This window comes from Bufo bufo, chromosome 3 (genome assembly GCF_905171765.1).
Source record: "Bufo bufo chromosome 3, aBufBuf1.1, whole genome shotgun sequence".
In the NCBI taxonomy this organism is placed as follows: domain Eukaryota; kingdom Metazoa; phylum Chordata; class Amphibia; order Anura; family Bufonidae; genus Bufo; species Bufo bufo.
In genome coordinates this window covers 329,428,692-329,500,780 of record NC_053391.1, presented here as the reverse complement: position 1 = coordinate 329,500,780, position 72,089 = coordinate 329,428,692, and the positions used below count along the sequence as shown (strand labels likewise).

The window sequence follows — 72,089 nt, the reverse complement described above, 5'->3', positions numbered from 1 at the left end:
GGGCAGGTGAACATAACCAGCACACCATTGCAGGAACTAGCAAACTGGTAACTATTGCTCAGACACCTTCCCACAGGGGAAGGTATCTTAAATACCTCTGAGTGACCAGGGGAAAATTAGGGTGCGAGCGTGTGGTCCCTTTAAGAGCCAAAAAGAGTGCAAGGGACAACACTGAAAGTAAGCAGGCTGCAACTTGCATTAAGAGAACTGCAATCTACTCTGGTGGCCGAGCCCGCCAGGTGTCACGAAACAGCGGGTGTGAACCGCGGGTGCCACGTGTCCTACCTCCTCTAAGGGCGTTGTCTAAGTGAATCCTTCGATTCTTCACAATACCCCTGATGGTGGCGATAGACTTTCCCGAGTGGAACACCATGTCGCTACTTCCTGAGGAGGATAGGTACACGAAAGCAGCAGGTCCAGGTGGACCAGGAGGTACCTGAGAAAGGTACTGGAAGTACAGGTGTAGTTAGGCAGGTAGAGTCATTACCAGGAGCAACAGTGCAGGACCGAAGGATGAAGCAGAGGCGTAGTCAGACAGGCAAAAGGTCAGGGCAGGCAGCACAGGTACAGGTCAGGCAATCTGGTTCGGCAACAGGAGAGTCAAAGCAAGCTGGCAGGGATCAGACAAGTAACAGAATCCAGGAACACAGGTACATGTCGGGAACACATGAACACAAGTGGTTATCAGGAACCTAAGCAGAGCACAAGGACCTTGACACTGAGGCATCTGGGAAGGGGGCTGACCCACTTCTATATGCGCATAAGGGCTAGGATTAGTCTGCGAGGTCACACGACCTAACCCAAAAAACCCAGGAAGTGACGCTCGCCGGCCCTTAAGGAAGTGCTGCAAAAAACCAGCAGCAAGCATGCTGTGGCCAGGGCTGAGATGAAACTGTGGAGCGGATACTCAGAACCATAGCATCTACACAAACAGAGCCCAGAGCTGCAGCAGTAAATGGGAAGCTCTGGCCACAGATCACCGCTGAGCACAGCGCCCGGGACTGCGGTGGTAAGCAGGTGAACAGCGGCGCACAGCAGCCGATGTTACAGTACCCCTCCCCTTAAAGAAACTTCTTTATCAGGTCCGGAGCATAAATGTTATCCTCCGGCTCCCGAGACCTCTCCTCGGAACTAAAGCCCTTCCAGTCCACCAGATAGTAGATCTTCTTGCCACGCTTCTTCATGTCCAGGATGTCTTTGACCTCAAATGTCTCGTCAGAATCTTCAGATACCGGAGTTGGAGTAGAAGGAGTCGTCGAAAAGCGATTAAGGACTCCTGGTTTCAGTAAGGACACGTGAAAGGCATTGGGTGTCACTGCTGTTTGTGAGCAACAATAGTAATACACAGTACAGAGCTACTGACTGGACCCAGAACTAGGGAGGATAAAGGGTGACCCCTGTCCAACCCTCAACGCTCTCCCTATTCTGCTAAAGCACATGCCCGGATCCCAATGGCGGAACGAGGCATGCCCACGTGCCTAAGACTAATGACCACTGTAACCCCTACAATAGTGGAAGGGGCACGGCCACCAGTGCCCTACTCAGTATATGGAGGGAACCGTGGCCACCTCAGATCCAGTCAGAAATAAACAGGAACACAACAATGTCTGCACACTTAGCTGGAGGTGTTGCAGCCGCAGAGAAGACGGATCCAAGGACAGGCTGGCAATATCCGGAGTGCTAGCTGCAGCAGAACACAGGTCCAGTGAACTGATAGCCACAAGTGAAGAAACTAAAGCAAGAGCTACAACTGAAGTGAGAACTATAATCCACATCCTATCATAGGAGGAGGGGTGATATAAAGAGAGGGAAATCAAACACATGAAGAACAGCTGTGGTGAAAGAAACCAAAAGTAAACAGAGTAGTGAGAACTCCTCCCAGCTCTAGTAGTGACATCATCACAGGGGTGGAGAAACAGAGCTGTGAGAACGTCCTAAAGCTCTGGTAGTGACATTGGGAATACGCAGAGAGAGAGGCAGAAGTAACTTATATGTCACTTCGTTGATCCAAGGAACCTAGGAGCGAACTTAAAACTGGGAATCCTTAAGCGGATGTTTTTGGAGGAGAGCCATACGTTATCTCCAGACAAGAACTGAGGTGGTTTTCTTTTTCTCTTGTCTGCATTAGTTTTCATGCGGGTCACCGCTTTGTTGATGCAGACCTTGGTGTCACGCCAAATCTTCAAAAAATCTCTAAAAGAGGAATCCGCAGCTGGTACCCCAGAAGATGTAGGAACAGGGAGAGGAGTATGAGGGTGTTGACCAAAAACGACAAAGAATGGAGAGGATCCAGTAGACTCACTAGTGTGGTTATTATAGGAGAACTCAGCCCAAGGTAGCAATTGTACCCAGTTGTCGTGTTGGGCTGAAACAAAATGTTCTCCGGAGATAGTTCTCCAATATTTGATTGACCCGCTCCACTTGCCCGCTGGTCTGGGAATGATAACCGGAAGAGAGAAGTCCAGCTCAATTTCGAGCAGCCGGCAAAGAGCTCTCCAGAGCTTAGAGGTAAACTGGACTCCTCAATCGGAAACAATATGCCAAGGTAAACCATGCAAGCGGAATATGTGTCTCACGAACAGTTTAGCAAGTTCAGCAGCCGAGGGCAGTCCAGCCAATGGAACGAAGTGTGCCATCTTGGACAATCGGTCCACGACCACCCAAATAGCTGTACATCTGGCAGAAGAGGGCAGATCTGTAACAAAGTCCATGGCAATGTGTTGCCATGGGGCATCAGGAACAGGAATAGGTAACAACAGCCCGAGTGGTTTGGTCCTGGAGACTTTATTATAAGCACAGACAGTGCAGGCAGACACATAATCATGTACATCCTTGGACAGTGTGAGCCACTAGTAGTGGCGAGACAAAAGTTCTGTGGTCTTACGGATCCCTGGGTGACCAGCCAGTTTGGAGTTGTGCCCCCAACCTAGAATACGTTTTCTCTTTGCAGATGGCACGAATGTCTTCCCAGGAGGAATTTCTTTTAACAGGACAGGAGCCACTGTGATCAAGCGAGCAGGATCTACAATGTACTGGGGCTCCTCCTGCTGGTACGAGAAGTCAAATGACCGAGACAGAGCATCTGCCTTGATGTTCTTCTCGGCCGGGCGAAAGTGCAGCTTGAAATCAATGCGGGAGAAGAATAGTGCCCACCTGGCATGGAGAGGGTTCAGATGCTGGGCTGTCTGCAGATATGTAAGGTTCTTGTGGTCGGTGAAGATTATTACTGGATGCTGGGCCCCCTCCAATAGATAACGCCACTCCTCCAAGGCAAGTTTTATGGCCAGAAGTACCCTGTCTCCTATACAGTTATTCCTCTCAGCAGGAGAGAAGAGCTTGGAGGAGAATCCAAATGTAAACATCTTGGCCTTGGAACCTTTCTGTAGTAAAACAGCACCGGCTCCTATAGAGGAGGCGTCCACTTCTAAATAGAATTGGCAGGAGACATCGTGATGATGCTGAACAGGTGCATAAGCAAAAGATCTTTTTAATTGGATGAAGGCAGTCTCTGGCATTCACCCCTTTCCTGGTAAGAGCGGAGATTGGAGATGTAAGAGATGAAAAATTCAGGATGAACTGGCGATAGAAATGAGCAAATCCAAGGAAGCTCTGTATAGCACGAAGACCCTGTGGGCGGGGCCAGTCCATCACTGCATTCAATTTTTTCAGGATCCATGTGCAACCCGGCATCCGGGATTATGTATCCGAGGAATAGTACGGTAGATTTTTCAAAGATGCATTTCTCTAGTTTGGCATAAAGTTGATTCTCTCTCAACCGCTGTAAAACTAATCGTACATGCTTCCGGTGAGTGGTCAAATCTGGAGAATAGATTAGTATGTCGTCCAGGTACACTATCATGCAGACATTGAGCAAGTCCCGAAAGATATCGTTTATCAACTCCTGGAATACCGTGGGAGCATTGCACAGACCGAAGGGCATGACGAGATACTCGTAGTGTCCATCTCGAGTGTTGAAAGCAGTCTTCCAGTCATCGCCCTCTCGAATGAGGATAAGGTTGTATGCTCCACGCAGGTCGAATTTTGTGAAGACCGTAGCTCTCCGGATGGTGTCAAAGAGTTCAGAGATTAGCGGAAGAGGGTATCAATTCTTGACTGTTACCATATTCAGACCCCGATAGTCGATACAGGGCAGTAAGAAACCATCTTTCTTCTGCACAAAGAACCCAGCACCGGCTGGTGAAGTAGACTTCCGGATAAACCCTCTCTGGAGATTCTCCTTGACATAATCAGACATCGATTGGGTCTCAGGAAGTGAGAGTGGGTAGACTCGACCGAGAGGAGGAGTGGCACCAGACAGAAGGTCAATCGGACAGTCATATGGACGATGCGGAGGCAGGGTCTCTGCCTTTTTCTTACTGAAGACATCCGCAAAACTGGCATACTGCTGCGGAAGTCCAGGCAGATCTTCAGGTACAGTGGGGGCGAGGAAGCAGGTCGGACCTCTGATAAGCAGGTAGACTGGCAGAATGATCCCCAATGCAGAATCTGACCGGAGTCCCAGTCCAGAACTGGAGTGTGCAGATGCAGCGAGGGAAGACCAAGGATAACCGGATTCACGGAGGCTGGCAGCACATAGAAGGAGATAATCTCAGAATGCAGAACCCCTATTTGCAACTTAAGGGGCATAGTAAACGAGAGCACAGGTTCATGGAGTGGCAGTCCATTTACAGAAGCCACTGACAGAGGCCTTTCTAGACCGATGGTAGGAAGCCGGTACTGATGGACCAAAGCTTGCTGAATGAAGTTACCTGCTGACCCAGAGTCCAAGAATGCAGTCACAGACAGTGTGACTCCCTTGTGAGAGAGAGTCACCGGAACTGAAAGTTTCGGAGAGGACTTCTCCTTGTCTAGAACCACCTCTCCAACTGATCCTAGACATTGGCGTTTCCCATCTTCTGTGGACAATTACGCACGAAGTGGGCCCTGCCTCCACAATACAGACACAGGTTTTCTGCTTTGCGGTGTAAACGTTCCTGGTCAGGCAATCGAAGGCGCTCTATTTGCATGGGCTCTTCAGATGGGGTGGACACTAGAGGAAGAACTGGCCTCTGGAAGGATGGAGCCAAATGAGGTGGTCTTCTGGTGAATGTGACCTCCTTAGAACGTTCTCTGAAAGCATATCCATCCTTGTGGCCAAGGAGATCAGGTCATTCAGAGTAGACGGACGGTCGCGACCAGATAATTCATCCTTAATCCGGTCAGAAAGGCCCTCCCAGAACACCGCCAGTTGAGCCTCATTGTTCCATGCAAGTTCAGCAGCCAGGTTACGAAACTGGATGGCGTACTGATCCACAGACGAGGAACCCTGTCATAGACGCAGCAGAGCTGATGCAGCGGAGGACGTGCGGCCGGGTTTTTCAAAGACCAGCTGGAAGGTAGCCAGTAAAGTCTGCAGATTAGTGGTCTCTGGACCTCCTTGTTCCCAAATAGGATTTGCCCAAGCAAGGGCCTCATCAGACAGCATGGACACAATGAAGGCAGCTTTGGACCGCTCAGAGGGAAACTTCTGCCCATGCAACTCAAAGTGGATCAGGCACTGGTTCAGGAATCCACGACAGGTTTTTGGATCTCCACCATAGCGTGAAGACAGAGGGAGTTGCACACCAGCGGCAATCAAATCCGGAATTACTGTTGTGGGAATAGCAGGAGTAGCAGCGACTGGCAACCCTGCAGTAGCTGGAGAAGAGATGACATCCAGACGAGCAGCAACATTTTGCATCAACTGCATCATGACATCCTGACGTTTGCTCTGGCACCTCACTTCACGTAACAATTCCTGAACGACAGGCTTGGGGTGACCTGCGGCGTCCATGGCCTCAGTGTACTGTCACGAACCAGTGGGTGTGATACCAATGTGCCACGTGTCCTACCTCCTCTCTGGGCATTGTCTAAGTGAACCCCTTGATTCTTCACAATACCCCTGATGGTGGGGATAGACTTTCCCAAGGGGAACACCAGGTTGCTACCTCTTGAGGAGAATAGGTACACGAGGCAGCCGGTCCAGGCGGACCAGGAGGTACCTGAGAAAGGTACCAAAAGTACAGGTGTAGTCAGGCAGGCGGATTTGTTACCAGAAGCAACAGTGCAGGACCGAAGGATAAGGCAGAGGAGAAGTCAGACATGCAAAAGATCAGGGCAGGCGGCACAGGTACAGGTCAGGCAATCCGGATCGGCAACAGGAGAGTCAATGCAAGCTGGCAGGGATCAGACGAGTAACAGAATCCGGGAACACAGGTGGTTATCAGGAACCTAAACAGAGCACAAGGACCTTGACACTGAGGCTTCTGGGAAGGGGGCTGAGCCACTTATGTATGCGCATGAGGGCTAGGATTGGTCAGCGAGGTCACACGACCTAACCCATAAAACCCAGGAAGAGACGCGCGCTGGCCCTTAAGGGAGTGTTGCAAAAAACCAGCAGCAAGCATGCTGTGGCCAGGGCTGAGATTAAACTGTGGAGCGGATCCTCAGAACCACAACACCTACACAAACAGGGCCCAGAGCTGCAGCGGTGAATGGGAAGCTCTGGCCACAGATCACCACTGAGCACGGTGCCTGGGACCGCGGTGGTAAGCAGAGGAACAGCGGCGCACAGCAGCCGCTGTTACACCGCGAAGGAAGAGACTGGCGGCTCCAAGCCACTGGAACACAAGAGCAGGGAAGTAGATGAAAGACCAGGGACAGCAGATCGGCAATTTCACTTAACCACTGAATCCACTTCTCCCAGTTGTTGGTGAGGTAGTTTTGACAGAAAAGCTTATTTAAAGCAAATCTGTCACCATGGGCGTCCGCAGGGAGGGGCAAGTGCCCCCCCTGGGGCCAGCAGCACTGGCGGATCCAGGGGGGGGTCAACGGGACAATTGACCCCCCCGAGCTGCTCAGAAGTGGGGGGGCAGCGGCGGGGCAGCGATACAGATGACTGTGCTGAGGCAGGGGAGGGAGGGGCGTGTCCCTTTCCCTTCCTCTGATAGGCTGCAGGCACTAGGCCGGCAGCCTATCAGAGGCCGGAGCAGGCGGCGCGATGACGTTATCGCGCCGCCTGAGCTGTACAGCGTGGGACACAGGCTGGAAGAGGCCTGCATCGCATCGCTGCCAAGGAGGTAAGTATAAGTGTTTATTTTTTTTTGTGTACAATACTGGTGGCTACTGGCACATAATGGGGGTCTCTGGCTACTGGCACATAATGGGGGTCTCTGGCTACTGGCAAATAATGGGGGGGCTGTCATTACTGGCACATAATGGGGGGGCTGTCATTACTGGCACATAATGGGGGGGCTGTCATTACTGGCACATAATGGGGGGCTGTCATTACTGGCACATAATGGGTGGCTGTCATTACTGGCACATAATGGGGGGGCTGTCATTACTGGCACATAATGGGGGGCTGTCATTACTGGCACATAATGGGGGCTGTCATTACTGGCACATAATGGGGGGCTGTCATTACTGGCACATAATGGGTGCTGTCATTGCTGGCACATAATGGGGGGCTGTCATTACTGGCACATAATGGGGGGCTATCATTACTGGCACATAATGGGGCTGTCATTACTGGCACAAGGGGGGGGCTGTCATTACTGGCACATGATGGGGGGCTGTTATTACTGGCACATGATGGGGGGGCTTTTATTACTGGCACATGATGGGGGGCTGTTATTACTGGCACATGATGGGGGGCTGTTATTACTGGCACATTATTGGGGGCACTATAGCGGCATCTACTGAGGCCACAAAGAAGGGGTGTTTTATATGGGGGGCTCTGTACAGTAGAATTTTATACTGGGACACATTATGGTGGGTACTTTGAGGAAGGGGGGAGAGGAGTACTATGGGGTCATCTACCGGGGGCACTAAGAAGGGGTATTTTATACTTGCAAATTATGGGGGACACTGAGGGCATCTACTGAGGCATTTTATACTGGTACATTATGGGGGGCACTAGGAGGAAGGGGGGAGAGGAGCACTATGGAGGCATTTACCGGGGGCACTATATAGGGGTATTATATACTGGCACATTATGGGGGCACTATGGGGACATTAGCTCAACTGGGGGCATTACAAGGGGGTATTTTTTGTACTGTCACATTATAAGGAGAATTATTTCTACTGGGGGGCATTATGGTGGTCTTTATTACTCCCCCATTGTATGAGCCCCCTAGTAGCAGCACCAGCCTCTCCCTGCTCTGCTATTTATCTGCCCCTTCTCCAAATCCTTATCATGAAATCTTTCTCATTAGGATAAAACACAACATCAGCTCCGCCGAGCCCCCCAGCCAAGTGTTGAAGTGGTGTCCGAGATCCCCAAGGGCCAAGCCAAGTAATTGTAAGTTTTCATGTGAAATATGTTTATGTTATATACTGTGCCACACAATATACATTATACCGCTACACTGTGTAGTCTGTTCTATAAGCACCATTGTTTTGTGGCGGTGGACAGAAAATAATCTGGAAGGGCCCCTCCCAAGACCAGGCTCTGGATCCGCCACTGCACAGCTCATGCGTTATTATACTTTGTGATAATGAATATGCCCCTCCCCTTCATTACATTCTCAGAAACAAGCAGAGCATGGATCTCAATAAAATTATGCCCCCCCCCCCCCCCCCCCCTGGAAAAATTTCTGTGGACGCCCATGTCTGTCACCTTGAAAATAGAGCAGTAGAAACTGAGCAAGTTGATACAGTTTTGATTGAAAATTTCCAATATAAAATGCAATCCATTTACTTAAATCTCTGCTCATTCTGGTCTTAGGGGTCAGGGGGTGGTCAGCCTTCCCTGTATGCACAGTGATACAGGGAAGTATATCAATCAGTAGTACTGCACGCTAAACTTCTTTTGTGCTTGTTTTAATGTTTAGAACATGATCTCCAAATAAATTGATGTCATTTTAAAAAAATGTTGCCATGGAACATGACCAACCCAGGCATCGCCATGTTCTAAATAGTGAGGCCCTGTAGAAAAAGACTGAGAAGCCGTGCACTAAACCTTACATAACCCTTCTTTCAGGTTATGGAAGAAAACCAGCAGTTGCAGGTGTCGCAGAGTATCTCCTTTCATTATAACACACTGCAGGCATTTCGCCCAAATCTTACTAAATATTTTCTTGTCTCTTATTATTCTACCAGTGTTGACAGTGTTTTGTTATGTCTATTAGCCGTCAAGAAAATTTCCCGATATGAAACTGATATGCTAAGCTGTACAATGATTAGTGGAGGACATGGCTTCTATGGTGTAGATAATATTTAGCCAGGAGAAATTCAATACTATATTGGGCAATGACAAGGATAAGGCGATTCACAGCACTTAAAAATATGTTGTGCAATTCAAATAGGACACGCAGATATTTCCACAGCAGCCCCAGTTAAAGGGGAACACAGCCCCCATGAGTTACAATCAGAGATTTGCTGAGACTGGTGACACCCAGAAGCACTATCACATTTTTTCCATCCCAGCGATCACGGCATTAGGGTTTCCTCCATTGCCTACACAGCAGATGTGATTCCTAGAAAGCTGGATGATGACCCACTTTGAATATTTAAAGGGGTATCCAGAGAGAAATTTCTTAAGCACTTCACATCTGGGCCATTTCCCCCTTCCTGACAGAGCCTAATTTTGCAAATCTGACATGTCACGTTATGTGGTAATAACTTTGGAACACTTTTACTTATCCATGCCATTCTGAAATTGTTTTCTCGTGACACATTGTACATTATGACAGTGGTAAATTTAAGTCGATATACAAATCGGATTCCAAAAAAGTTGGGACACTATACAAATCGTGAATAAAAACTGAATGCAATGACGTGGAGGTGCCAACTTCTAATATTTTATTCAGAATAGAACATAAATCACGGAACAAAAGTTTAAACTGAGAAAATGTATCATTTTAAGGGAAAAATATGTTGAATCAGAATTTCATGGTGTCAACAAATCCCCAAAAAGTTGGGACGAGGCCATTTTTACCACTGTGTGGCATCTCCCCTTCTTCTTACAACACTCAACAGACGTCTGGGGACCGAGGAGACCAGTTTCTCAAGTTTAGAAATAAGAATGCTCTCCCATTCTTGTCTAATACAGGCCTCTAACTGTTCAATCGTCTTGGGCCTTCTTTGTTGCACCTTCTTCTTTATGATGCGCCAAATGTTCTCTATAGGTGAAAGATCTGAAATGCAGACTGGCCATTTCAGTACCCGGATCCTTCTCCTACGCAGCCATGATGTTGTGATTGATGCAGAATGTGGTCTGGCATTATCTTGTTGAAAAATGCAGGGTCTTCCCTGAAAGAGATGACGTCTGGATGGGAGCATATGTTGTTCTAGAACCTGAATATATTTTTCTGCATTGATGGTGCCTTTCCAGACATGCAAGCTGCCCATGCCACACGCACTCATGCAACCCCATACCATCAGAGATGCAGGCTTCTGAACTGAGCGTTGATAACAACTTGGGTTGTCCTTGTCCTCTTTGGTCCGGATGACATGGCGTCCCAGATTTCCAAAAAGAACTTCGAATCGTGACTCGTCTGACCACAGAACAGTCTTCCATTTTGCCACACTCCATTTTAAATGATCCCTGGCCCAGTGAAAACGCCTGAGCTTGTGGATCTTGCTTAGAAATGGCTTCTTCTTTGCACTGTAGAGTTTCAGCTGGCAACGGCGGATGGCACGGTGGATTGTGTTCACTGACAATGGTTTCTGGAAGTATTCCTAAGCCCATTCTGTGATTTCCTTTACAGTACACTGTTTGTGGTGCAGTGTCGTTTAAGGGCCCGGAGATCACGGGCATCCAGTATGGTTTTACGGCCTTGACCCTTACGCACAGAGATTGTTCCAGATTCTCTGAATCTTCGGATGATGTTATGCACAGTTGATGATGATAGATGCAAAGTCTTTGCAATTTTTCGCTGGGTAACACCTTTCTGATATTGCTCCACTATCTTTCTGCGCAACATTGTGGGAATTGGTGATCCTCTACCCATCTTGGCTTCTGAGAGACACTGCCACTCTGAGAAGCTCTTTTTATACCCAATCATGTTGCCAATTGACCTAATTAGTGTTAATTGGTCTTCCAGCTCTTCGTTATGCTCAAATTCACTTTTTCCAGCCACTTATTGCTACTTGTCCCAACTTTTTGGGGATTTGTTGACACCGTGAAATTTTGAATCAACTTATTTTTCCTTTAAAATGATACATTTACTCGGATTAAACGTTTGATCTGTCATCTACGTTCTATTACAAATAAAATATTGACATTTGCCATCTCCACATAATTGCATTCAGTTTTTATTCACAATTTGTTTAGTGTCCCAACTTTTTTGGAATCCGGTTTGTATTTCACCTTTATTTATTAAATAATCCAAAATCTACCCAAAAATTTTAAAATTCGCAATTTTCAAAATTTTTATTTCTCTGCTTTTAAAACAGAAAGTGATACCTCACAAAATATTTATTACTTAACATTCCCCATATGTCTACTTTATGTTGGCATAATTTTGGAAATGTAATTTTATTTTTTGGGGATGTTAGAAGGCTTAGAATTGTAGAAGCAATTCTTAAAATTTTAAGAAAATTTCCAAAACCCACTTTTTAAGGACCAGTTCAGGTCTGAAGTCACTTTGTGGGGCTTACATAATAGAAACCACCCATAAATGACCCCATTGTAGCAACTACTCCCCTCAAGTTACTAAAAACTTATTTTACAAACTTTGTTAACCCTTTAGGTATTCCACAAGAATTAAAGGAAAATGGAGATGACATTTCTAAATTTCACTTTTTTGGCAGATTTTCCATTTGAATAGTTTTTTTTCTTTAACACTGTAAAGGGGGAATATTAATCACTAATATTTATGCAAATATCAATAATTAATATTCATAAATGGGAGGAGTCATCTGGTGATAACTCCGCCTATTTATGCCTTTATATAACAACAATACTTTCGCTATGCTTTACACTGATCACTATGCTAGCTGCATGCGCCTTACTAACTAACTATCGCCAATAACTACACGTTACACAGATAGTTACAAGTAACAGTATTTATTACTAACAATACACTACGCACGCAATACTAAATATACCATCCTAAACTACACTACACATCCCCAATTCCACCCATAAACTAACTATACAGTTCACACATACAAGTATATTAACAATAACCCACCCGTCTGTACTCACTGTCCCTACGGGGTTACAAGAGGGTTGATTACACAATTGTGGCACTACAGGGGTTAATGCCTGCAGGCCAAGGAACACAGGGTTAAAGGGTAACTACCAGGGGTAATGCCTGGCAGGGAAAGGGTTAATCGTTGGTGGGATAGGGGTTGAATCAGGGCCCAAGGTGCACATCAGGGAAATATAGGGGTTACAGGACCAGAGGTGATATGTGAGGGGTAGGTAGGGGCTACACAGGTATACTTAGGCCTTTTCCAGGTGGTCATCATGGAGCTGCTCTCTCCCATGCGTCTCTGATTCTAGTCTGGTTGCAAGAGGCCGCACCTCTGCTCTGTTTGGGGCTTTATAGCCCAAAACCAGCCCCCTCCTCCTTCCTCAGGGATGTGACATCATAGTGTCACTGTGACGTATGCCTGCCTACAATCCCCAGAGTCCTCCCCCCCTAGTCCCAAAAATGCTGGGAGTAGGGGCATGGAGTTTTAGCCATGGGCAGAGGTGTGGAAAACAGGTTTTTGATGTCTCTGGTTAGAAAGTCCCCTCACAAACGGTGCCAAAGAGTCTGATTGCTTTGGGCCTGAACAAAAGGGGACTAGATGCTAATCAGCTGTTATCCTACAGGCTATCAGCACAAGTTTTTCTCTAAACAACTCTATTGATAAGAGTTGGAATTGCATATATGCATATATATATCCACAGATGCTTGGGGCACATCCATAAACACATACACATACAAAACCGGGGGTATGAATGGGCAGCAATAAGCCCACATACATACTGTCATGCTGACATAAGTGTATATACATAGACACGTGTGCAAATACATACACACATATCTATATATACACACACCCTCGCATATATCTGGGGCATCACATACAGGGGACATGCATATGTCCCCACTTGCCATACAGGGTCAATATATACACGGTCATACAGGAAATATATACTAACTATAAGGGGGCACATATATATACTAATATAAGGGGGATTATAAGGGGGCACAGCTTCCAGGGACCACATATTTCCCACAGGGGCCACCATGAGCCCCTGGGGATCACAATGGGCAGACGTGCGCAGATGCTGGGCACATTTGCGCACATCGTCCCATGATGCTGTGGTTGAAGTATGCACATATATACCATACATGCACGCACGTGTTTGCAGGCATGCATGGATATATATGCATACGTCTCAACCGTTCCTCAACAATCCCCCTGTTGTCGGACTATATAATACGACAATATATTGGGGGAACGGGTTGAGATATATTTGCCCCCCTTCAACCCCATCTTTGGTGGAAGTTCAGGAAGAACTGTAGTGCACACTGATCTTTAGGTACTTAGACATCCCTAATCCAGCTTCCTCCGACCTGCCCTTTACCGTAACCTACTCCTCCGTCCACAGGATACACCGTCTTCTTCTTGACATCTTTAGGATACCACACACCCACAGTCTCTTTAACAGTCTTTTAGTGTCGGCCACCCCCACTTTGGAGTGACCACACCCCCACAGTCTCTCGGTAATTCTGCCGATCTTCAGGTATCTTCGTCCCCCCCCAATTCTGGAGCGGGTTCACCCTTACAGTCTTTAACTGGTCTTTCTTTAACAGTCTCTTGGTGTCGGCCACCCCCACTTTGGAGTGACCACACCCCCACAGTCTCTCGGTAGTTCTGCCGATCTTCAGGTATGGCCCGCCTCCAAGGCATCTGGAGCGGGTTCACCCTCACAACCTCAGTCCCAACTTTCTTCTATCCAACGTCTGTTTCCATCTTGATGGGTGCGGTTCTCCCGTGGACAGATTAATAGGTCTTTACAAGGCAGGTCAAACTCTTAAGCGGTGATGTCATGGTACCTAAATTCTACTGCGGAGAACACCTCCGCCACACTACATCCAGCCCTTCCCTTAAGAACTTCACCGTTCCAGGGTTCAAGGTGGCAAATGAATGATGCCTGTCCCCATCGTGACCTAACCTTATCCCCATTCACACAAAACACATGTCACATCCCTCCCAACACCACCAAAATCATTATATGTATGTGTACCCATAGAGACTCATGCAACCTGGCATATCTCTACACCTCCAAAGACACAGGTAGGTCGCAGACCCCTGTGTCAATGGGAAACGACTATAGGATGCAAATGTGTACAGCCAAATATAGGCTGTCACACATTTGTACCTAGAGTGTCCATGGGTACACAATCAACCGACAAATAAAATCAATAAATACAATGTGCTATGGGGTTTCAGGGTAGTACAAGTTATACGTCCCGAACCATCATAGGAAACAAAGTGTGTCCATACAATATTTGGCTTCAGGAACAATGTTAGCGTTATGTCCTTAGCCTCCTCCTTTGGTTAGTTCGGTAAAGTTCTGTCTGGTTCTGGTGTATTTGGTCAATAAGTCCCTTGACCCTCCGCATGTAGATGACGATGACCAGAACCAGAAGAAGTTTCACTGGGTGAAACAAGTGATAATAAGTTCTTCCACCCGAACGTCTCCAAGTCTTCCTCCAGAGCCTTAAATAATGCTCCCGCTGGATTGTGGCACAGTCTTCATTTCTATAACATCTAGGCAGAGGTCGCTTGGTTGCCAAAATCCAGTGGGATCCTCTGGAGCTTCACAACAGTGTCAGGGGGAATAGCTGGCCTCTTCTGTGGCATCTCCTGGGTTTTTCTTCCGCTCCATCCTAAGGCAGAAGAAAACACCAGGCGCTCCCGGGGGAATTTCTCCCCTAACAGTGCAATTAAATGTGAAAATTTCCAGCACCAATACCTTTGACCCATGGGTAGAGAAAGGTATTGGGCTGCCCTTTGTCTCACAGGGCTCCTCATTATCCCAACACTGGTGTCTGAACACCCTACCTTCAGAGGATTGCGTCCTCTACTACACATCCCTCTGCACCAACAGATAAGGATGGCCACCCTACTAGGTTAGGATAACTGGAGTTCTGTGGACAAAGCACCATCTTGTTATTGATGGCACCGCATCCCTGTCCACCCATGTGTACCCAGGCTGATTTCCCCCTGTGATCCCGTCCTGTGGAGGCCTGCAGAACCAATGGCATAGTCATGCCCTGGCACCCCAGGACCCCACAACACAAGAACACAGTCCACACTCTGCTGCCAAACACTCTGCGTCCAATCCCTATCAGAGCTGTGCTGCCTGCTCGGACTAGAATTAAGTGCGCAGCACAACATTATACCAATGTTGTCTGTCCGCCCCAGTCCCCAGCGCAACACAGCCCTACCGAAAACCTTGAGCACAACAGCGCCATCTGTATCGATCTGAGACCCTGGTTGCCCAGAATAATATCACATCATCCTTTGTGTGCTGCATGGAGAAGGTCCTTATGCCTTCTCCCGACCAGCAGGATTTCCTGTGTGATATTATCTGCTCGCGAACCTATACGTTCTCGATCCACAGTATAACACTGTTCCACTCCAAGGGGACACAGAATGAAACAAAGACAGCAGACGGGACTTACAACAAACTACATAAATCAGCATGGTAGAACACATCCTTAGACGAGGACTACCACCATCAACATCAAGAAAAACTTACAAACAGATAACAAAAACACACAACATGGACATACACAGGGAACAAACGGTGTAACAAATAGTACAGGGGTGTCAAATGTTGTCTAGCCTAGCTTGGCCACTGACCCCTCAGCAGCTAGTGATGCTGCCGAGAGGTAACCCCGTTATGGCCAGGCTGACTAGACCCCACTGCACAATTTGTTACCTGGCTGATACTGTTGGACACATTGCAATTACTTGCACAAGGGCAATTCCTTGCAATGTGTCCTTTGTTCCCACACCTGAAACACGTGACTTGGTTTCCTGTCCTGTGTGTTATGTTCCTATCTGTTTTGCAGTGTCTCGCTATGTGACCTAGGCCACCACATGCAAAACATCTGTAGTTTGCTCTGCATGGCCCAGGTCCATCTACACTGCAGCCGTGCTCCCTTCTCCTGAATTGTTCCAACCTCAGGGACGCACTCTTCACAACAGTTCTTTTTCCCAAAGTCAGGGAAAAATCTCTGTTAGTCTGGACCGGCTTGACCTGATGATTAGACCGGTCACAGTCTACTCTCCCCCCTTGTGGCCCTGCACAGGGCAACATTTTGGGAGATTCCGACCCTGGCTTTACGGAAAAAGAAAGGGCCGGCACCAACTTGGTGATAACCTGTTGCATGCCAGACATTAGCTGGGACCTTACAGCAACCTCAGCCTTCAGTTTGGCTACCGTCACGTCAGTAGAGGCAGTCCGCTCCTTGAAGGCCTTGACCTCAGTATAAGACTGTCAACTTAGCCTCAATTTCCTCCTTCTGCCTCTGCAGCTCTACTAATTGTGACTCTATCCTAGCCACCTGCGCATCTCGGTCAACAGTAGACTGCACATTCTCTGCCAGCTGTGCCCGCAATGCCGAAACCTGGTCCGAATTACTGGTACAGCACTGGCAGTGAATGGCCGGAGGAATTGTCTCCGTTTACTGAGACACCAGCGCCACTTCCTTTGGCTTACAGATGCTAGCCTCAAACGTATGAACGAGTTTGGCTAGCATCCGAAGCCGTTTGGTGGCCTTGTTCAAAACCGTCCGTTTGTTAACACATAGCTTGTCGTAACTACAAGCCTGTGCTAACAAATCAGACCACAGCATTTCTGCTGACTTGTATGTAGTGGGGAGGATGGGGTTAAATGTGCTGTGTCTGCTCAAGTGTTGCAGTGTGGGGAAGTCCATACTCACCGTTTGATGAGTGTCCATCTTCTTCTTGGCGCCGTACCTCGCAGCTGCTTGGAAGAAGTCCATTTTCCCGGATCGCCTCTTCCCGACCAGCCTGACTTGTACGCCGCTCCCACGAAGATGGATCTCCTTCAGTGACGTGTCTTCTCCCTTGCAATCACTTGAGCGATGCAGTGACATTTTTCTGAGCCTCCATCTTCTTGTTGGTGCTGTACTTTCCCGTCCCTTGCAGCTGCTTGAAAGAAGTCCTTTTCTTCCGGATCGCTTCTTCCTGACCAGCTGGACTTCTATGTACCTCCAACGAAGATGGATCTCTTTCCGTGCCTTCTTCTCTTACCCCAGAGACGGTGACCGTGTAAAGCAAATACAAAAATATTAATACACAGATAGATTCTAGATTCTCTGCAAAAGATTTTGTTTTATTTCTGGTACTCTAAGGGAAGTATCGCTTCTCCTGTCCGAATTATCGGGTCCTAGACGCTCAGACACTCCGCTGACCGCGTCTCTCCTGCCCGCTAATTCACAGTACCAGCGACCCTCAGCCTTAAGACCAAAAACAAACGCAAAATCCACACAGTGGGCCTGGCTCGCCAATGTAAAGGGGGAATATTAATCACCAATATTTATGCAAATATCAATAATTAATATTCATAAATGGGAGGAGCCGTCTGGTGATAACTCCGCCTATTTATGCCTTTATATAATAATATCAATACTTTCGCTATGCTTTACACTGATCGCTACGCTAGCTGCATGCGCCTTACTAACTAACTATCGCCAATAACCACACGTTACACAGATAGTTACAAGTAACACAGTATTTATTACTTACAATACACTACGCACGCAATACAATAACAATACAGCACTAAATATACCATCCTAAACTACACTACACGTCCCCAATTCCACCCATAAACTAACTATACAGTTCACACATACAAGTATATTAACAATAACCCACCCGTCTGTACTCACTGTCCCTACGGGGTTACAAGAGGGTTGATTACACAATTGTGGCACTACAGGGGTTAATGCCTGCAGGCCAAGGAACACAGGGTTAAAGGGTAACTACCAGGAGTAATGCCTGGCAGGGAAAGGGTTAATCGTTGGTGGGATAGGGGTTGAATCAGGGCCCAAGGTGCACATCAGGGAAATATAGGGGTTACAGGACCAGGGGTGATATGTGAGGGGTAGGTAGGGGCTACACAGGTATACTTAGGCCTTTTCCAGGTGGTCATCATGGAGCTGCTCTCTCCCATGCGTCTCTGATTCTAGTCTGGTTGCAAGAGGCCGCACCTCTGCTCTGTTTGGGGCTTTATAGCCCAAAACCAGCCCCCGTCCTCCTTCCTCAGGGATGTGACATCATAGTGTCATTGTGACGTATGCCTGCCTACAATCCCCAGAGTCCTCCCCCCCTAGTCCCAAAAATGCTGGGAGTAGGGGCATGGAGTTTTAGCCATGGGCAGAGGTGTGGAAAACAGGTTTTTGATGTCTCTGGTTAGAAAGTCCCCTCACAAACGGTGCCAAAGAGTCTGATTGCTTTGGGCCTGAACAAAAGGGGACTAGATGCTAATCAGCTGTTATCCTACAGGCTATCAGCACAAGTTTTTCTCTAAACAACTCTGTTGATAAGAGTTGGAATTGCATATATGCATATATATATCCACAGATGCTTGGGGCACATCTATAAACACATACACATACAAAACCGGGGGTATGAATGGGCAGCAATAAGCCCACATACATACTGTCATGCTGACATAAGTGTATATACATAGACACGTGTGCAAATACATACACACATATCTATATATACACACACCCTCGCATATATCTGGGGCATCACATACAGGGGACATGCATATGTCCCCACTTGCAATACAGGGCCAATATATACACGGTCAGACAGGAAATATATACTAACTATAAGGGGGCACATATATATACTAATATAAGGGGGATTATAAGGGGGCACAGCTTCCAGGGACCACATATTTCCCACAGGGGCCACCATGAGCCCCTGGGGATCACCATGGGCAGACGTGCGCAGATGCTGGGCACATTTGCGCACATCGTCCCATGATGCTGTGGTTGAAGTATGCACATATATACCATACATGCCCGCACGTGTTTGCAGGCATGCATGGATATATATGCATACGTCTCAACCGTTCCTCAACAAACACATTGAGGGTTAGCAGCCAAACAAAACTCAATATTTATTACCCTGATTCTGCGGTTTACAGAAACACCCTACATGTATTCGTAAACTGATGTAAGGGCACACGGCAGGGCGCAGAAGGAAATGAGCGCCGTATGGTTTTTGGAAGGCAGATTTACCTGAACTGGTTTTTAGATGCCAGGTCCCATTTGAAGCCTCCCTGATGCACCCTTACAGTAGAAACTCCCAAAAAGTGACCCCATTTTTGAAACTAGGGGATAAGGTGGCAGTTTTATTGGTATTATTTTGGGGTACATATCATTTTTAATTGCTCTATATTACATTTTTTTGTGAGGCAAGGTAACAAAAAAATGGCTGTTTTGGCACTGTTTTTATTTTTTAAAACATTCTTTGTTTGTTTGTTTCAGTTTTACATAAAGCAGTTTTTGTGTCTACATTTTCTGAACTCCATATTTTTTTCATTTTTCTGCAGGGGCTCGTTTTTTGCAGGAAGAGTTGACATTTTTATTGGTACAATTTTTGGGTACATATGATTTTTTTGATCATTCATTATTTCACTTTATGGGGCAAGGTGACCAAAAAATTGGTTGTTTTAGCACAGTTTTTATTAATTTATTTTTACAGCGTTCACCTTAGGGGTTAGGTCATGTGACATTTTTATAGAGCAGATCGTTACGGACATGGAAATACCAAATATTTATACTTTCTCTTATTTATTTAAGTTTTACACAATAAAAGCATTTTTGAAACCCAAAAAATTATGTTTCAGTGTCTCCATAGTCTGAGAGCCATAGCTTTTACATTTTTCGACCGATTGTCTTAGTTAGGGTATCATTTTTTGTAGGATGAGGTGACGGTTTGATTGCTACTATTTTGGGGGGCATATGCCTTTTTGATCGCTTGGTGTTGCACTTTATGTGATGTTAGGTGACCAAAAATATTTTTTTGGGCACGGTTTTTATTTTTATTTTTATACGGTGTTCACCTGAGGGGTTAGATCATGTGATATTTTTAGAGAGATGGTTGTTACGGATGCGGTCGAAGTCTGTAGAAGACCCGACCGCTCCTGCACTCTCCTAGCCCCGGCGGTCACATGACCACCAGGCCGGGACAGGAAGCACATAGTTGAGTGCTGTGTATACAGCAATCTAGAAGGTAGGGACAACTGGGAACTGTCCCTGCCTTCTCTCTGGGTTGCCCTGCTGTCACTGACAGTGGGCTCCCCGCTCGGCAGCTGCACGATTAGCATGTAGCTGCCATCTCTGAATGGATATTCCAGAACATCCATTCAGAGATAAACATCCACCCATAGGACGTTTATATCCTACTGGCGGATGTGAAGTGGTTAAAGAGGACCTGTCACCTTTTCTGATATGTTTTTTTTAGCAACTACATGCATGTCCCTTGTAATAACACTTCTGTAGCATCTATTCTTATGACTCCATGATGTGCTATTCCTTTATTATTTCTGCTAGAAGTTATGAATCAATTGATAGCAGTCTGCATTGAAGGTCCAACTGGGTCTTACCAGTTGATGATCTGTCCTGCACAGTCTGGCACTGGCAGCACTAATTGGATAGTATCAGATTGCGCAGGGACATATCGCCAACTGGTAACACCCACCTGGAACTTCACTGAAAACTGTGAATAATTAATTCATAACTTCTAGCAGGAATAATAAAGGAATGCATGTCATACAATCATTAGAATAGATGTACCAAAATAATTACATGGGTAATTCAAGTAGTTAGGGAATGCAAGTAGTCAGCAGAGGTTAAAGGCCCTCTTTAACCTAACTGCCTTGGTGCTCCATGACCGGGCGATGCAGTCGCAGACTCGCCTTTCACTGTGCCCTTCTTCCTGGCCGGTCTGGCCGCCAGGCCTGCTGTGTCCTTTCACGCAGGCTGTGACCTGCTTTCCGGCAAGGCCTCCCTTCCTCTGCCTGTAGGGAGCTTGTGCGCTCCTTCCAGCTCTTAAAGGGCCAGCATGCGCACCCTAATACCCTTGGGGTATTTCAGGCACCTTCCCCTGTGGGAGGTTGCCCGAGCAATAGATTGTCTAACTTACTAGTTCCCTGCGAAGGTGTGCTGTACTCATTAGTCTGCCCGTATACCGACCTCTGCCCATTTACTGCATTCTGACCTTCCACTGCCTGACCTCAGTATTGACCCTTCCCTGCCTGCCCTAACCTCAGACTCATTACCATGTTGCAACTGCAGTGAAGTCCACATCCCAGTACAGGGGTTAAAGGATGAAAACCAGGGGACTCCATGTCTATTTTGCTTGGGGCCCACAAATTCCTTCAAACGGCCCTGCCCTTAGGATTAGCTCAAAGTCAAATCTGTAGGTTGACACAGTTTAAAAATATGGGCTGACTTCTGGTTCCGACATGAATAGACACACGGTGTAGAGCTCCACGATACCTAGCTCTAATTATCAATTGCTCCCCTACATACCGGCCTTGTTAGATTGCAGGGACTGGGCACACCGGCGACCACTTCCAAACCCATACTTTATGGACCGGTTTCTGGTCAGTATGGGAAGTAAAAAGAGACAGAAGGGGCATCAAAAGACGACAAAGGCTACCGCTGAGACACACAACATGGTGGATCCCGCCTCCCTGTTTGCGCCAGTCGAGTCTCCCCCTTCACTGCCAGAGGACGGGTCGATGAATGGCGATGATCCGAACTCAGAGTTCACAGTGGATTACAAAAGACTGGCATTGGAAGTGGCAGCCAGAATACTACCGGACTTACAAGAGTCACTGTCATCTACAGTATCAGAATCGTTGGCACAGCTTCAACGGGAGCTCACAGAGCACGGCCGAAGAATAACCACGTCAGAAGGAAGAATACGTTTCCTAGAAGATAGCTATTTACAACTCCAGGCAACACATGCCAAGCTACTCTAGGACAACAAGAGACTGGGGAAAAAAAATAATGATTTGGAGAATCGTTCCAGGCGCAACAACTTGCGCCTGGTGGGAGTTTCTGAATCCTTACCTATGCAAGATCTCCTGACCATATGTCAAAAAGAGTTACCAGCGGCACTCAACATACCTGCTGTATGCAAAGTGGACAGAGCCCATAGAATAGGCCTGCCACAAATGACCCCGCAACGCGATGTAGCTGAACCTGCACTCCATCATGCACTTCATCAAGACAAGTCATTATGCGATACCTGGACTTCTCTGAGAAAACTTTCATACTTAGGGCCTACAAACGGCGCAAGTCCCCACTGGAGATAAGGGCATACCGGATGCTTTTATTTGAAGATTTCTCTGCAGAGGTGACCAGGAGGAGACGAGAATTTTCATCTATCTGCTCAGAGTTGTACCGCTCACAAACCAAATTCGCATTGCTATATCCTGCAATTCTGAAAATTTTTGACGCAGCTGGCTCAACTACTATATACCATGATCCACAAAGGGCAAAGCAAGCTCTACAAGATGGGGTAATCCACTGCTCAAGCCATATGGATACAGACCATAAGAGACGTAGATACCATCAAGGAAGGGAAAAACAGGCCGACTTGAACTTTCAAGTAGGCCGAGTCTGGTGTAGTATAAGGGGGTTTATAATATTGCCTGGTGCGAAAGGTATTAACAGGGAGGTCAAAGAGAAGAATCTGGGGAATTATATGAAAAAATAGGAAAGAAGGAAAAAAAAAAAAAGAGGAGGGGTGGGAAGTCTAAGTAACAAATAGCTCAAAAATACAAGTTTGAACTGCCTTTTTGCCAGTTTATAAAAGCATCAAATAGAGCGGGATAGTCAGGAGCTCTATAAATATGTGTGTTCTTGGGGAAGGAAAGAAGTCCATGTCGGGAAGAAGTGAGGTCCGAAATATATATTTCTTACAAATGTTTATGATGCTAATTGGATTTTTAGTTCAATGTACCCTGTTGAAATGTTATAAGGGGGAGTTATATATTTCAGAGTTATCATATGTTCAAAAGTGTGGAAAAGCTTGTAGGTCAGTTACTACGTGTCACAACATGGTGCCATGACAAGGATTATTTCATAGTCCCCACATATAAGATTGATGGTGCTGAAGCACCTCAAACGCTTGAAAGCAGACATTGCCTTGCTCCAGGAAACGTACCTGCATGAGTCAGATTTTTTTTTCGAATACAGAAATTGTGGGTGGGTGGAATTCAGGGTTCGCCTTCTGTGGGTTTGAAAAGTGGGAGTGCTGATACTATTACATAAGAAATTATCGGTAATATACACTGTGAAGTCAAGCACACAGGACCAACAGGGGAAGTTGGTGCATTTGCTTCTCGAGTCTCCATCAGAGACTCTGAGCATTTATAATGTATATGGGCCAAACGACACTAACACTGGTTCCTTTGGAGACTTGAGAGACAGGGTACACAGAGACTCAGTTTCATTACAAATAATAGCAGGAGATATGAACGCGGTGAGGTCCCATGAAGAAGACAGATGCAGTAACACAAACAGACAAATTTTACCTAGATTCAGAGATAAAACACTGATGAAACTGTCGGTGGAAACAGGATTACGAGATGTATGGCATGGCTTCCACCCGGAAGGACGAGAATTTACACATTTCTCGGTAGCACATAACTCATGGTCACGCCTTGATTACTTTTTAGCAAATGAGAAAGTTCTACAGAGAACCATACAGGGAGTGCAGAATTATTATGCAAGTTGTATTTTTGAGGATTAATTTTATTATTGAACAACAACCATGTTCTCAATGAACCCAAAAAACTCATTAATATCAAAGCTGAATATTTTTGGAAGTAGTTTTTAGTTTGTTTTTAGTTTTAGCTATTTTAGGGGGATATCTGTGTGTGCAGGTGACTATTACTGTGCATAATTATTAGGCAACTTAACAAAAAACAAATATATACCCATTTCAATTATTTATTTTTACCAGTGAAACCAATATAACATCTCAACATTCACAAATATACATTTCTGACATTCAAAAACAAAACAAAAACAAATCAGTGACCAATATAGCCACCTTTCTTTGCAAGGACACTCAAAAGCCTGCCATCCATGGATTCTGTCAGTGTTTTGATCTGTTCACCATCAACATTGCGTGCAGCAGCAACCACAGCCTCCCAGACACTGTTCAGAGAGGTGTACTGTTTTCCCTCCTTGTAAATCTCACATTTGATGATGGACCACAGGTTCTCAATGGGGTTCAGATCAGGTGAACAAGGAGGCCATGTCATTAGATTTTCTTATTTTATACCCTTTCTTGCCAGCCACGCTGTGGAGTACTTTGACGCGTGTGATGGAGCATTGTCCTGCATGAAAATCATGTTTTTCTTGAAAGATGCAGACTTCTTCCTGTACCACTGCTTGAAGAAGGTGTCTCCAGAAACTGTCAGTAGGACTGGGAGTTGAGCTTGACTCCATCCTCAACCCGAAAAGGCCCCACAAGCTCATCTTTGATGATACCAGCCCAAACCAGTACTCCACCTCCACCTTGCTGGCGTCTGAGTCGGACTGGAGCTCTCTGCCCTTTACCAATCCAGCCACGGGCCCATCCATCTGGCCCATCAAGACTCACTCTCATTTCATCAGTCCATAAAACCTTAGAAAAATCAGTCTTGAGATATTTCTTGGCCCAGTCTTGACGTTTCAGCTTGTGTGTCTTGTTCAGTGGTGGTCGTCTTTCAGCCTTTCTTACCTTGGCCATGTCTCTGAGTATTGCACACCTTGTGCTTTTGGGCACTCCAGTGATGTTGCAGCTCTGAAATATGGCCAAACTGGTGGCAAGTGGCATCTTGGCAGCTGCACGTTTGACTTTTCTCAGTTCATGGGCAGTTATTTTGCGCCTTGGTTTTTCCACACGCTTCTTGCGACCCTGTTGACTATTTTGAATGAAACGCTTGATTGTTCGATGATCACGCTTCAGAAGCTTTGCAATTTTAAGAGTGCTGCATCCTTCTGCAAGATATCTCACTATTTTTGACTTTTCTGAGCCTGTCAAGTCCTTCTTTTGACCCATTTTGCCAAAGGAAAGGAAGTTGCCTAATAATTATGCACACCTGATATAGGGTGTTGATGTCATTAGACCACACCCCTTCTCATTACAGAGATGCACATCACCTAATATGCTTAATTGGTAGTAGGCTTTCGAGCCTATACAGCTTGGAGTAAGACAACATGCATAAAGAGGATGATGTGGTCAAAATACTTATTTGCCTAATAATTCTGCACGCAGTGTAGATATAGACATAGGGGACTTGGTCATATCCGACCACGCTCCAGTAATCCTGGAAATTGCTGATAGCATTCCGAAAGGGTCCGATTTTCTTTAGAGATTCCCATCAGATCTAGCTATGAATAAAAACTTTGCAGAAATGCTAAACCATTGGTGGATGGAATATGGAGAGACAAACGCCCAGATTGCTGACCCCCAATTGTTTTGGAGAGCAGGGAAAGCCGTGTTGATAGGGAAAATATTAGCATACCTAAGAAATTTAAGAAAAAAGACCCTTACGAAATTAACAGCTTTAACTGACACTCTTAGGGACTCTTATACCAACTTTCCACTTCATCCCTCACTACGAACTAAACAAAAATGGATAGATTCAAAAACAGAATATGATGAATGGCTCAGACGAAAGGAGGAGATATTTGGAAATAAGTCAGGCAGACTTCTAGCAAACTTAGCAAGAGGGTCTAAGCCACCTTCGCTGATATCATCACTCCAAAACACACGGGAGGAATAGTGGAGACTTTTATGAAAATGTATATACGACACCTCAATAAGGCTTTATCTCAGGGAAAACTTGGCTGAAAAACATCCCCTTACGAAAAATAACACCAGAAGATTTAGAATTACTAAATCAACCTATTACATCTGAAGAAATTCAGAAAACAATAAGACAATCAAAAAATAGGAAAGCCCCGGGTCCGGATGGATATACAAACAAATTCTACAAAGTACTTGCACCCAAATTACGAAAACACTAACGGAGTTATACAATCAGATATTGAAGGGACAACCCATAACACCGGACATGAATACAGCATATATTAAAGTCCTCCCTAGAACAGGTAGGGACAGTACCCTGGCAGCCTCTTATCATCCAATCTCTTTGATAGACAATGACATGAAATATCTCTCAAAGATAATGGTGGACAGACTATCTATCTTTCTACCCAAACTGATTTCAAGTCATCAAACAGGATTCATACAAGGAAGATCAGCTGTTTATAACATCAGCAAGGTTCTGACAATACTAGACGAGATAAAAATAAACCCACATCTGCACCCTAATCCTACGCTCCTAACAATCGATGCTGAAAAAGCATTCGACAATGTAAACTGGTTATGGATAAATGAAGTATTAGATGTCATGGGATTTCAGGGTCAATTTAGAACGTATATAAACTCCCTTTATAGCTCTCCACTGACAAGAGTTTCCATCCCAGGTTTCAATTCCCAACCTTTCAGTTTGCAAAAAAGGCACCAGACAAGGTTGCCCCCTCTCACCTTTATTATTTAACATAGCGCTAGAACCTCTCTCAAGGGCGATTCATCTATCAAATAAGATTACAGGTATCCACGTAGGAAAACTCTCCCTCAAGAGACCGCAAGACGATTTACAAGCGGTTTTTGATCTTCTCTCCCAGTTTGGGGAAATATCAGGCTTTAAAGTCAACACGACAAAATGTGAGATACTAGATATGTCACCTCGACAATGCCTGCACAAACTACAGCTTCAAGACACACAAGTCATCATAGCTCTAAAGTATATCAAATATTTAGGGATAAAAATAGGGAAAACACCAGAATCACTATATACTTAAATTATCCCCTCATTATTTACAAAAATAATATCTGAACTCAAATCTTGGTCAAACTTACGTGTCTCATTCATGGGCAGATGCCACTTAGTGGAAATGATGAGTTTTGGCAAATTACTATATCCCATGCAAATCCTCCCTATATTACTGAAACATAAGGATGTAAAAGCACTCACGGGGGCATTCCGCTATTTTATATGGCGATCCAAAAGATGCAGAATAGCACTACATACAGTCGTGGCCAAAAGTTTTGAGAATGACAAAAATATTAGTTTTCACAAAGTTTGCTGCTAAACTGCTTTTAGATCTTTGTTTCAGTTGTTTCTGTGATGTAGTGAAATATAATTACACGCACTTCATACGTTTCAAAGGCTTTTATCGACAATTACATGACATTTATGCAAAGAGTCAGTATTTGCAGTGTTGGCCCTTCTTTTTCAGGACCTCTGCAATTCGACTGGGCATGCTCTCAATCAACTTCTGGGCCAATTCCTGACTGATAGCAACCCATTCTTTCATAATCACTTCTTGGAGTTTGTCAGAATTAGTGGGTTTTTGTTTGTCCACCCGCCTCTTGAGGATTGACCACAAGTTCTCAATTGGATTAAGATCTGGGGAGTTTCCAGGCCATGGACCCAAAATGTCAACGTTTTGGTCCCCGAGCCACTTAGTTATCACTTTTTCCTTATGGCACGGTGCTCCATCGTGCTGGAAAATGCATTGTTCTTCACCAAACTGTTGTTGGATTGTTGGAAGAAGTTGCTGTTGGAGGGTGTTTTGGTACGATTCTTTATTCATGGCTGTGTTTTTGGGCAAAATTGTGAGTGAGCCCACTCCCTTGGATGAGAAGCAACCCCACACATGAATGGTCTCAGAATGCTTTACTGTTGGCATGACACAGGACTGATGGTAGCGCTCACCTTTTCTTCTCCGGACAAGCCTTTTTCCAGATGCCCCAAACAATCGGAAAGAGGTTTCATTGGAGAATATGACTTTGCCCCAGTGCTCAGCAGTCCATTCATCATACTTTCTGCAGAAGATCAATCTGTCCCTGATGTTTTTTTTGGAGAGAAGTGGCTTCTTTGCTGCCCTTCTTGACACCAGGCCATCTTCCAAAAGTCTTCGCCTCACTGTGCATGCAAATGCGCTCACACCTGCTTGCTGCCATTCCTGAGCAAGCTCTGCACTGGTGGCACTCCGATCCCGCAGCTGAATCCTCTTTAGGAGACGATCCTGGCGCTTGCTGGACTTTCTTGGACGCCCTGAAGCCTTCTTAACAAGAATTGAACCTCTTTCCTTGAAGTTCTTGATGATCCTATAAATTGTTGATTGAGGTGCAATCTTAGTAGCCACAATATCCTTGCCTGTGAAGCCATTTTTATGCAACGCAATGATGGCTGCACGCGTTTCTTTGCAGGTCACCATGGTTAACAATGGAAGAACAATGATTTCAAGCATCACCCTCTTTTTAACATGTCAAGTCTTCCATTTTAACCCAATCAGCCTGACATAATGATCTCCAGCCTTGTGCTCGTCAACATTCTCACCTGAGTTAACAAGACGATTACTGAAATGATCTCAGCAGGTCCTTTAATGACAGCAATGAAATGCAGTGGAAAGTTTTTTTTGGGATTAAGTTAATTTTCATGTCAAAGAAGGACTATGCAATTCATCTGATCACTCTTCATAACATTCTGGAGTATATGCAAATTGCTATTATAAAAACCTTTATGTAATTCTCAAAACTTTTGGCCACGACTGTACATTAACCAGACATAAAAATGACGGTGGTGTCGGTTTACCAGATATCAGACAATATAATGTGGCAAGTCTGGTAAGACATTGCCTAGACTGGATAAATGGGTCTTTAGATTATTCAATGACATCAATTGAAGAGGAATTAGCTAGACCATGGAGCTTAAATGCTGTTCTGCACACTAAATATTTGTCCCTACCTCATACAATTAAACACAGTGTACTACTTCCAGATATGATAGCTACGTCGAAGGCATTTAGGAAGAAATTTGATCCTCCTGTCATAATATCCCAAAAAATGACTGTCACTACCAGAGCTTTGAGACGTTCTCACAGCTCTGTTTCTCCACCCCTGTGATGATGTCACTACTAGAGCTTGGAGGAGTTCTCACTGCTCTGTTTCTCCGCCCCTGTGATGAGCTCTTTACTTTCTGTTTCCTTCCTCCCAGCTGTTCCTCCTGTGTTTGATTTCCCTGCCTTTAAATCACCCCTCCTCCTTTTGTAGTGTGTGGATTATATTTCTCATTTGAGTTGTAGCTCTTGCTTGAGTATCTTCCCTTGTATGCTATCCTTTCACTGGACCTGTGTTCTGCTGCAGCAAGTACTCCGGATATTGCCAGCCTGTCTTTGGATCCGTCTTCACTGCGGCTGCAGCTCCTTCAGCTAAGTGTGCAGACATTGTAGTGTATCTGTGTGTTTTCTGACTGGATCCGAGGCGACCACGGTTCCCTCCATATACTGAGCAGGGCACCGGTGGCCGTGCCCCTTCCACTATTGTAGGGGTTACAGTGGTCATCAGTCTTAGGTACGCGGGCATGCCTCGTTCCACCATTTGGATCCGGGCATGGGCTTAGCAGCATAGGGAGAGCTTTGAGGGTCTGACAGGGGTCACCCTTTATCCTCCCTAGTTTGGGTCCGGTCAGTATCTCTATTTTCTGTGCATGCTCTTGTTGCTCAAGTACAGCCGTGACAATGACACTATAGAGCCACCCAGAGTTTCAGGCATCTTCACTAAACAATTTCTCCACTGGCCAGAGAGGCATAACGGAGGTTAGCCATATGTGAAACTCAACAGAAAACTGATTGGTATACTTGTTGTAATTCCTGAAATGTATACAGATTCCGCCAGATTAGGGCTTTTCTCCTTAACAGAGTACTGGACCTATCTGTCACGGATGTTGTAGGGGAGAACACCAAAGGGCAACAAGAAGGAAGGGAAAAGACACTAGGCCTCAAGGCTAGGGAAGGAAAAGAGGTCACCACCTATAAAACCCTGCTCCTGGCCCTAACTCCTATCCGTATGGGCACCTCTCGATGGTAGAGATGCCCATACACAGGAACCTAGAAAACCCTGGTGGCCCTCAGATGCCCTAATAGTAATGACAGGGCAGAGACAACCCGCTCCTTCCCTGGTGAAGGAACCAGCGTCTCGCTGAGGCCTAGTAAAGAACAAAGCTGGGGGGGAATACAAAACACAACAAGCAGAACACTTAACTTCTGAGGCTGATGGACGAACAGGACTTCACCACGAACCACACACCAGCTCTTCCAAAAACCAAATTAAGCTATCCAGAGCAAGGAGTGATGGGTAAAGTCAGACTAAATAGGGGGAGCTGAAGGTCACATGATCCACACCTGAACAGGGGGTGTGGACATACCAGCAACACACAGACAAAGTGAAACCAAAAGAGGCTGTCAGATAACTAATGTGCAGATATTCTTTCAGACCTTCTCAAACCTGTCACCGGCGTGACACTATCCTGATAGGGGCATGGCCTGAATAGGCTTTGCACTTCATGGTGCTATTGAAACATATGGTACTATTGGTTTTGGGTTTTCTGCCCCCCCCCCCCTCCCTTTTCTCTTTTCCCTTTGTGTCTCTGATTATTTTCCTCAGGTGAAGTAAGCCAGTTGGATACCGGGCAGTTTCAGGATTGGTCAGTTTGGCTGAAGGGTCAGTGATTATTATTGGTTAAATCTGTTGCTGTCCGGTTGCTGGGCCTTGCTCTCTTTTTATCTAGGTCCTGGATTGGTTAGCGGTGCGGTGCGGCGGGAAAGCTACCTATTTAAGAAGGTATCGTACCTGTGGAGATCAGTCGCCGAGTCAAGAACAGAGAAGAGGCTTGTCCACGTCGGTTGAAGAAAGGTCCGGAAGCAGCGGTGTTCGGCGTCAGCGATGAAGAAGGAGCTCCGGAGGGGTCGGCATCTGGAAGAGAAAGCGGCGGTGTTGAAGCGGCGCCTGAAGCGGAGCAGTGGTTCGGAGTTTGAGAAGTAAAGAAGAAAAGTCTGGCGGCTGAAGATGGACCCTAGCAGTACTGAGGCTCTCCTCGGCCACATTCGCAATAGAGCTTTTACCTGTGGCGGCGACGAGTGGCTGCGCAGGTTGCTGGCCGGGGAGGTGCTGATGTCTCAGGGTTCCAGTATGCCGCGGAATGAAGGAATCGGGACGGCGCATGCGCCGGAAGAGGCGGGACTAAGTTTTCATCATGACGCAGCGGCCGGAATTTCGTCATCACCGGTGGCGAACCAGGAAGTAGAGATTTCTGCTGGGGCGCTGCCGGCGGCCACCCCAACAAGGATGTCAAGCAGGAAGAAAAGACCCAGGAGGGCCTATTCGCCGCAGAGGACCTCTAATCTGGGCAGGCACCAGCAGTCTCCTCCCAGGCCGGCGGTCTCGCAGCCTGGTTTAGAGGGGATAGCTGTGTTGCCGCCTGAAGACCCTATCCAGCCTCCCAGGGGTGAGAATTCAGACAGGCAGTCTTTGCTGTCTGTTAACCCTAACATGTCTTTTTTACAGGATTTAGCAGTGTTGTTTACTGAATTAGCTAAAGGAAGTAGATTTAGAGCTGAGCAGTCAGTGGAGTCGCCATCTGTGGCGTGGACGGATCCCCCTTTGCCAGCGGCTAGTTTGGCTTCTGGCGGAAGGGGTCCGGTTTTTGAAAACGCAGTGGGGGTTAACGAAGTTTGCTTAAAAGAAGCACTGCTGTGTGAAGCTTCCCCTCTGGGTTTTCATCTGTCTAATGTAGTAAAGGAAAAAATTTGGCGACGTGAGTATATGGATATTTTGTCGTTACTACCGTCGGCCAAAGAGGTTTTTAAAGTCGATAAAAAGACAGATGAAAAGTCAGATGAGGAAAGGCGAAGAGGTATTGTTAAATCCTTTAACAATTGGTTGCAGGCTTTTTCAATTTATGCTTCTATTTTAGTCACTAAATATCCTCAGCTGGGAGTGGGTCTGTTTCAGCATATTGATACCATTTTGGAAGCTTATCGTAATTTCGGTGTGCTTTCATGGTTTCATTATGATGAAACTTTTAGGCAAAAGCTAGCGGTCCATCCGGGTTTGAAATGGGGCAACAAGGATGTGGGGTTATGGTTAAGCTTGATGCTACCTCAAAGGACGGTTGCAATTAATAGGCAGCAGGTTGTGGGTTCACAGAATTCATTTAAGAAGGGCTTGTGTTTTGCTTTTAACGAGTCAGCGTGCAAATGGTTAAGTTCGTGCAGGTATAGGCATGAATGCTCTGTTTGTGCGGGTCCGCATCCAATGTTTAGATGTTTTAAAAGGCCCTTTGGACCTCAGCAGGTTGGCATTAACCGGGAGTATTCAAAAGGCACGGACTCTGGTGATCTTGCAAAACATGCGGCCATGGCTAGAAATGTACCCAAACAGGGAGAAAGCCGAGCTGTTAATTAAAGGTTTTTCTGTTGGGTTTTTTGTTTCTAGATTTAAAGGGCCAGGTTGTCTTTTGAGTGAGAATTTGAATTCAGTTTCAGTGAATATGGGGATTGTTAGAAAGAAAATTGATAAAGAAGTTTTAGCAGGTAGAGTGGCGGGCCCCTTTATTGATCCCCCTTTTGAAGATTTTCGTGTTTCTCCGCTAGGTCTAGTGCCTAAGAATGCTAGTAATGAGTTTAGGATCATTCATCATTTATCTTTTCCGGAGAAATTTTCATTGAATGATGAAATTGATGATCAGCTATGTTCAGTTTCTTACAGTTCTTTTGACGATGCTATAAAATTATTGAATTCGTTTGGTAGAAATTGTTTAGTGGCGAAAGCAGATATTAAATCTGCTTTTCGTTTATTACCAGTATGTCCTGAGGGTTTTAATTCTTTAGGTTTTAAATTTGAGGAGAGATTTTACTATGATATGTGTTTGCCCAAGGGTTTTTTGTTGTCATGTTCTTATTTTGAATCATTTTCTTTATTTATTCATTGGGTGTGCATGTATAATGTTAAAGTTGGTGGTTTGCTGCACTATTTAGATGATTTTTTGTTTATTGGTCCAGCAGGTTCTGAGGTTTGTTCTAATTTGTTAAGTTGTTTTTATGAAGTTTGTAGGTGTTTCGGTGTTCCGTTGGCTGAGTTTTACCCTGTTGTTCTATTGAGTTTTTAGGCATAACTATTGACACTGTTGAAATGGAGTTTAGGTTGCCAGGGGAGAAAATTGATAGGTTACTGTCATTAATAAAAAGAATGTTGATTTCTAAAAAGATGACGTTAAGGGAATTACAAAGTTTGCTGGGGTTGTTTGCTTTTGCGTCTAGAGTAATTCCTGTGGGTAGGATTTTTTTTTTCTAGGAGATTATATATGGCTACGAGTGGTTTGAACTTTCCGGGAGATCATGTTCGTTTGAATAAAGAACTTAAAGATGACCTTAGAGTTTGGGAGGAATTTTTGGTTAATTTTAATAGAGCTAGTATTTGGCAGGGTGATTTTGTGGAGGCAGCGGAGTTGGGTCTGTTTACGGACGCATCAGGTTCATGGGGTTATGGGGCGTTTCTAGATGGACAGTGGTCAGCGGGGTCGTGGCCTGAGTCTTGGAGAACAGCTGGGCTCACAAAGATTTTGGTTTTATTGGAGTTATTTCCAGTTGTAGTGTCTTTAGTAATTTGGGGTTGCGAGTTGGCTAACAAGAGGATTTTATTACATACTGATAATAAAGGTGTGTTGTTTGCGGTAAATTGCTTGTCATCTAATAATAAATTAGTAGTTAAGTTGTTACAGGTTTTGGTTAGATGTTGCCTTGCTAGAAATATTTGGTTGAAGGCTAAGTATTTACCAAGTAAAGAAAATGTTATAGCTGATTCTTTTTCTCGTGCACAGTGGAAGGAGTTTCAAGCGCTGGTTCCAGACGCGAGGAAGGAAGGCATCCCTTGACCGGCCTACTTGTGGGAAATAATTTGGCATTGATGAGTGAACTCATTCGGAATTCGTTGGCACCTAATACGTGGAGTGGGTATGATTTAGCTTGGAATAAATGGTTGGTTTTTTGTAATGATAGGAATTTAGGGGTTTTTGAGGGAGATATAGGATCAGTGTTAGATTTTAGCTGTAGTTTAGTTAGGATGGGTTTGGGGTATTCTGCTATTCAGAAGACATTGGCTGGTATATCTTTCTTTTTTAAGTTGGCAGGTCTTGCTCCGATTAATAGTTCATTTATTGTGAAGCAGTTGTTGAAGGGTGTGAGGAAGGATACGTTTGTAGCTGATACGCGTAGGCCTGTTACTTTTGAGCTGTTAGGGAGGTTGGTGTCGGTGTTAAATCAGGTAGCGTCTTCGTTTTTTGAGTTTCGGCTGTTTAAATTGGCGTTTGTTTTAGCATTCTTTGGTGCTTTCAGGTTGAGTGAGTTAGTAGCAGCAAATACGCGGTCAGTTTCTCAGTTGCGTTTGTCGGACGTTAAGCTAGGTGTTGATTCAGTTTTAATCTCAGTTTCTAAGTCAAAAACGGATCAGTTGGGGAAGGGTTGGGTTATTTCCTTGAATAGGTTGGGGAATCCGGAAGTTTGTCCCGTCCAGGCAGTTAAAGAATTTTTAATGGTTCGCCAAGTAGGCAGTAATTCTTTTTTGGTTCATGAGAATGGTTCTTCTTTATCTAAATTTCAGTTTAATGCAGTTTTTAAGAAATGTTTATGTCTGCTGGGTTTAGGTTCAGAGCGTTATTCATCCCATTCTTTTCGTATTGGAGCAGCTACGGAAGCTTCGCGAATGGGTTTAGATAAAGCTCTGATAAAAAGAATTGGTAGGTGGGATTCAGACTGTTATAGATTATATATTAGACCTAATTTAGTGTGATGATTATAATTCTTTTTCAGATTCTGAGGAGATTAGAGTCTGGATTATGGGACATTCGTTAATTTTCTGGGCTGAAAGGAGATCTTCGGTTCGTAATTATTCCCAACAAGTATTTTTTAATATCCCGTCTGTTTATTTATATTGGTTTGGTTTTAGAGGAATGAAATGGAGGCAGGTAGTTCTTATTTTAAAAAGGGAGTTACATTCACATCTTCCTCCGCAGGCGATTATTTTCCATGTAGGTGGGAATGATTTAGGTAGAAATAAAACGTTAGATTTATTAGCAGAAATGAAAAAAGATTTAGTTTATATTAGTGAGCTCATCCCGGGGGTGGTATTGATTTTTTCAAAAATTATCCCTCGTTTTTTGTGGAATAATCCTCAGCTAAGATTTTTGGATAAGATTCGTAGGAGGATAAATCGAGGCTTGGAGAAATTTATGCAAGTTGTAAATGGCTGGTCTCATCGTCATTTGGAGTTGGAGGGGTCAATTCGGGGGTTATATAGAGAGGATTTGGTTCATCTCTCAGATATTGGGCTCGATATTTTTATTAATGGTTTACAAGTAATGATTGAAAGGGCTGCGGTTTTGTTGGTGGGGGGGGGGGCAAGTTCGGATGAATCCTCACTTGCCTGTTGGGGTTAGTCGCTCAGAATTCTGGGTGGATTTAAATTAATTCAGTAAATGGACTTTAATATTATTAAATATGGTTTTATATTGGTTTAAAGTGGTTGAGTTATGTAACCCCCAAGAATTTTATAAAGACCGCTGCCTTTTCATCCATTTGAAGTTTGTGTTGTATTATTATTTATTTAAAAGGTTATTGTTGAATATGGCACCATGATAGGGGCATGGCCTGAATAGGCTTTGCACCTCATGGTGCAATTGAAACATATGGTACTATTGGTTTTGGGTTTTCTTCCCCCCCCCCCTCCCTTTTCTCTTTTCCCTTTGTGTCTCTGATTATTTTCCTCAGGTGAAGTAAGCTAGTTGGATACCGGGCAGCTTCAGGATTGGTCAGTTTGGCTGAAGGGTCAGTGATTATTATTGGTTAAATCTGTTGCTGTCCGGTTGCTGGGCCTTGTTCTATTTTTATCTAGGTCCTGGATTGGTTAGCGGTGCGGTGGGAAAGCTACCTATTTAAGAAGGTATCGTACCTGTGGAGACCAGTCGTCGAGTCAAGAACAGAGAAGAGGCTTGTCCCGCCCGCCCTCCCTGAATATTGTCGCGGTCTTTGTTTCATTTCAGCGGGGGGTTATTCGCTCAGAATTCTGGGTGGACTTAAATTAATTCAGTAAATGGACTTTAATATTATTAAATATGGTTTTATATTGGTTTAAAGTGGTTGAGTTATGTAACCCCCAAGAATTTAATAAAGACCGCGGCCTTTTCATCCATTTGAAGTTTGTGTTGTATTATTATTTATTTAAAAGGTTATTGTTGAATATGGCACCAAGGGAATTCTCATCGGGCCCTTTCGACAATTTTTCAAAATCTGTAAATGTTAAACATAACTTGGTGTCTATATATACGGTCATGAGGGATATCGATGCCAAAAAAAATGTTTCCTTATTCAAAAAATGGCTTAGGGACTTCCCTGACTTAGATCTTCCAGATCAGGCGGACATTAAGGGAGATAGAATCACGCATTGCCCTAAATGCAAAATGCCAAACACTGATATAACCCATTGTCACGGATGGTGTACAGGAAACAAGACAATGCAAAATAATCTATGACTCACTGGATCCACAACTAAGGAACAAAAGGGAGACCCCTGCATGAGACCTGGCACACTCTCCCTGACTGCTCAGCCTATGCGAACACCCCAAAGGTGGATGGTCGCATATCCACGTACCTCGACTATCTAACGCCTGAAGACCCTACAATAGTGAGGGGACACGACCACCGGCTCCCTACACAAGACACGGAGGGAGTCAGGGTCTCCTAAGATCCAGCAAACAGAAAATCACAAATAAATATACAGCACTTATCTTGCAGAAGACTGGGATATAGGAACAGCATGCGCACACACTCCAGGAAGTTGTATAAGCCGCACACTACTGCATTATGGGGAGGAATTTAAAGGGAAGCAATCAGTCCAACTGCATGACAGCTGAGAGAGGCTAACGAGATGAGGAACTGAAACCAAAACAAAAAAAAACTTAAGGAGGAGGTTCTGAAAGGCTTCTGTCAGAGCTTCTCAGCTGTCTGGTTGTGACACCCATGGCCTTTGGTCCTGTCCGAAGGTACAAACCTTCTGGCAATCTCTAATAACCGAGATAGGCACACACAGCCAATTGACAATTCCAATGGATCCAGAAATCTTATTATTTCATGTGGGTAGATCCACTGATGCCGTTAAAATTCTGGAAGCATTTCATGTCATGATCTTGGCTGCTAAAAGATGCCTCCTAACTTGCTGGCTCCAGACGGACCTGCCTACGATTATGAATGTTGTCCAGCAAACAATCAAGTGTTTGAAAATGGACCGTTTAGAGACAGAGAAACAACGATCTAAAGTAACAGCAAAGTTCTTTGGGAAATGGAAACCATACATGTTGGCCTTTTTTAATGAGGTGGAAATATCGGAAACCATTAGACCTTTCATATATACTGAATGGTATAATAAATTGGATACATCAGACCCATGGTATAAAATACATACAAAACAATAGCACAAACTAAGAATGCAAACAAAACAAAAGATACAAGCTTGGTGAATAAATTGATTTATTTCAACTGCATACTTTAACACAACTAAGAAATGTTATGTCTGAGATAAAGTTGGGTTGGGGGGAAAGGGGAAGTTTTGTTTTTTTTTGACAAAATTTAAAAACAAAACTCTGATCATATATGTTTTGTTACATGAAAAATGCTGTTATACATACACTTGTATCATGTATATTTTCCTATTGTTTCTGAAATGTATAATTTTTTTACATGACAGAAAACTAATCTATGGTTTAAAAAAAAAAAAAAAAAGGGCCAAATGGGGTTAAAAAATAAAATAAAATAAATCATTCCAATCCCCCACCACTGCCCTTTCTGATGCTGCTCCAGTCCCCCTTACTATTCACATGTTGGTTCTGGCTTGACGTGCCAGAAATGCCAGGAAAGGCCCATTTAACCCATCACATGCCATATCTGTAGAGGAAAGTAATGATTATTTTTTTACTTTTAATCCATTCCCCCAAAAAATTGCCCACAGAAAACTTTTTTTAAAAAGTCAGAAATGTCAGGAACAATATTTGGTCAAAGATGCCTTGCAGTGATGTAAAATGGCATGCACACCATTTCATTCACTGTTGGTGCTTTACATGATTAAAGCATCTCCTAGCAGTCTTTTATTCCCTTTACTTATAATTATATGTTCTTGTTACAATTCTTGGCTCCCAGTTTCAGAAACGACATACTCCACCATTCCTAATGAAATATTTCAAATGGAATGAATCCAGGCCATCTTCACACATATACTGCCCTCTAGTGCCGACCCTGTTAAGTAGCAAGGAAGCTTTCCACTTTTTTTGCACAATGAGCAGATTTACTAACCTTCGGGTGGAAGGAATTTATTATCCCCTTTTGGCGGGAAAAAAGCTGCTAATTTTTTCATAAGCCACTGCTGCACAAAAAATTGCTGCTTTTGGTATAAATTGCTGCTCTCGACACTTTTGAAAAAAGTGGTGTGAAAATGGGCATGATTAGCCCAGTGGTGTACATGGAGAAGTTTGGGCCCCATAGCAAGGATCAAACCAGCCCCCCCCCCCGCCCACACAGGACAGAAGGGTTTCTGCCTAAACCCTTTTCAATGACCCTTGGGCCATTTTTTCACTGCCTCATTTGCTAAAAGTTGTTCCTTTAGAGCAGTGATGCCCAACCTTTGGCCCTCCAGCTGTTGCAAAACTCCCAGCATGCCCTGACAGCCTACAGCTATCAGCCTACAACAGGGCATGGTGGGAGTTGTAGTTTTACAACAGCTGGAGGGCCGCAGGTTGGGCTTCCCTGCTTTAGAGGGTAGCGATAATCCAAACTAAGACTGGGCCCCATAGCTATGGTAGTTAAGCCCCTGGATTAGCCATGTTAATTAGGTGCATTCCACAATTACCAACTGCGACAAAAAAAATGGTCTCCATTTTATGGGAGTGTAAAAAAGTACCAAAACTTTGTTAAAACATTCTAAACGTCCAAAAATTAATTTTTCTAATAAACGTTATTTTTTTTTAGAAAATACACACCTGAAGTTCAGATGCCTATCACGCTTTGCAATCTGTATGCTCATACCTGCGCTAGCTCCGCTAAAAGCATGTGGTATGGAAGGGTTTCAGCAGAGAGCAGCAGGCAGGAGCTCTGCACAGCATATTGCTGCTCCTGCCTGTACCCGCTCCACATCTATGCCAGGCTTTAGCAGCAGTCTGTACATCCCTCACTGGGGCCCGCAGTGGGATCAGTACTTTTGTACACAGGGGCGTATGAGCGTACGGATTGCAAAGCACGAACTTGAGGTGTGTATTTTGCATAGAAAATGTAAAAAATATTTAGAATAGGTTTTAATAAAGTGGACTCCAAAGTTTAGGTAGACTTTAAAGATGCAACATACAGTATGGCCTAGATTTGCTAATCCTATAGATCAGGGGTGGGGAACCTGCGGCCCGCGGGCCGTTTGCGGCCCGCGAAATCATTCAATCCGGCCCCCCATGCGATTGTAAAACACCGCCGCCGATTGTCACTATGGAGCGGAGTAAATGTATTGCTAAACACACTGACAATGAATGGATGATCATGGCGATCATTCATTCATTGTCCGTGTGTTTAGCAATACATTTACTCCGCTCCTGCGGCCCGCCCCTGTTAGCCGGCGCCAGCCAATAGCATTTACTCTGCTCCTGCGGCCCCCCCCTGTTAGCCGGCGCCAGCCTCCAGCTATTGCACTGCAGCTAAGATGCTTCCCTAGGTTTACAGCCCCGCCCGCCGTGAGTGACGTCACGCCGCCGGGCGGGGATCACCATTCATGCTGGCTGGGATGACACTGATGGGAGGAGCATAGAGAGGACGAGCCAGCACCACCGACGAGGAACCATTTCCAGCAGCAAGTAAGGCAGCCAGACAGCATCATGAAATACAGCAAATTTTTTTAATATGCAGCATAGCGGCGGGGGGAGGGGGGTAAATGTCCTGCACAGTGCACAGGACATTAATACATAAGTTACCATGACCAGTGCAGGACATTTACCCCCTCCCCCCATGCTGCATATTAAAAAAAAATCACAATGTCATTAGGGGAAAGTTCTTATCTTTATTCAGCAGTTCTGAGTCCCGACAATCTAATCTCCCCACGTCCTCTTCTATACAGATACCCTGGCTGAGTAATGTAATTACTGAGAACCTCTGCACAAGGATTACTCCGCCTGAGCCCGAAAACCATCAAATAGTCCCTGCAGAGTAATCCTTGTGCTGCTGATCCCGGCAATTACATTACTCAGTGTATTTGTATAGAAGAGGACATTGGGGCTCAGATTAAATTGTCCGAACTGCTGTATAAGGATAAGAACTTTCCCCTACCAACTTTAACTACTAGTGTTCCTCCACCAGCTAAGCCACAGTACAGTTTGAATCATGTGTCCGGGTTGAAGGCGAAAGGAGACCCGGACACATGATTCAAACCCTGTACAGTCCGGGTCAATCCCGTACAGGTGGCAACCCTAGGTAAATGTCCTGCACCGGTCAATGGTCATGGTAACTCATGTATTAATGTCCTGCACAGTGCAGGGTGCTGTGTAATGTAAAGGGGTCCAGTGATGCAGGGTGCTGTGTAATGTAAAGGGGTCCAGTGATGCAGGGTGCTGTGTAATGTAAAGGGGTCCAGTGATGCAGGGTGCTGTGTAATGTAAAGGGGTCCAGTGATGCAGGGTGCTGTGTAATGTAAAGGGGTCCAGTGATGCAGGGCGCTGTGTAATGTAAAGGGGTCCAGTGATGCAGGGTGCTGTGTAATGTAAAGGGGTCCAGTGATGCAGGGCGCTGTGTAATGTAAAGGGGTCCAGTGATGCAGGGTGCTGTGTAATGTAAAGGGGTCCAGTGATGCAGGGTGCTGTGTAATGTAAAGGGGTCCAGTGATGCAGGGTGCTGTGTAATGTAAAGGGGTCCAGTGATGCAGGGCGCTGTGTAATGTAAAGGGGTCCAGTGATGCAGGGTGCTGTGTATTGTAAAGGGTCCAGTGATGCAGGGCGCTGTGTAATGTAAAGGGGTCCAGAGGTACAGGGTGCTGTGTAATGTAAAGGGGTCCAGTGATGCAGGGTGCTGTGTAATGTAAAGGGGTCCAGTGATGCAGGGTGCTGTGTAATGTAAAGGGGTCCAGTGATGCAGGGTGCTGTGTATTGTAAAGGGTCCAGTGATGCAGGGCGCTGTGTAATGTAAAGGGGTCCAGAGGTACAGGGTGCTGTGTAATGTAAAGGGGTCCAGTGATGCAGGGTGCTGTGTAATGTAAAGGGGTCCAGTGATGCAGGGTGCTGTGTAATATAAAGGGGTCCAGTGATGCAGGGTACTGTGTAATGTAAAGGGGTCCAGTGATGCAGGGTGCTGTGTAATGTAAAGGGGTCCAGTGATGCAGGGTGCTGTGTATTGTAAAGGGTCCAGTGATGCAGGGCGCTGTGTAATGTAAAGGGGTCCAGAGGTACAGGGTGCTGTGTAATGTAAAGGGGTCCAGTGATGCAGGGTGCTGTGTAATATAAAGGGGTCCAGTGATGCAGGGTACTGTGTAATGTAAAGGGGTCCAGTGATGCAGGGTGCTGTTCTTTATTTGTAAAAATTGAGTATATAAATAAAGATTATACAAAAAAAATGTTTGACCAAATAATAACAGGCTAATTTTTAAGTTGATCATTTTGTATGGCCCCCGAATGATGTTACAAAAATCCAAATGGCCCTTGGCAGAAAAAAGGTTCCCCACCCCTGCTATAGATGGTGAAAGCTTAGGCTAGTTTTACACTAGCATTTTTAGTTCTGGCAGCGCTCTGGATCCCATATTGTTACTGCAAAGCCCGAGGGGCTATAGTCAATGGGGCCGGTGGGCTTTGTGGTAGGCTGTTCTCTGCCGGCAGCCTGCCAGAACTAATAACGTTAAATGTGAAAGTTGTCGGGACCTGCACCAGATTTATCACAGGGGCTCAGACTGGATGATAAATCTGGTGCAGGAATAGGGTGGCCAGACGTCGTAATCTATGATGCTGTGCGCTCCCGTGCACACAATCAATGCCGCTCGGGACATATGGCCGGCTCATGGACTGTATATCTCGGAGGGTCGTGGGCAAGAGGCCTAAGGCTGCAGTAACCTATCCGATACAGCCTGCCGGATAGTTACTGCAGGTGGGGATTTTTATTCCAGAATTGGGTAGAAATGTTGGTGCAAAAGGGTCCATCTTATCCCCGCTCTCATGTCAAGTGCATTGGACAAAAACGTAGAAACCCTAGATGAGCTAAACTGAGACATTTTTTGGCGGATTCATGGTAACATGTCTATTCTTCGCAAAACGGACAAGATTAGGACATGTTCTATCATTTTGGAGGGGCTGCAGGCACACACATGCGGACAACACACGTGTCTATTGAAATGAATGGGTCCGTATCCAAACCCAAAAAAACGCACATAGAATGCAGACCACAAATACGGTCGCGTGAACTCGACCTTAATATGGCCCATAGTTTCACATCACAAATGGTCGCAGAATTCTGGCACATTTGGATTAGTAAATCTCCCCCATGAGCTCACTGTAGTGCACCCTTTCTATTACCTATACTTCACTATGAGCCATTTCTAGCTTGCTCCATTTATAGACACTCCTTGACTGACAATAACATACACAGCTCTGCTACATGAAACAAATATATGCACATTACATATATACACACGCACACAGTTCTTCTGCATGCACATTACATACACAGCTCTGCTGCATGAAACAAATATATGCACATTACATATATACACACGCACACAGTTCTTCTGCATGCACATTACATACACAGCTCTGCTGCACACAGTCCCCATAGCATCCCCATCCCCATGCGCACACAGCCGCCTCCACACTTCCACCTGACGCCTTGACATGTGACCACAGTGCCGTCACCTCCCCTCACGTGACCGGTCACATGGCCGTGACGTCACCTAAGGTCCTTCAGCTTCCTGGGCTTCAGCATCTCCTGTTCCTGTTGCAGAGCTGACATTTGTTACTTTGTGTGCCGGAGGACCCTGGAAGACGAGGAATCATGTCTCGACAGACCAACAGAGGGACCGAGAGCAAGAAGATGGTGAGGGGAGGGGCTGCTGCTAGCCCTACAGGTTGTCACTGTGCCCTGCTGTGTGTGGCACCACTATACTGTGCAAACATAAGCTTGTACCCAGTGTGCCAGCCCTGTGTGTGCCAGAGGCTAGAGTCACCCAGGAGTTTACATTGCAGATAGTATTAGTGAGGGAATATAGGGCTTGTCATATATGAGGACGTGCCATAACAAGAGAAGTCCAGTGCAGGGTGCAGGGCATGCTGTGCCATCGCTTGCATATGCACATGATGGATTCTGAACCCTGTTTGCCACCAGGAGGTCCCAAGGGTGCTGACGTGACACCCCTTCCACGTGAGTGGCCGATTTGGAAGTTCTAAGCAGCCATTAGTGTTTTACAGGCTGAAAATATGACCCTGATCTCAATAGAAAGTCGCCTCAGAAATGCAGTTTATGGGTGGACGCACGTATTTTGTGCCGAAATATATGTGAAAATCCGTCATGTGCTGCAAAGCCCGTGTAGAGTCAGCCTGACGGCGCTCTCAAGTGCTAGTGTAAAACCGGTGTAAAAGATTTATTTCCTGAGGAAAATTATTGATTGAACAAAATGCACAGGCTAGGGAATACGCATCTGATCTTTGGGGGTTCACCCTCATTGACCCCCATTAATTGCTAATATGGCCAGGATAAGCAGATGCTTATTCCCTTTCCCGTGTGTAGGGGATAAGGAAACCCTTTAAAGGATATGAACACCTTTTGGGCTATTTATTTTTTTGATTGCACTTAACTTATTTTTGGGTAAAAATCATTTCTGCAGTTGGTCTTTATCAAAAATTTTCTGCCGTTTTTGTGATAAAGGGGTTGTATTATCTCAGAGAATGGGGGCATATTGCTAGGATATGAACCCACTGTCTCATAGGTGCAGGTGCCACCGCTGGGACCCGCACCTATCTCGTAAAACGGAACCGGCAAAGTCCCAGAGGGCGCACCTGCCCTCCATTCATTTCTATGGGGCCGCTGAAAATAGCCAAGGACTGGCTTGGCTATTTCCGTCAGCCGCATAGAATGGAAAGGGAGTGATGGCCCCGCAAGCGCTGTGCACTCCCATTAATTTCTATAAGGATTCCGAAAATAGCTGAACGTGCCGCTTGGCTATTTTAGTCGGGCCAATAGGAAGGCTTGGTGGTGGCCAGGCCCGGCACTGCCGGACACCACTTGGCCAACCTCGCGTTAGGCTTTGTTTTAGAGATAGGTCCAGGTCCCACCTCTAGGACCCGGACCTATCAGACAATGGGGGAGATATGCCCCCATTGTCTGTGATGGGAATACCCCATCGGATGACACTCATATAGAGCTCTTATCTCTGATCTCCTGACCTCATAGACACTCATTATGAATTGTCTGCAAATAGACAGAAATTTAACCCGTTTCACAAAAACAGCTGAAAATACATAATAAAGACCAACTGCAGAAATTATTTTCAGACCAAAATGAGAAGCAATAATTTAAAATTGTCCCCAAAGGAGATCATAGCCTTTAACTTTTAAAGGGGTTTTACCATCACATACAATGGGGGCATATCGTTATTTCCGTCTAGAAATGAACGGGAGCAGGGGCCGCGCCTGTGCTCCCATTCACTTGTATGGGAGTAGCGCTTGGTGGTGGACGGAAACCCGGGGTCCTCCAGCCACAGTTCTACCCGCTCCATTCTCCTTGTAGGTGCGGGTCCCAGAGGTGGAACCCGCACTTATCAGACAATGGGGGCATATCGGAGCGATATATGCCCCCATTGTATGTGATGGGAATACCCCTTTAGGTAAAATTAAAGTTGCAGGAAGAAAAATGACCACACCAGTAAGTTAAAGTTCTAAGAAGGCGGAGACATTACTGTGTATACGTTCTTGTTTCTGCTTACGGCCACCTTGGCTGTGCTTTACTCGTGTGCGGAGCACGTCCTGGCGTCATGCTGCTTGTCTGTGAACCTTGCACTCACTCCTGGTCTCCAGCTTGCTGGCAGCTTCGGTTTCTGACATTAGTCCTGTATCGCCTAACCACTTTTTCCCTCTCTTTCCATCTGCCCACTGCACTCATTGTATAGTATTGGTATTTGCCATTCATTTCACCTACTGCATCTCTGCATCTCATGGTACGTGTCTGCATACACTTTATCTTGCACATTTGTTTAATCCCTGATTTTCATGCAGTTTTAAAAAGCAAAGCTGTTCAGATGCCCTGATCTGATGTAGATTTTATTTTTATTTTTTACCATTTAAGTTACTTGAATGGTCAATTTTTTTATTTTTTTTTACATTTTAATTATACTTGGTGATTTTCTACTTAGCATTGCATGTGTAGCAATGAACAGATTTTTTTTTTTCTTTCTAACCCCATCATCTTGAGTGTACTTGACCATTTCCACAGTGTTTCTCTGCACATTTGTGGGATTATTGTCGCCTTTTCAGTAACATTGAAGGGTGGCGTTGCAGTTGGCACGACCAGATGGTAAGGGCAGTTGGCTGCTATATCAGAACATACAGCAAGCCTGTCCAGTCACCACCTCACTATTAACGTAGTTGTCTCAACCCCATCCATATGCTCTATGGCGGACTTGGGTCACTTATGTATCGTTCATTTAATGACTGCCATGTTTTGCCACATTGCAGAGGAGATGGCTTTGTATTAATCAGGGGCTGTCTTGCACTAGGAGACTTTATATTTTGTGTGCCCTCTTCGAGGGTTTAGTGATCTGGTTATCTAGTAGGAACATTGCAATCAATTGAAAGAAAGCTCTTGACTCATTTGCTTTACTGTTCACAGATTTTTTGGGGATATGAGCAATCTACAAAAAGACTAATATTCAACCAAGTTAATCTTCCCAAGTTTTATTTCTTTATACGTGTGTGTCTGTAAATTCCAGCCATTGATGGATGAAGATACACACTATGGACACTTGAGCATCACACCTATATGAGCTTGTTGGACATCCCATTCAGAAACCATGGGCGTTATTATGGAGTTGGCTCCCCCCCCCCCCCCCCCCTTCCTCCTCCTTTTGCAGCTATAACAGCCTCCACTCTTCTGAAAAAGGATTTCCACAAGATTTTGGACTGTCTCTGTAGGAATTTGTGCCCTTTCAGTGGCTGATTTTAGACAAAATGGTCTGGTTCACAGTTGCCGTTCTAGTTCTTCGCAAAGGTGTTGAAGGGGGTTGAGGTTAGCGCTGTGTGCAAACCAAACTCTTCGGATAACGGGGCAGATTTATCATCGGTTTTATACCCCTCCTTTAGGGGTATGTCCACATGATATTTTAAGACTGTTGTTGAGTTACCGTATATAAAATCTCAGGCAAGGCCTGCACATGTGCTAAAATATTGTAACAACAGTCGCCCCTTTTCTTCCCTGCTGCTTCCGGTGCAGAGCTTTGTTCCCCACCACCACTACTGTTTGTTTCCCTGGCTGCAGGGGTGATGTCTTGTGCACATGGGTCACCACTAGGGATCGACCGATTATCGGTTTGGCCGATATTATCGGCCGATATTGAGGATTTTGAACGTTATCGGTATCGGCATCAATTTTGCCGATATACCGATAACGTATGGGGAACACAGATCGCGCTGCTCTCAGCGCTCTCTGTGTTCCCTCAGCAGCACAGGGGAGAAGGAAGCAGTGTCTCCTCCCCCTGTGCTGCTGCTGCCGCTGCCGCCAATGAGGGGATAGAACATAAGAGGAGGGGAGGGGCTGTGGCCGCTGCGCCACCAATGAAGATAAGCCTTTCATTCATTCATATATACAGGAGGCGGGAGCTGGCTGCAGAATCACATAGCCGGCTCCCGACCTCTATGAGCAATAGCTGCGGTCCGTGGTAGTTAACTCCTCAGGTGCCGCGGATCGCAGCTACCGCTGATAGAGGTCGGGAGCCGGCTATGTGATTCTGCAGCCAGCTCCCGCCTCCTGTATATGAATGATCGATAGACTTATCTTCATTGGTGGCGCAGTGCGCCCCCCCAAGCCCCCCAGTATTAATCATTGGTGGCGCAGTGCGCCCCCCACCCCCATCCCAATCCCGGCCAATAGTAAAAACATTGGTGGCGCAGTGCGCCCCCTCCCCACCCAGTATTAATCATTGGTGGCAGTGGCCACAGGATCCCCTCTCCCCTGCTCCTCCGATCGGAGCCCCAGCTGTGTAAGCCTGGGGCTCCGATCGGTTACCATGGCAGCCAGGACGCTATTGAAGCCCTGGCTGCCATGTTCAGCTCCATGCTGCTGTGTGCACTATGCACAGAGCAGCAGGGACAGTGTGAGATCCTATTCACCCTGATAGAGATCTATCAGGGTGAATAGGACAAAGGTTCTAGTCCCTAAGGGGGTTAAAAGTTAGTAAAAAAAAAACACAAAAATATTAAGTATAAATGAAAAAGATTTATAAAAAAAAAATACACATTAACAATAAACAAAAAAAATACACATTAACAATAAACATATTAATTTTCAGCAGATTTGTGTAGGAATTTATTTTTTTTCTCAAAAATGAAAATTCCCAGAATATCGGTATAAATTATCGGCTATCGGCCTGAAAGTTCACAAATTATCGGTATCGGTATCGGCCCTAAAAAATCAATATCGGTCGATCCCTAGTCACCACTGCAGCCAATCACTGACCTCAGCAGTGATGTCCTAAGAGATTGGCTGCACGGTGACCTCTGTGCACAGTGCAGCACGCCAGACCTGCAGGGTATAGTGAAGTGAGGTCACGGTTATGGGCAATCGAGGGTTGCTCACTGTATTGGATAACCCTGGGCAGGCATGCGGCAGTGAAGGAGAGGTAGACACTAGTTCCTCTGGGGCACACTCGGTATGTAGGGACCAGGCCTGATGGTGGATGAGGTGCCCTGGATGTTGCAGGTGTTTAGAGTGCCTGAGGCAAGGTCCCTTTAAGATTCGTGACGCCAGTGCCTGTAACGGTGGCACACCGGTTTCCAGTAGCAATAAGTGAGGTACACAGGTGGTATAGTGAACCAAACGTTGCTTTACTTATAACAGTCCAACTTTGTACAACAAGATGGTAATGCAGTCCCTTATATCACAAGCTTCACAAGCAGGCTTATTTCAAATACTGGCAGGTATAATTCTGTGCAAGATACTCAGAGGGTAATCAACAACACACTCAGAATCAGGTTGTACCTTCTCCTCAGAAATAGTGTACGCTGTTCTTTAGAACTCCTGTCTGGTTTCTATCCCAAGGCCCGGATGCCTAAATGCTGGCTTTAATCCTTGGTAATTATATCTTCCTCCCGTATTGACTCTTGCTCTTACTTTATAGTTCCTCTGCCCATTAGCTTACTTATCTCAGCTGGTTGCACTGTCTCTGCTTGGCTTGAGGGTAACTGCAGGTTTCTCCCATGAGGTCCCATCCTACTACTGGGGTGTCTCAACTGAGCTAATCCTAGCCTCAGGAGCTTCAGGTAGACTAAGTGACTCCTCTAGTCCCCTGGAATACACTACCCCTCCCCTGTCTGGGCCTACTTATATATATCTAGGGCTCTCTAGCTCCCTCTAACGCCTGGGAGGCTAAACTGCACCCTAACAGGCCTGACACCCAGATAACACAGGGAAATACATTGCATGTAAAACACATTAACCCTTGTGTAGTGCCCACCTTTACCTAGTGGGACACTACAACAGTAAATCGCCACTGCAGGCTTGAAGATGAGGTCAATGGTAGGGAGAAAAGGGGTGACTATGCCTTCTTTCGTTATTTTAGCACTTTTACAGGGGCTTCCTAAGTTTTTATTTAACTTGGACAATCCCTTTTAAGAAATCTCATCCACACACTGAGAACTAAATTGCATCGTAACTTGACCAGCAATGTGGATTTTATATCAGCAACATGTCAATTTATGCTGAGGATTTCCACTGCAGAGGGTATAATCTACAGGAAAATCCATGAGAAAACGTTTCATACAGCAGTCTTACTGAATCTGTCCCAGTGTCCCTATGGATATCTCTTTGTGCCCACTGCGGTCAGTCGGTTCACAAGACTGCAAAATGGTCTGACAGGTTTCATTGCATAAATGGCCCAAATTTTTAGCTGAATACATCTTAGGCTACTTTCACACTCGCGTTTTGGGCGGATCTGTCATGGATCTGCAAATAATACAATAATACAACCACATGCATCCGTCATGAATGGATTTGTTTGTATTATCTGTAACATAGCCAAGATGGATCCGTCATGAACTCCATTGAAAGTCAATAGGAGACAGATCCGTTTTCTATTGTGTGAGAGAAAACAGATCCGTCCCTATTGACTTACATTGTGTGTTAGGACGGATACGTTTGGCTCTGCTGCATCAGGCGGACACCAAAACGCTACAAGCAGCGTTATGGTGTCTGCCTCCAGAGCGGAATGGAGACGGAACGGAGCCAAACTGATGCATTCTGAGCGGATCCTTATCCATTCAGAATGCATTAGGGCAAAACTGATCCCTTTTGGACCGCTTGTGAGAGCCCAGAACGGATCTCACAAACGGAAACCAAAACGCCAGTGTGAAAGTAGCCTTAGTATATTGATTGTGTTCTTACCTCTGGTTCAGTACACTCCACATTTCTTTGCCTCTTTATTTATTTGCATGTGTGCTGCCTTTTCCTTACATCTTGCACCCTCCTAATTGTTTGTGCATGTGATGTGTACAGATTGAAGATCCTGATCTGCTGAACTTATGTTCCTTTTATCGCCCCCTAGAACTCTGAGCTCTTCAACTTGACCTATGGATCCCTGGTTGCACAGCTATGCAAAGACTATGAAAATGACGAAGATGTCAATAAACAGCTAGAGAAAATGTAAGTAACTTTAGTAAGTCTTAACAGTATTGAAAATTAAAGGGAACCTTTCACATTGAACATGGTGTCTGATCTGCAGACAGGAGGAGCTGAGCAGATTAATATATAGTTTTATAGGAAAAGGTTCAGTGTAAGGCTACTTTCACACTGGCGTTTTGGCTTTCTGTCTGTGAGATCCGTTCAGGGCTCTCGCAAGCGGTCCAAAACGGATCAGTTCAGCCCCAATGTGATCTGAATGGATAAGGATCCGCTCAGAATGCATCAGTTTGCCTCCGTTCCGTCTCCATTCCGCTTTGGAGGCGGACACCAAAACACTGCTTGTAGCGTTTTGGTGTCCGTCTGATGAAACTGAGCAAAACGGATCCGTCCTGGCACACAATGTAAGTCAGTGGGGACGGATCTGTTTTCTATGACACAATCTGACACAATAGAAAACGGATCCGTCCTCCATTGACTTTCAATGGTGTTCAAGACAGATCCATCTTGGCTATGTTAAAGATAATACAAACGGATCCGTTCTGAACGGATGCAGACGGTTGTATTATCTGAACGGATCCGTCTGTGCAGATCCATGATGGATCCGCACCAAACGCGACTGTGGTCATTCTGGGCTTTGAAGTAAAGGAGGCGGCCCTATCAGTGATTGGTAGCCTTCCTCTATGACTGTGTATACAGATAGCTGTCAATCACTGATAGGACCGCCTCCTTGATTTCAAAGCCCAGAATAAGCAGAGATATACGATAAATGTATAAATTAGAGATGCTGTATACTGAATCTTTTCCTATAAAACTATATATCAATCTGCTCAGCTCCTCCAGCTCTATAACATGTTGCCTGCAGATTCATTCCCATTCTGATGATGCCAGGTTCCCTTTAAGGCATAACCTGCTTTCCAGCAATGTCGTCTCCAGTCTCTCTTCCTGCTGCTGCTATGTCTGCGCACGCCGTCTCCTCATACTGTTGATCAGCGGGGATGCCAGGTATCTGACCACCGATGAACTGATATTGATGACCTATCCTGAGAATAGGTCCTCAATAGTAAAAGCTCGGACAACCCCTTTAATATTGAAGGGGTTGTCCAGCTTTTCTTTAAGTGATGGCCTATGCTCAGGGTAGACAATCACTAGCTGATTGACGGGGGTCTGGCACCCCACACCACTACTGATCAGCTGTTCAGTCTAGTGCCGGAGCTACAGAGCAGCGTCCATATTGTAGTGGACAGCAATCATAACTAGCTCTGCTTCCATAAACATCAAATTAAACCATTAAAGGAGTATTCTGAGAATTGGGTACTGATGTCCTATCCTCCAGACAGGACATCAATATCAGATCGGAGGGCATTTGACTCCTGACAAACCCATAGATCAGCTGTTTGAAGAGGCTATAATTTCTTAAAGTATACCAGGCACAGTGCCACACATTGAGTAATGGTTGGTATTGCTTAGACATATTCACTTGACATGACTTTACAGGCTGAGGAAGGCAGAAGGTGCACCTCTCCACCAGTTGGTTTACCCTTTTAACAACTGTTCCCTTCACGTCTACAGGACTGCGGATTAGAGAGCTCGGCTATTACAAGGTAGTTCCATAGATTTGAATGGATCAGCGGTACATATGTGCACTACCGTTCCATCCACAGAGTGGACTCGGGGGGCCTGCTTTCTCATAACCTGTGGGGCTCAGAGCAGTCAGACTCCCAATTAACAAGCATTTATCACATACCGTGGCAATAGATGATAAATGTTCATTTCCCACCCCTTTAAAGGGGGTTTTCACTTTAGAGAATCCCTACTAGAGAATACAATGACTATGAGCAGATCACAAAATGTCTCTCTTCTGGGACCCCCAACAATCAGCTTTTATCTGTTGGAGAACCTCTCAGAAAGTGTTCAGTTTCCCTGTAGAAGAAGTTCTATTTTTTTTGCGGGCGGAGACACGGACCATGGGGTTCCGCATCTCTGTGATTGCAGACCCATTCAAGTGAATGGGTCCGCATCCCTACACGGGCCGGTGCATGTGTATTGCGGGGCCGCAATACGGCCACGGGCACACAACGTTCGTGTGCAAGATGCCTCACAGTGTGCCAGTGAGAGTCACTGTTTGTAACTTCTGGTTACTCTGAACATAGGGGACACCCCGCACCCTTCCCCCCCCCCCCCCCCCCCAGGTTATCTGCTAATACAAAATGAGCTATCCATTTGGGTAATCACTCAATATCTAAACACTGGGGATCCAACAACCTACAACTTTACCAATCGGCTCTAGAGGGCACCATGCCCTTTTATTGTTTACCAGGTACAACGCTTGTGTGTTTTAGTAGTAACAGTGCCTAATATTAGAACCTATTATATAGATCATTCAAGTAAACCAGGCACAGCCCTAATGAAAGTAGGGAGCTCTGCCTGGCAAACAACAAAGGGCATGTAGAGATCACCTTGGCCAGATGATTCAGCTGATCATGGAAATGCCATCAACCAGATCCCAACATTAGTCTATTGATGACTTGTCCTAAAGAAAGTCCACTAGTTTTGTATTCCCAGATATTCCCTTTATCTTGTAATTTCCTAATGAGTTTTCTTAAATGGACCACCCCTTTAAAGCGAATGTCTGTGTTCCCTGAATATTGTTTATTTCCTCTAAATAAGATCATAATACTGTGGTGATTCATTTTGACACATATCTCTACAGTGGTTGGAGCAATTGGAGTTCCATATCCACTGCACAGACATTAGATTTAAAAGAGAATAGGCTGGCTACCGGCTCTCACCACCAGAGGGAGCTTTGGAAGTGACTACATACTGTTTGTCCTTGCACTCTGTAATGATATTGTGCTCCCATGCCTTATCTGGTCACAAAATCTCATTTACATGGTGCAGAAACTGTCCACATATAAACTGACGTGACTCTGATTCTAAAATCCACAACACGTCAATACATTTAGCAAATTTTCACTGTGGATTTCACTCCTTTCATGTAATACATGGGGATTTTGCTGCAGATATGCCATAGATCTGCAAAAAAAATCTGCCCCGTGTGCTGGTACCTTAGGCCATGTTCCTACGGCAGGTTTTTTTCATATGGACTTTGGCGTGGAATCCACTGTCAACCTGCCTCCCATTATTTTATATGGGAAATCCACTTTGTAGTGGTTTTTTTTTCGTGTGTTGACTAATAATCTGCGTCACGGAATAAAAGCCAACATTCGTTAGCAATCATCTGGTGGTCTAATACTGCTGCAAATTGCCCGATTAAATTGTCATCGGGCAATTCAAATCTTTTGACAGGTGAAAAAAAAATCATGTCTGATTTAGTATGGGTGAGAGCGATGGTATAATGATTGCTTCTCCTCACAATGTGGAGGAGATTGCTACATGTAATAGCAGCGGTCTCCTCCGCTAGCGGGCAGGCAATTGCCAGGAAGGAACACTTCCTTCCCGACAATCGCCTGTTAAATAGCGCTGCGTAATACAGCCTTTACATTCACTGTATTTCCTTGTTCCTTCTTCATTTGCTCTCTTTATCTGTCTCAGGGGCTACAACATAGGTGTGAGGCTGATTGAAGATTTTTTGGCTCGGTCTAATGTTGGAAGGTGCAATGATTTTCGAGAAACGGCTGATGTTATAGCGAAGGTAACTGCTTCTAATATGGTCTCATGATCTGACTACTACTATATTACCTATCACTGTTACTGCCCTTGAAAATGTCATTTTACTGGTGCAGGTCAAGACGACTTCTCTAAATAATAATGTGTAATGTATTTGGCAGCCCAGTTTATAGCCACATGTGTGTGACTGGAGTCAGAATAAGCCCTCCTTGTAAATGATGTCTACTTTATATATAGACTTAAGGCGAGACTCTCACACAGGGACTCCCTCCTTGGAATGCCATAGAGAAACCTGGAATAATTCTTTTTCCATGTGCTAATGCCTCTTGGGTCTCTTGTGAAAGTTGTTTGGGCAGTGGTCCTCCATGGCTCCCCCCACCAGTGACTGCTCTGCACGTGCCATCATTCCTCGCCAGATCAGCAGAGGCTCAGTCTGCTTCCCATCATGCACTATGTATTTTTCTGCCAGAACCTTTGGCAGACTTCTCAGAGATCAGAATGTTTTTCTACATTAAAACTGTAGCTGCACTATCGTGGAGTGGTTGGACAAGGTGTCTCTGAATGTGCGTGTTCTCTGAAAACAGTTTTCTATGGTGTATGTACTATACATATAGTTGCTGTGTGTTGGGCAGTGACCCATGCACTATACTTGCTACCACCTGGTGTGCAGTTGCTCCTCTCCATGTATGATATTTGTTCCTGACAGCCTTCCCTCAGTTGCATTGCTATGAGTGACATTTCTGTTTCTGTAGTTGACCAGTATGTTCTTTAAAGTACCCAGTGCCTCTGGTCTATAAAGGAAGGAGTGGGAAGCTAGCTTCATTTCAATGATGTTCGATAAGTCATTGCTCCACTTAATAGATTTTGCTGGTGCCACTGGCAGAGGCTTTCAGTACGACGTGGGAATGTATGATTTGGTGCCCATTTAAAGGAAAGGATGACCATGTAATACATAGCCTTGATGAGCCCTCCAGAGAGGGACCCACTCTTTTTATAGCAGTCCTTTACGCCCTGTGATGTTTAAAGGCCTATGTATTGTGCATGGACGGAGGTTCTCCCAATGAAATAGCCACAAGGAATATTTAACTCCTGTCCATATATGTCTGATAGCTGGGACCCCTAACAATCACTAGATTGAGGGTCTCTAGCCTCTCATTCCCCCCCACTGCATGACCTCTTTGAAGAGGAGCTTGAATGGAGTGGCACTGAACATGCTCACCCTCAGTGTTTCATTCAAAGTCTCTTTTGGCCTGGCGGAAATAGTAGAGTACAACACTAGTCTATTACCGTCAGCCCAATAAACATGGATTGGCAGAGCACATGGCCGACCCCTTTATTCAGACTCCTCCCAGTGGACCTGCAGTGAGGAGGAACGGAGGGGTCAGGGCCCTGTACTGGTAACTGGTGAGGGTGCCAGTGATCAGACATTTATCACCTATCCTGTTGGTACAGAGTTTAAGTTGGAGATAGAAGTCGATTATAATTTCATGTGTATATCAGACAGGTTGGATTTCAGCCCAGAAATAGACGCATCATATAGCCAGTGATTCTGTCTTGCTCTTCTTAACTTGCCGCATGCACTCACATGAAGTTCTGTCCTTTAGGTTGACAAGAACAAATTGAGTCAAATTGTCCTTTTTTCCCTAGTAAATATTGTGACTAGTTCTTGGAGTACATATTATAATGATAATGAATTATTATACCCTTTCTATCTCTTGTGTTTGATTAGGTGGCATTTAAAATGTACCTGGGAATCACACCTACTATAACAAACTGGAGCCCTGCTGGTGACGAATTCTCCCTCATCCTGGAAAACAATCCTCTTGTAGACTTTGTTGAGCTGCCTGATAATCATTCCAACCTTATCTATTCCAGTATGCTGTGTGGGGTTCTGCGAGGAGCACTGGAAATGGTAAGGGTTTATACAACTGCAGATGTGGTAGTCCTTTGGTGCTGCTCATGAGCCTTATATTTGACCATGCCCTTTATATGACCCACCCACCCCCATAATGTCATACAGTAAGATGACCAAACAACAGTGCCACACATTGGCCAAAAACCCTTCTATGCAGTTTCCTACCTGACAGTGTTATAGAGCGATGCAAGCATCACTTTGCTCAAAAGTTAGGAGATCCAGCGCCGTACATGATTAAAATGTATGGGCTCCAGAGAGGCGAAAGGAGTTATCACCGAAGTAACGGCATTTGATTATTAAATTTGAAAACCATTTTAAAACGGGTATCCGGAGTCAGCTTTGGTACCGGCTGGTACCTCTGTGCTGAAGTCGAATTTGGAACCAAGTTTTAAAATGGTTTTCACATTCAAAAATCAAATCCTGAAGTTATTCACCGAAGTCCCAACAAATTTGGAGCCCATGCTTTACGAAGATAAACCATCCAAAAAACAAGAATGAACCTGGATCACACCTCCTCATGTTATGCTTTGATCTAATAACTGCTTCTCAGCGCCATAATTAGTATACAGGCCCCTATGCTGCATGCTTACATGAGGCATTAGTACACATTTTTATCAAAAAGCATAAGCCCACTCCCCATGACAAGGTTGCCTTCTCGAGTGGGCACCTACTCCAAATTTCACGCGGCACTGCGTGTCGACCCCTGCACCAGCAGACGGCGGGACTCGGCTGCCAAACAGAACCCCTGCTGTTTGGCAATGCCACCCTGGCACTGGGCCCCACCAATCCACCAGCACAGCATCACAGCAACAATGGCCGCCATGCAGCACCGCACCATGTGAACAGTTGTCAAAGCCCACCTTATCATATGCTCTCAGGAACTCCAACTGAGAGCTGGTAGGAATTTGTGAACCCTGCTAATTAAAATCACCTTGGTCGAATGGGAGGAGTGCTAATACCAGAGAGCAGAGAAAGGAAAGGAACTATAAAATATCCAAAAACAAGAATGAACCTGGATCACACCTGCTCGTGCTATGCTTTGCTCTAATAACTGCTTCTCAGCATAATTAACATAGATTCTCAGCGCCATAAATCTCTCTGTTTGTAAGGTGGCCATACACGGTAAATACATGTCAGTTGATCCGACTGATTTCAGCAGGATCGGCTGATAATCTACTTGTTCCCTAGCCCTAGTCAGGTGGAGGGAAGGGTTGCACATGTTGGATTTCACCGTGTTGACTCTTTTGAGATAAGTCACTGTCAGAATGGATGTCTGCATTATATATATGTTTGATAGCATCGTATTTAGTGGCCTGTGTTTGCGTTATTTCTGGCAGTTCCCATCGAGGTTATAACTTCAACATATAACGGCTTAGTTTGAAAGGTTATTATGAAACGGTGCAGCAATTTTTTTCATCATAACCCTGTGCGTGTGGAGGCATAATATACAGTGGATATAAAAAGGCTACACACCCCTGTTAAAATGTCAGGTTTCTGTGCTATAAAAAAAAAATGAGACAAAGATAAATCATTTCAGAACTGTTTCCACCTTTAATGTGACCTATAAACTGTTCCACTCAGTTGAAAAACAAACTGAAATCTTTTAGGTGGAGGGAAGAAAACAAAACTAACTAAAATAACGTGGTTGCATAAGTGTGCACACCCTCTTATAACTGGGGATGTAGCTGTGTTCAGAATTAAGCAATCACATTCAAAATCATGTTAGATAGGAGTCAGCATACACCTGCCATCATTTAAAGTGCCTCTGATTAACCCCAAATAAAGTTCAGCTGCTCAAGTTGGGCTTTCCTGAAATTTTCTTAGTTGCATCCCACAGCAAAATAATTTCCAAGTCATTAGATATACCATGGAACACAGTGAAGACAGTCATCATCAAGTGGAGAAAATATGGCACAACAGTGACATTACCAAGAACTGGACGTCCCTCCAAAATTGATGAAAAAACTAGAAGAAAACTGGTCTGGGAGGCTACCAAGAGGCCTACAGCAACACTAAAGGAGCTGCAGGAATATCTGGCAAGTACTGGCTGTGTGGTACATGTGACAACAATCTCCCGTATTCTTCATATGTCTGGGCTATGGGGTAGAGTGGCAAGAAGAAAGCCCTTTCTTACAAAGAAAAACATCCAAGCCAGGCTACATTTTGCAAAAACACATCTGAAGTCTCCCAAAAGCATGTGGGAAAAGGTGTTATGGTCTGATGAAACCAAGGTTGAACTTTTTGGCCATAATTCCAAAAGATATGTTTGGCCCAAAAACAACACTGCACATCACCAAAAGAACACCATACCCACAGTGAAGCATGGTGGTGGCAGCATCATGCTTTGGGGCTGTTTTTCTTCAGCTGGAACTGGGGCCTTAGTTAAGCTAGAGGGAATTATGAACAGTTCCAAATACCAGTCAATATTGGCACAAAACCTTCAGGCTTCTGCTAGAAAGTTGAACATGAAGAGGAACTTCATCTTTCAGCATGACAACGACCCAAAGCATACATCCAAATCAACAAAGGAGTGGCTTCACCAGAAGAAGATGAAAGTTTTGGAATGGCCCAGCCAGAGCCCAGACCTGAATCCGATTGAAAATCTGTGGGGTGATCTGAAGAGGGCTGTGCACAGGAGATGCCCTCGCAGTCTGACAGATTTGGAATGTTTTTGCAAAGAAGAGTGGGCAAATCTTGCCAAGTCAAAATGTGCCATGCTGATAGACTCATACCCAAAAAGACTGAGTGCTGTAATAAAATCAAAAGGTGCTTCAACAAAGTATTAGTTTAAAGGGATTCTGTCATGAGATTTGAGCCCTATAAGCTAAACATATGGCCAGGTCCGTACTAATAACATGAATCCTAAACTGCCCTTATTAAACCTGCTTGTGGCTCTATTAGCCCAAAAAACTGTTTTTTATAAGCTGTCACTCACCTACCTAAGGTGCCCAAGGGGTTTTACGTTAACCCAGGGTGCCCGCCCGCACCCCTCGCCGTCTGGTGCCCAGGAAGAGATCATCGAGAACCTCCTTTACCCAAGATGTCGTGTCTGTAGCAGGAGTGGAATAAGGCGTGACACCCGCTATTTCTGTCCTGACTGTGCTGACCACCCTGCCCTATGCTATGGAGAGTGTTTCCGGAAGTACCACACACAGGTACACCTAGCATAGGGATCACATCTCACCAGGACAGGCACACAGGGCTATTAGGGCCCATTCACTCACAGCTGCTGCAAACCTCTCCTTTCACCTGGGATAAAGTGCATAACGTACTTCACCACATCTTTGGGCGATTTGCGCTTTGCACATTGTCCCATGGGGAAGGAGAGGTTTGTTCTATAAAAGGTAAAAAAAACTAAACAAAAAAAAAAATACCGGTAAGTAAAAAAGTTAAATGTTCAGTTAAAAAAGTTTAAAAAAAGTTTCTATGTTCTGTTCAACAGTTAATAAAGTTATTGCTTTGCGGCCTGGTTTTTTCTTTTTTGTTTTGTTTTTTTTACCTTTCAGGTGGACCAACCGATCGACTAGCTGCAGCACTGATGTGCATTCGGACAGAAGCATTGCGCTGCTGTCAGATTACACGCAAGTCGGTGTATGCGGCGCTGCAAGACGAGATTTCTCCTCTGCAGTAAAAGATACGTTTGCCGAGGCATATGAGCTGAGGAGGTGGCGGTGTTCATATACTTTGGCAAACACTTTGTATATATAAAAAAAAAAATCCCGGCAATGATTTATTCATCCACATCGATTGATGTGAATGGAGAAATCTGGTTTGCCAGGGCATACGAGCTGAAGTGGGTATGGATGTTGGGCGGAGCTCCTATGTCCTGGCAGACGCCTTTCCCCTCCTTTTTCTTTTTTTGGCAGAGATTTTTTCATCCACATTGATCGATGCGAATGAAGAAATCTGTGCCGTTCATTTTTTTCTTTCAGCCCAGAGGCTGAACGGAAAAAAAAAATCTCATTACCCGTATGCTCCATATAAGGAGAATAGCAGAAACTCCTAATGCTGGGCATACATGTAATGATTGCGGAGACCCTCAAATGCCAGGGCAGTACAAACACCCCACAAATAACACCATTTTGGAAAGAAGACACCCCAAGGTATTCGCTGAGGGGCATATTGAGTCCATGAAAGATTGAAATTTTTGTCCCAAGTTAGCGGAAAGGGAGAGTTTGTGAGAACAAAATCAAAAAAATCTATTTCCGCTAACTTGTGCCAAAATTCTTTTTTTCAATGAACTCGCCATGCCCCTCATTGAATACCTTGGGGTGTCTTCTTTCCAAAATGGGGTCACATGTGGGGTATTTATACTGCCCTGGCATTTTAGGGGCCCCAAAGCGTGAGAAGAAGTCTGGTTTGTACTGTCTGGCCATTGTAGAACCTCAGGAAACATGACAGGTGCTCAGAAAGTCAGAGCTGCTTCAAAAAGCGGAAATTCACATTTTTGTACCATAGTTTGTAAACGCTATAACTTTTACCCAAACCATTTTTTTTTTTTACCCAAACATTTTTTTTTTTATCAAAGACATGTAGAACTATAAATTTAGAGCAAAATTTATATATGGATGTCGTTTTTTTTGCAAAATTTTACAACTGAAAGTGAAAAATGTCATTTTTTTTGCAAAAAAATCGTTAAATTTCGATTAATAACAAAAAAAGTAAAAATGTCAGCAGCAATGAAATACCACCAAATGAAAGCTCTATTAGTGAGAAGAAAAGGAGGTAAAATTCATTTGGGTGGTAAGTTGCATGACCGAGCAATAAACGGTGAAAGTAGTGTAGGTCAGAAGTGTAAAAAGTGGCCTGGTCTTTCAGGGTGTTTAAGCACTGGGGGCTGAAGTGGTTAAAGGTGGAAAAAGTTCTGGAATGATTTATCTTTGTCTCATTTTTGTTACATCACAGAAACCTGTATGTAAAGCCCTTACAACAATAGGCAAAGACCATGGCCCTACATATGGCTGGTTCCCCTTCAGACCTTAGTATGCATAGGAAATCATAGGCCAGGCAGTGCTTCCAAAAGCAGGCCCTCTTTCCAAAAAGAGAAAAAAGCTGAACCTCTGATGCCTCCAGATTTGTGTATCTCAGACTTTAGATAGAGGGGGTGTCACATCATCTTGTACTCCATGTGGCAGCCATTTGGCTTTCTGCTGGCTGTTAAGGACACGTTTCACTAGCCAGTCCCAAAAGAGACCGCTCCATTGGTGAATACATAATATTGGCATATAATTATTCAAATATATCTTTAGCCGAGAACCTACTTCAAAAAACTGTATGTACTTTGTCTGGGAGATTTATCAAACAGGTGTAAAGGAAAACTGGCTCAGGGCTCTTTCACACCTGCGTTATTGTCTTCTGGCATAGAGTTCCGTCGTCGGGACTCTATGCCGGAAGAATACTGATCAGGATTATCCTAATGCATTCTGAATGGAGAGAAATCCGTTCAGGATGCATCAGGATGTCTTCAGTTCCGGTACGGAACGTTGTTTGGCCGGAGAAAATACTGCAGCATGCTGCGCTTTTTGCTCCGGCCAAAAATCCTGAAGACTTGCCGCAAGGCCGGATCCGGGATCAATGCCCATTGAAAGGCATTGATCCGGATCCGGCCTTAAGCTAAACGTCGTTTCGGCGCATTGCCGGAGCCGACATTTAGCTTTTTCAGAGTGGTTACCATGGCTGCCGGGACGCTAAAGTCCTGACAGCCATGGTAAGTGTAGCGGGGAGCGGGGGAGCAGTGTACTTACCGTCCGTGCGGCTCCCCGGGCGCTCCAGAGTGACGTCAGGGCGCCCCAAGCGCATGGATCACGTGATCACATGGATCACGTCATCCATGCGCATGGGGCGCTCTGACGTCATTCTGGAGCGCCCCGGGAGCCGCACAGACTGTAAGTATACCGCTCCCCCGCTCCTACTATGGCAACCAGGACTTTAATAGCGTCCTGGGTGCCATAGTAACACTGAAAGCATTTGGAAGACGGTTCCGTCTTCAAATGCTTTCAGTACACTTGCGTTGTTACGGATCCGGCAGGCACCTCCGGCAACGGAAGTGCATGCCGGATCCCGGCAACGGAAGTGTGAAAGAGGCCTCAGTTGCCCATAGCAACCAATCGGGTTCCACCTTTGATTTTCCAAAGGAGCTCTGAGAAATGAAAGGTGGAATCTGATTGGTTGCTGTGGGCAGCTAAGCCAGTTTTCCTTAACATCAGTTTTGATAAATCTCCCCCCGTGTGCTTTAATTGACTGTACTATAGGCCGGAGCCATGCTTTAATATATGTAAATTCTCTCTCAGGTACAAATGGCAGTTGACGTTAAATTTGCTCAGGACACGCTGAAAGGCGACAGTGTGACAGAAATTCGAATGAAGTTTATTCGGAGGATTGAGGACAACTTACCTGCAGGAGAGGAGTGACCAAGGGACCAATGTCTTCAGTGACCTTTTGGCAGTCTGAACGAAAACGTTGTCTATAGCCCATTGGAGAGACTCCGTAGTGAATTTCACATGAAAGTCTTAGACAAAGTTACTTGATTCCTTAAGGTTTTGCTTTCTGATTTGTTTTCTTTTTACACTTCTTTGTGAAATTCTCCAGTGTTTTCTTTTACCCTGTCCATGAGAACATTCATGTTGAAGGCCCACCGGTATGTTTCTCCTACAGATTGCTGCAGCATGTTCTGCAGAGTTCCTTACTAAAATGTGTTATTCTGTATTCTGACCCTATTATTTTAGCAGACAGTACGTTTTTTTTTTTTCCTCTCTTCCACTCCAGTTGCTCCCATGCATCTGTGTAATATCTCTGATTGTAGTCAGTAGTGCAAGACTGAGCCTGTGGCCACTTTGTGTCTGCGTGTACCTCAGGACCCATCTGGAAGCTGAGAAGTTCTGGAACTGCTCCAGTACCAATAAGTAGCTTTAAACCTGACAGCCATACCATTGGCATGGCACGTAGAATTGGCTCATTTTTTTTTATTGTCCTCCAGACACAATGAACGTGCTTAGAAAACGATTCCTTACTTGTCTTCTTGACTTCTCGAAACTCCCAGCTGGCGGAAGCTCATTTGTAGAATGGGGGCTGCTCAAAGAGAGAACACCATCCAGTTCTGCTGCTGATTTCTAGAATGAATGCATTATTATGATGTTATACTTTTGTTGTTTTGTCAGCTTGACTTTTACATACAAAACTGTGTGATGTGTTTGGAATAAATCCATTGAAGATGGTGTTTGTAATTACTTGCCGCATAGACAGCTGTTTCTGGTTTTATATCCAAAGTGTCACACTCCCTTCTTGTGGATTTTTCTTCCTTGTTTGGGCTGTGTTTTATAATTAGAAAAATGAGAAAAACTGTTTATTATACATAAATAATATTACTTACTATCCCTGTTATGTTTTATTTTCTTTTTACTTGTTTGACCCTTTAAGGAGTTGTCTCACTAAGCAACTCCTGTAACTCCGCCCAATGCATAACTATACTCGCCCAGTTCCACCTAATAAAATCTATCATAGGGTACACGGTGGGGTCATATAAATCTATCATGGGGTACACCTGTACATCTTGCAATAAGCGAAAAAACCAACTGGTCGTACCACATCCAGGGTGTTACTGGCGTCGGCGTGATGTCCCTGTGGTGATAGAGCAAAAAGAACAATCACATAAGGAAGGAATGGCGACTGTCCATGTTATATATCTAGGAGGGGGCGCTGTACCGGTCCTGTAAGACCGAGGTATCCCAGTGTATAACAGGGTAATCTAGGGAACTTCTCCTTATTGCTACCACACAGTACTAATGCCCACAGTAGTTATGCCCACCTTTGTACCCCTCACAGTAGGTTTGCCCATCTTTGTGCCCCTCACAGTAAGGATGCCCACTTTTTTGCCCCCTCACAGTAGTTATGTCCTCCTGGTGGCCCCCCAGTGCCCTCTCCAGCTCCATGAAAAAAAAAAAATATATACTTTCCTGCTTCCCTGACCTGACGATACGTTCCCACACATATTGCACTGCTGGCTGTGCAGGAGGCTGATTCCCGGGCTTTCAGCACTCCTCCAACAGTCAGCAGCGTGAAGTGTGGCCTGAGGGGAAAGCCTCAGAGATCAGCAAGTTTTCCAAAACACCAGAGAGAATCTGGTGTTTTGGAAAATTTGCATCTTCCTGGGGACTTCAGGCATCTCTAAAAGGAAGACCTCCATCTGGGATTCCAGTATACATCTTGATGAGCCTAATCTAGAGTTGTGCCTATAGTTACCACAACTTTGCAAGGTGAGCAATATTCTGGAACCAATGCTTACCTGATTTAAACTGCATTACCCTATGGTGCGCCTTTATGTTTAAACAGCACAAACTACGCCTGTGGATCTGATCAGAGATCAGCAGGACAGTGAAGCAGGGAGCGGAGGTCTCTATGCTTCACTATGGAAATGAACTGCCTGGTGGTGAAAGAAACTTCTGGAAGGGTGTGCCCCCTCCAGCCTCTGTGCTCGGGGCATGTGCCCCGTTTTCCCCTTCACTTCGCCCCTGATACAAAGCACTTACTAATGTATTGTGATTGTCTACATTGCCTGCTTTGCTGGTTTCATTCATTTTTCTATCACATTATGTCTACACAGTTACTATCCAGGGGTTACGACCACCCTGCAATCCAGCAGCAGTGGCATGCATGGGCAGCAGCTCCCATCCCAGCCACCTTGTATCTGAGCTGCAGTGGTCACCGTAACCCCTGAATATGAGCAGTATATAATGATGTTGAAAAGTCAATCAAGCCAGCGAAGGAGACAATATGCACAATCACAATACATTAGTATAAGTGCCTTGTATTAACTTTCTCTACATGATAAATGCCATTTGCTGAAGTGAGACAACCCCCTTTAAAGCATACCCATTGTTTCACTTAACGTTTCAGGATAAGCTGCCATGTAGCGGTTTTCACCTTTTCATGCTGTCTCTCTAAGGCCAGGGCTACATGGCGCTCTTGGCCACAACACCCGTCACGTGACCAAAGAGAGCTGTTCAGTAGTGTGGCCATTGAACTAATTGGGGTTGCTGTGCAACTCCTAAGTTGCCATGACCCCAGAAATCCCCCCCAAAAATCCAACACTGCTGGATTTTTTTTTGCAATTCTAGGGGTCCCGACAAATTGCAAGTCAAGCTGGTGGATAGAGAATAGTGACCACACCTAGAGACAGACCATTCTCATTATGGAGAAGTAATGAGCAGTAAAAATATAAATAAACCGCTAAGGACAGTGACTGGCTGTAGCGGTCACGTAATGTACGTATACTGGCACATCAACGCTGCAGTTTGTAAGGCAGGAACTGGTGGCAAACAGTGCTGGAGGAAAAGTCAAGTATAACTTAGTTTTTTAGAGCATTCAAAAAAGGCTTTTTCAAAAAAATGTATTATCCCGGTTATCGCCTTTAAGGTGGTTGTCCAAGATAAGAATGACATGGCTGCTTTATTCCAAAAATAGCACCACACCTGTCCAGAGGTTGTGTGTGGTATTGCAGCCCAGCTTCATTCATTTCAGTGTAGTTCAGCTACAACAGTCATTGACTTCAGTGGAGTTCAGCTATTTTTTGAAAACAAGTACTCCTTCAAATTACCCCTGCCAGCCAGGAGATGGAGTTACAACACATGGAAAGTCACATTGCATTACAGAATCACATATGTGTTGAAAGGTAATAAAGAAGCTGACCTGATTAAACAGGTATGGATTTTAAAAAAAAGTTGTATCCACTCTTTTTTTTTGATTATAAGTAGGGATGAGCGAACTTGTGTTTTCAAGTTCAGCGTACACGGTTCGGGTTATCTAAGAATTCCGTTACCACTGACCATAACTTATCCATAAGTTCATAACGGAATTCGTAGATAACCCGAACCCAAACCTTGTACGCCAAACTTGAATAGTTCGCTCATCCCTAATTATAAGGATGCAAAAAAAAGCAGTATGTGAGCGACACTTACCAGTACTGTCTTTTTAATAGTTATTTTCTTTCCAGATTAATACCAGACATGACCGACTTGCTAAAAGAAAACAAAAAACAAAAAAACCCTCTGAAATGTAATTAGTTACCTGATTTAATGCTGTGCCAAGCTATGGGAGTCTTGCAGCTTATTATTATATCCTGGTATTACCGTCCCTTACTAGGTGATTTTTGCAGGCCTTTTTTTAATTTCTTACATTTTAACTTTTATTTTATTTTCGAAAAATAGCATATTTTGCTTAATAATAATAAAAAAGACACCAAAATGCCAAAAGTGACATAGAGATAAATTAGATACTTATTTTCTTTTTCTAACTTTACACCACCTATTAGTTGAATTGGACACTATAGTTCCCCTTTGAAAGTCAAAATTGAGAGCCGCTATGAAAGATCAGCTATTTATTTGGCAGATGAAAGTGGTCCATGTGCTACATAAATTACCATTCATCTACTACATCTTATATCTGGTGAGACAAGGCTTCCCTGACAAAATCAGCTTTTTTTTTTTTTTTTTTATGGGGCTATTATCTACAAGTGGCAACTACACATGGAAATGATTAACATCTCTGTATATTTGTAGATGACTATAATATGGCATGCATATCCCCAACTAAATGCATTTCAACCATATTTGGGATTCATGTATGAAACCCTAATACACCTGTGTGCATAAAGCCTAACAATGTGGCCCAAGGGTTGTCCATTATTAGACCGTATTTTAAATAATTAGAAGGAAATCCAACGGTGAAGAAACTCTAAACCCCATTTGGTGTCATTTAGAGCTTTCCATCACCTTAAACTGACATATCATTCTAAAAGGCTATTTAAGGCCAGTGCTTTGCTCAGAATTTTATGTTAGAGATTTCCAGGAACTGCAATCCAAATGTTTCAGCTACCCTGTAGACCAGAGATGCCTCTTTATTCTGGAAATCAGTGGTGGTCCGAGCTCACAGATGATACTTCTGGTGTCTGTAGGACAGTTCAAAATATACTTTTGAGATAGATTACCTATAATCATGATTTATGACTATAACATTCATCCGTAGCTGCTCATAGAGCTCATGTGACTCGGTGAATTCATGTTTAATACCATAAATTATTAGAAATATATACAAATGTTATTGTTAGTGTTCCAAATGTTCCTGAGAAAGACATACCACACTAATGGTGTGAAAGGAACGTCTTGCTTAAAACCATTGGAAGCTTGGCATCGGCTGTAGTATAGGCAACCCAGAAATGTAATATGGATCAGTGTGTGCAGACAGAAGTAATTTGTGATTAAATACTTCAATCCATTGGGGAGTACCGGCTGGGGAAGCTCGGCTATGCTAAACATTTCTGAGAATAATTTTTCTTTTGTTTCTAAAATTCTTGGAAAGGTCCTCTTACTTTATGAGACTTTACCCCACAACCCAATCATACTTTCCTGGCAGCTTTTGCTATGTTAATTTACACGTTCTGTAATTAGCTCTGGCTTTTTTTTTTCTCCTCTAGTTCTGGAAGCGACCGAACCTCTTACTGAAATCCATCAGATACACGGCCAAGTTATGAGTATTCCTGCGGGACGTATTAAAGGATCAATTGTCCTCTAGAGACATTGCTTGAGAACAATGTGCCTATGTGTGCCTGGTAGCACAGGGGTCTTTATAGAATTTGTAATTAGATAACAATGTTTTCCTTGACACAGTGTAAAAAAAATGTTCTCTTGATGGACTTGTGCCAGAATGAAACTTAGGACTTGCAGCTTTCGAATGAATTCAATCAGTTCCTGATTAGGAGCACCACATAGTAAATTTTAACCAGAGGAGCTATGGCAGCTACATAAATAAGTTATGATAGTTTTCTGTAAAACAGTTTGATGGACAGCTCTTATTCTAATTGTTTCCAAAACTGTACAAACTCATAATATATCCATCTCTAACCTTGACACATGAACCTCAACAAGAAGGTTTATATTAGATGATGCCCTGTGCCGTACCTTTTGGTAGGCCCCCTATATGGTCTGCTTTCAATCAGTGAACAAATTCTAAGTGCCATATGTAGCTCAGCAGTTGCAAGGGAGGCTGATGGGCCTTGTACGACTGCTGGAAGCCACCCCTAAGGCTAGCCCTTACACTTATTACATATACACGCCTATTCTGTAGTCCTATTCCTGTGTAGATATCTTTATATGAACTAACAAAACCCATCCATAGGCATAAAAACTGTAGGTCAAATGATTAGCAGGTCTCAATTAGTGACCCCCTAGTAAGCGCCAATACACCTTTTTACTATGGCCATTAATGGACTTTAAACCTTTTTACAGTATTGCAGGTGTAGCCTAGCACTGGTTTCCTCTGTCTGGTGTTTAGCTGCCTAATTAAACCGGAGCTCCTTCTCTAATGGCCAGAATAAGAGATACCTCTAATGCCGGCCGTTTCTAATGCCGGCCCATTGGATGGCGCAGTCAATAGCGACTAAGTGGTTTCAAAAAGGTGTCACCCTTCAGCACCCCTGCAAATGAGATTGCGGGTTACCAATGCCTTTACATGGCAGCCAGACGTTTGACAACGACCAGAGACATGGCCTAATATATTGCCTGTCAGTTTTCCACTGACACCATGATCTACTGTTCTACATACTGTAAGTAGTCAAAGTCCACCTGTGGTAAATGCCAAAAATAAGAATTCAGTAAAGTTTTAGCTAGAATAAAAATCCACCTTTTTCCCTGAAAAATGTTATTTAATGGAAAGAAATTAAAAATAAAACATATCGCCAGATCTGTTCTGCTCTGAAATGTACAATTATGTTATTTATCCTGCAATGAGAACGCTGTAAAATAAAAACTAAAAAGCAATGCTAGAATTACTGTATTTTGCTTATCCGTCACACACAAAAAAAGAAATAAAAAGCAATCAAAAAGTCTTATGTAACCCGACATGGTAACGATGAAACCTGCAGGCAATGGCAGAATTGCACTGATAGAAACAGTTTGTGAGTGTGAGGAATATGGATCATTATTTAATGGCAGCCATGATTTTCATCTGATTCACCTTTGTCAGTCAGTGTACATGCAAAATAAGTTCTCACTCCAACCATCTGCTTGTCAGATAGCAGATATAGTGAACTCCACAGGGGCTCTGGCTTCAAGTAGGCCAAATGTGGGCATAATCACACCTAACACAGACAGCACGGAGGCCAAGCTAAGGCTACTTTCACACTAGCGTTCGGAGCGGATCCGTCTGATGTTTCATCAGACGGATCCGCTCCGATAATGCAGACGTTTGCATCCGTTCAGAACGGATCCGTCTGCATTATTACTTAGAAAATTTTCTAAGTCTGAAAGTAGCCTGAGCGGATCCGTTCAGACTTTACATTGAAAGTCAATGGGGAACGGATCCGCTTGAAGATTGAGCCATATAGAGTCATCTTCAAGCGGATCTGTCCCCATTGACTTACATTGTAAGTGTGGACGGATCCGCTCGCCTCCGCACGGCCAGGCGGACACCCGAACGCTGCAAGCAGCGTTCAGGTGTCCGCTCACTGAGCGGAGCGGAGGCTGAACGCTGGCAGGCGGATGCATTCTCAGTGGATCCGCCTCCACTGAGAATGCATTGGGGCCAGACGGATGCGTTCGGGGCCGCTCGTGAGCCCCTTCAAACGGTGCGCACGAGCGGACACCCGAACGCTAGTGTGAAAGTAGCCTAATCCTGCAGGAAAACTCCCGGCAGTGGTCTCAGCCCTTGCCCAGATCTATAATTTTCCCCCAGACATCATGGAACCGGCGATTCATGAGGAATTATGAATCGCCCGTCCATCCCAGACATAAGTCAAATATATATTTGCGATCCTGTGGCCAAGACGGTCAGGCTCCTACTCTTAGTTTGGTAATAGGATGCCCGGGAGGGGAGATATAAATATCTCCCCACAGAAACCAAATGATGGTACCATGTTTGGACTCTACTTGTAGCCGGAACCCGGGCGGATCTGTTGTTCCCAGAACCATCTCCCTGGGACCTCCTGGTCTGGAGCTATGGGCCCTAATAGGTTTTGTGGGTCCTTGGCTTCCATCCCAGAAGAGGAGGAGGGGACCCTTCCCAGGGGAGGGGAGCAGCCGCCTACAGGTCAAAAGCCCATGCAAGCCAGCGGGCGGCATCTTTTCTCTGAAGGAGGGTCACATCGTGCCATGTGTTTAGAGGGACCTGCAACCTGCTGACATCACTGCCCTCCATGTGAATACAGCTAAGAACTCCTCACAACCCAAATGGACTCATCCATAAACTGACTTTTGTTCTGCTTAACCCTGTTTGTACCATATTACCTCTATTTGTAACCTCAGACCACTGTATATATTCCTTGTGTGTATAGTGTTATTTCTAGTGAGCCCTTAGGTGATTAAATATATAATTTAATCTTGTGCTGTCTTGTATCTTGATCACGAATCCCCACGTCCGTGTTTCAGCCTAGTTATATGCTACCGCGGGTTGGTTTCTTACCCTATATAATCCCGCAAGAGGAGCGGGCTTATATCAAACAAGAAACTGGTGGCAGTCTTCACGGGCTGAGAACACGCTGTTTTAGTAGGGCAGTGCAAAGGCTCTCTCAGCTTTTTGCCTCTCTGAGCCTGTGTGTACAGGAGGGGTCTTTGAAAACTGTACCAAGACTGACCTTACCCGCTCCTCCAGGACGGCGTAACGTCACTCCTTGGTACCCAGTGACCATACCGTATCTCGTGAGCTTGACGTAGTTGATGTCCAGCGTCAGTCGGGGCACGAAGGGTACAGTATTCGTCACATATTGGTGGCAGCAAAGTGGGATCGAGATACTAGTGTGTGTGAGTGTGGGACCCATACTCCCAGACACTGAAGTCTACCAGAAGTAGCGTTTGCCGCTGGGGTCTTAAGATCTGCTCAACACTAGACAGTCTGAGTGCAAATACCATAAGGTGTGTGTGTGCATCAGGTTGCAGTCTGTGTCAGTGATCATTAGTTACAATGACGGCCAGTATCACAAGGAGCAAAGCCGATGCTATGAATGGTGGCAGGGAGGACGCAATCCAGATGAGGGGCCGAGGGGAGGTGGAAGGCGACTTTCTTCAAAGCGAGGGGGAGCACAGCCAAGGCTCCCCAAGGAGCCAGTTGCCGGCCGTGAGGTCCGCCGTGGGCCTCACTCCACCTGCCCATCCCCCCCAGCCAGGCAGGCTCGGCTGCTCTCTTACAGGATGCCCTGGACCGTTTCCAGGCCGAAGACCAGGCTTCCTAAGGCGATCCTCATGGCAGCTGCAAAGTGTTGTGAGCAAGCAGAGGCTGCAGAGCACGAGCACCAGCTGCAAGTGCTCCAGCTCCAGCTCCAACTCCAGCAGCCCTCCCTAGCCCAAGGTGAGACTCCAGAGATCCGGATTCCAAAACTGAAGACGGAGGACTTCCGACTGCTGGACAAAGATGGGGACTTGGACACTTTCCTTTTGGCGTTTGAGACGGCCTGCCATCAGTACCAGCTGCCGGAGGAACAGTGGGTCCGATTCCTAATGCCATGTCTCAGGGGAAAAGCCCTTGAAATCTTTGGGTACCTGCCCAGCGAGACCATCCTGAGCTATGAGGACATCAAGCAGGCTCTGGTTCAGCAGTACAACTGGACCCCTGAGACATACCGGAAAAAGCTCAGGAATTTGCAGCGGGGTTCTACCCAGATCTGGGCCGATCACATGCGGGCCCTGCTGAGAGTGGTCGACAAATGGACCACAGGATTGGAGCTCACCACCATCCAGCAGGAGCTCATTGCCACAGAGCAGTTCTTGTGGAATTGCCGGAGGACCTCCAGCAGTACCTCCGTGACTGGAAGCCAAAGGGGGCCTCTGCAACAGCACCTCTGGCTGACGAGTACACCAACAACCGGACTTCAGAGGCCTGGAAATCTGTCAGCTGGAGAGGGGGTAAGACACACTCTGCCTCTGCTGCCCCTGCCCCTAGGCCCAAGTAGGCACCGGCCCCGGCTTAACTTTCTACGTCGGTGGGGGAACACCGACTTTGCCACCTCTGTAAACAGCCAGGACACTTCAAGGCCATGTGTTCCCAGCGCCCGAGGGACCCGTCCCAGTCATCGACCCGGAAACCATCCACTGTGTTGTGTGTGGATGGGGGTTATGGGAGGTCTTTTGACAATTTTCAACCGGTCACCGTGGGCCAGGCCGTGGCCATGGGACTTAGAGACACCGGTGCTGAGATGTCTCTGGTACGGCCTGAACTGGTGGCACCCCATGATTTATTGCCTGGAAGATCCCTTACTGTCTCCGGGATTGGAGGAGTAGAACCGGCGCTGCCTGTCGCCAAGGTTTATTTGGACTGTGGTGCGGTTGAGGAGTAAGGGAGGTGGGGGTATCCTGAAATATCCCTGCCAGCGTTTTGCTGAGGACGGACCTGGGGCGGCTTGTGTCTAAGTACGTGGCCGCTGACACCCCGAGGTCCGATCCCCCAGCATGTGATGTCATGTCCACCCCTGTTGATACTGTTAATGTACCTAACATGCCTGTTGATGGGGATGTGGGGGTGGGGGATGTAATGTGTGAAGGGGATGTAATGTGTGCCTCTCCCCTCAGTGGGGAGGGGGTCATTCACGACATCTGTGGTGAGGCCCCAGGGTGTGGCCAACAAGCATGCTGGAACCTGTTGTCCTCAGGTGTGGTGACTGAGGGGACAAGCAGGGGGCAGACAGCTGCAGGGGAGGAGGATGCAAATGAGGTCAGGGCTGTCCC

General features: G+C 45.1%; 1 protein-coding gene across 1 annotated transcript; it reads left to right on the top strand.

Moving 5' to 3' along the window:
- The first annotated feature begins 42,906 nt into the window (after positions 1–42,906).
- Positions 42,907–62,755, top strand: TRAPPC3 (trafficking protein particle complex subunit 3). Its single transcript, XM_040424394.1, has 5 exons — positions 42,907–43,055; positions 49,768–49,865; positions 53,397–53,496; positions 55,201–55,383; positions 61,677–62,755. The coding sequence occupies exons 1-5, from the start codon at positions 43,014–43,016 to the stop codon at positions 61,794–61,796; spliced, it is 543 nt and encodes a 180-aa protein (XP_040280328.1). The 5' UTR covers positions 42,907–43,013; the 3' UTR covers positions 61,797–62,755.
- The last annotated feature ends 9,334 nt before the right edge of the window (positions 62,756–72,089 follow it).

What these genes read in the sequence shown, in the direction of transcription:
- TRAPPC3 (XM_040424394.1), top strand. Translation starts at nt 43,014, where the DNA reads ATGTCTCGACAGACCAACAGAGGGACCGAGAGCAAGAAGATG. An exon ending in AATAAACAGCTAGAGAAAAT is followed by an intron (nt 49,866 to 53,396) that starts GTAAGTAACTTT and finishes TATCTGTCTCAG; the next exon opens with GGGCTACAACATAGGTGTGA. An exon ending in CGGCTGATGTTATAGCGAAG is followed by an intron (nt 53,497 to 55,200) that starts GTAACTGCTTCT and finishes GTGTTTGATTAG; the next exon opens with GTGGCATTTAAAATGTACCT.